The following is a 72,089-nucleotide window of genomic DNA, read 5'->3' as shown; positions in this document are numbered from 1 at the left end:
AAGTTGTTGTTGTATACATGGCTGTGTCATAAAAACATAGAAACATAGAAAATAGGTGCAGGAGTAGGCCATTCGGCCCTTCGAGCCTGCACCGCCAATCAATGAGTTCATGGCTGAACATGCAACTTCAGTACCCCATTCCTGCTTTCTCACCATACCCCTTGATCCCCCTAGTAGTAAGGACTACATCTAACTCCTTTTTGAATATATTTAGTGAATTGGCCTCAACAACTTTCTGTGGTAGAGAATTCCACAGGTTCACCACTCTCTGGGTGAAGAAGTTTCTCCTCATCTTGGTCCTAAATGACTTACCCCTTATCCTTAGATTGTGACCCCTGGTTCAGGACTTCCCCAACATTGGGAACATTCTTCCTGCATCTAACCTGTCTAAACCCGTCAGAATTTTAAACGTTTCTATGAGATCCCCTCTCATTCTTCTGAACTCCAGTGAATACAAGCCCAGTTGATCCAGTCTTTCTTGATAGGTCAGTCCCGCCATCCCGGGAATCAGTCTGGTGAACCTTCGCTGCACTCCCTCAATAGCAAGAATGTCCTTCCTCAAGTTAGGAGACCAAAACTGTACACAATACTCCAGGTGTGGCCTCACGAAAGCCCTGTACAACTGTAGTAACACCTCCCTGCCCCTGTTTCTAGGATCCCAAGCTTGGAGCCAATACTTGAATTACCTTGTCTTCTGTTATTCCTGCCAATTTTCTCTCCTTCCACCCTCTCCCTCCCCTCCCCGCCCCCACTCCCGTCTCGTGAAGGCACAGATGCCATGCATGCCTTCCCAAAGTGCCTATTATATAAGTCTTGACAGTGAGTGTTGAGTGTTGGCAGGCTGTTCAACCTTGGGGCGAGGGGTTTAGATTATAAGTTATTTCACCCCACTCCCGCATGTGCACATCAGCATGGGATCACAGGATAGCGATAAGGGATACCAAGACCCATTGTCACACCTGAACCACTGCCATGCTGCAATCTGCTAACACGCACAGAATGGTGGTCAAACCCGGGTCATTCCCCATCTGTAAGGTTTGCTGAGCAATCTGGGAGCACTCTCTTACCCCGGTCACCTTGATGGTGTCCATACCTTGGCCCTTAACCCCAGTTCCTCAATTAAATAAAGCAGGCTGGTGAGATCACCGATATCCCTGATCTTTTATCTCAGCGGTCTCGATTTCCCAATGCAGCGGAGTGCTCCCACTGGCCTTCATGGTGCGAGCCTGGGGACCAGAGAACTCCTGCTCCAGCGGGATGGGAAAGAGCTCGGTTACGTCTGCTTAACGCCTGCAAATGAGCGGAGACACATGACGAGGGACCGCCATGTGGACCTCGGCCGCTGTCTATTCTGTCGTGGTGGCTGTGAGGGCCCGATCCATTTCCAGGCCTCGGCCTCACTGACCTGTGGCAAGGTGAGCTGCTTTGGCCTAGTTGGCGATCCGAGGCATCTCACCGGTTAGGCACGGCGGGAAATCAGCCAACTGCATGTCGGAGCTGGCCAACAGTCAGAGCCCGAGAGGGGCGAGAAGGCCAACCTGGCGGGGGAGGGGCTGAGGATTTTTTGTGCTCCCAGGAAGAACAACAGTAAAAATTAAAAACATCATTGTAATTTTTTTTTAAAGATAGTTTCCTGTAAGGAGCGCTGGGTAGCCGTTCAATGCCGGAACAAATGGGCAGAGTGTTGGTCAAGCTCTCTCCGTACACTCGTACCTTAATTGTAATCGGGGTTCTATATAGAAATTTACAAGGAGGCCTTTCGACCCATCGCGAATATACATCACAGGATCCTGATTCACATCGTGCAAGTGGTTGCCTGACTGAAACAGTCAGGACTCCCCCTGTCTTTCTCGGGATCCTACCCAAGATGGCAATGGCTGGAGCCCCAGCCTAAACAGGACGTTGTGGCCCAATGCCATTTTCAGGCCACTCCCACCCCATTTGAGGCACTTGAAATCAGCCCCTCCGTGTGGAAAAGTACTTCCTGAGATCAGTCACAAATTGACTTTCTAATTGTTTGAACCTGTGTTACTTCTACAATTTAATTGAAAGTAACATTCTCAATTCACCTTCCCCATTCTCTGCTCTCTATAAGATTCCCTTTCAGATGTTTCCTATCCCCAAGTCTCTCCAGTCCTTCAGGACCCTCCTATGATGGATCAGCCATGTGGCTCTTCTCTGCATTGCCTCCAGCTCATGAATGCCTCTTGTTTCTTGGCGACCACAATTGGACTAAGTACTCAAAGTGCCGTCTGACCAGAGCCCTGCACAGTGTGATCCTGACTTTCTCTGGCTTGTATTCCACTATTTTGGCTATGTAGTCCAACATTTGACCGCTTTTGTTGTTTGCTGTTCATTGTCGAGGAACTTCACATTCGTGCCCTATGGATTTGAAATTAAGTCACATCCATCTAATAGGTGAATTAATTTGTTAAAATTGCAGAGGAGTGTGAGATGATTACATTTGTTACTGATACTCCACCATGCAATGTCAACCTGGCTATTTAGCTACACCCAGTGGCAGAGTGAGGTACTGCATCAAGTTTCTTCCAGGTGGTTCTGCAAATGCACAATGACCCGCATTTTGCGGTAGAAATAACAGTGAGGCTATCAGCGCTCACCTTTATTAAAAAGTAATTCAGACAGCAACTTCCAGCATCTGCACATTCACAGTTCAACGTGGAAATCAGGACGTTGCTGTCCGAGTTTGTCCTATTCCTCCAGAAGCTTCACTATAACAGTATCTATCGGAGCAACTCTACATTGAAACGCATGGAAGGACGTGAAGCTGTAGTACTTGCATGATCGATAGCTACTAAACTCACCAGAAAATGTTAGGGTTGTCCACTGCAGTGTAAGTGAATTTTTAGCAGCATGATAAATCTTAATTACTGCCAAACCACCTCTCTGGCGCTGAAAATTAACTTTTACAAGTGTGGATTCTCATTCCTTCAGGTTTTAGTTATTGTTGGAGATTTAAAAAAAATGTAACTAAAATATTTGCTTTACTCTTTCTTTCTGTCTCTTTTATCTCTCTCTTTCTCAATCTCGTCTTTCTTTCCCTCTCTTTATTCTTCTTTCTGTACACAGTTTGACTTTGAATTAACTACGCTAACGGACACTTCCTGGTTTAGACTCTGCGTGGCTAAGTGAGGATTCTTTAATCTGATTGGTTAGAAAGATGCACAGGAACTTTCCCTGTTCACACAGGTCCCACATCCCCTCAGCATCATCTTAGGCAGTCCCTTGGGGTCGAGGATGACTTGCTTCCACACTAAAAATTAGTACTCAGGTGACTGATTAACTCATTTTAAATGGTGGAAGATTGGTGGAAAATAGTGGAAAATGGTGAATTCTTTTAACTTGGGGTGACTGTTGCACACTGTCATGTATTCAACTATCATTGTAACCCATGTATAAGCTGACCTAAGTTGTACACCTTGAGAACATTGACCACAAGGGGGTGAACTTGTGGGAGACACTCCTAACCTGGACTTTCTGGTATAAAAGGGGAAGCTCCACCCACCTTCAGTCTCTTGCGGTCTTGGCAATAAAGGTGACTGGTCACAGAGTGACCTTCTCTCAAGTATGGGTCTCGTGTGCGTTTATACTGTATAGCAAGGACACATCATTGGCGACGGGAAACTGGGATTTAAACCACGCGAGCATGACCACTAGCAGCACAAAAGAGAGGTACTGTGTTGGTGATGATTGGGACGACTTTATTGAGAGACAACAGCAAAGTTTTGTCACTAAGAAATGGTTGGGACAGGATTCGGCCGACAAACACAGGGCTCATCTCCTGACGGTTTGTGGATCCAGAACGTACTCCCTGATGAAGGACCTTCCAGCGCCAGAGAAGCCGGCGGACAAGACGTTCGAAGAGCTCAGTAAGTTGATCGGGGAACACCTTAAACTGGCGAGCAGCATGCATGTGGCGAGACAACAGTTTTACATGCACCGGCAACGAGAAGGGCAAAGACTTCGTGGCAGATCTCCGGCGACTGGCGAGCCTATGTAAGTTCCCAGATGCATGCAGAGCGGAGATGCTGCGAGACTTTTTTATTGAGGGCATCAGGCACGCTGGGGTTTTCAGGAAACTGATTGAGACCAAAGACTTGATCTTTGAAGCGGCGGCTCTGATAGCCCAGACAATTATCTCAGGGGAGGAAGAGATCAGAATGATTTATGGCAAAAATCTTGGCTCAAATGTGGCAAATGACCAGGGAGTCAACATTGTTAACGCGACATACAGTTCTCTAGGCAGACAAGGGCAATTGGACATGCTTCAGCATTAAGTCGAACCCAAAGGGGGAATTCAACAGAGACAATGGCTAGCTGAACGGCGATTCATGTCATCGCAATGGACAATGCGGCCAGTAATGGGGCCATCAACATCTGTTAATGGTGTGCTTAAGGACAGTTACAGAGACAGTCAGAGACGATCAACTGTTAATGGATCTTTTGTTTCCAACAATGGGGCCGCCAGTTCATGCTGGAGGTGTGGAGGCAAACACCCAGCCAGAGCTTGTAGATGATATCAATATACCTGCAGAAACATAGAAACATAGAAAATAGGTGCAGGAGTAGGCCATTCGGCCCTTCGAGCCTGTACCGCCATTCAATGAGTATTGAATGAACAGTGTAGAGGGAGCTTTACTCTGTATCTAACCCGAGCTGTATCTGACCCAGGGGTATTTAATGGAAGGGTGTAGATGGAGCTTTACTCTGTATCAAATCCGTGCAGATCTTTCCTGGGCATGTTGGATGAAACAGTGTAGCAGGTATTTAATGCTAGCAATGAATGCAAACGTTTTCTATTTCCTCCTACTGAGATCCCTTAGAAACATAGAAACATAGAAAGTAGGTGCAGGAGTAGGCCATTCGGCCCTTCTAGCCTGCACCGCCATTCAATGAATTCATGGCTGAACATGCAACTTCAGTACCCCATTCCTGCTTTCTCGCCATACCCTTGATCCCCCTAGTAAGGACTACATCTAACTCCTTTTTGAATATATTTAGTGAATTGGCCTCAACAACTTTCTGTGGTAGAGAATTCCACAGGTTCACCACTCTCTGGGTGAAGAAGTTTCTCCTCATCTCGGTCCTAAATGGCTTACTCCTTATCCTTAGACTGTGACCCCTGGTTCTGGACTTCCCCAACATTGGGAACATTCTTCCTGCATCTAACCTGTCTAAACCCGTCAGAATTTTAAACGTTTCTATGAGATCTTCTCTCATTCTTCTGAACTCCAGTGAATACAAGCCCTGTTGATCCAGTCTTTCTTGATATGTCAGTCCCGCCATCCCGGGAATCAGTTTGGTGAACCTTCGCTGCACTTCCTCAATAGTAAGAATGTACTTCCTCAAGTTAGGAGACCAAAACTGTACACAATACTCCAGGTGTGGCCTCACGAAGGCCCTGGACAACTGTAGTAACACCTCTCTGCCCCTGTACTCAAATCCCCTCGCTATGAAGGCCAACATGCCACTTGCTTTTTTAACCGCCTGCTGTACCTGCATGCCAAACTTCAATGACTGATGTACCATGACACCCAGGTCTCGTTGCACCTCCCCTTTTCCTAATCTGTCACCATTCAGATAATAGTCTGTCTCTCTGTTTTTACCACCAAAGTGGATAACCTCACATTTATCCACATTATACTTCATCTGCCATGCATTTGCCCACTCACCTAACCTATCCAAGTCACTCTACAGCCTCATAGCATCCTCCTCGCAGCTCACACTGTCACCCAACTTAGTGTCATCTGCAAATTTGGAGATACTACATTTAATCCCCTCGTCTAAATCATTAATGTACACTGTAAACAGCTGGGGCCCCAGCACAGAACCTTGCGGTACCCCACTAGTCACTGCCTGCCATTCTGAAAAGTACCCATTTACTCCTACTCTTTGCTTCCTGTCTGCCAACCAGTTCTCAATCCACGTCAGCACACTACCCCCGATCCCATGTGCTTTAACTTTGCACATTAATCTCTTGTGTAGGACCTTGTCGAAAGCCTTCTAAAAGTCCAAATACACCACATCAACTGGTTCCTCATTGTTCACTCTGCTAGTTGCATCCTTAAAAAATTCCAGAAGATTCGTCAAGCATGATTTCCCTTTCACAAATCCATGCTGACTTGGTCCGATCCTGTCACTGCATTCCAAATGCACTGCTATTTCATTCTTAATGATTGATTCCAACATTTTCCCCACTACTGATGTCAGGCTAACCAGTCTATAATTCCCTGTTTTCTCTCTCCCTCCTTTTTTAAAAAGTGGGGTTACATTGGCTACCCTCCACTCCATAGGAACTGATCCAGAGTCTATGGAATGTTGGAAAATGACTGTCAATGCATCCGCTATTTCCAAGGCCACCTCCTTAAGTACTCTGGGATCCAGAAGGTTGTTTGTGTCCTCCTTAGTGAATACCGAACCAAAGTATTTGTTCAATTGGTCTGCCATTTCTTTGTTCCCAGTTATGACTTCCCCTGATTCTGACTGCAGGGGACCTACGTTTGTCTTTGCTAACCATTTTCTCTTTACATATCTATAGAAACTTTTCCAGTCTGTTTTAATGTTCCCTGCAAGCTTCCTCTCGTACTCTATTTTCCCTGCCCTAATCAAACCCTTTGTCCTCCTCTGCTGAGTTCTACATTTCTCCCAGTCCCTGGGTTCATTGCTATTTCTGGCCAATTTGTATGCCACTTCCTTGGCTTTAATACTATCCCTGATTTCCCTTGATAGCCACGGTTGAGCCACCTTCCCTTTTTAATTTTTATGCCAGAAAAGGATGTAGAATTGTTGTAGTTCATCCATGCGGTCTCTAAATGTTTGCCATTGCCCATCCACTGTCAACCCCTTAAGTATCATTTGCCAATCTATCCTAGCCAATTCACGCCTCATACCTTCAAAGTTACCCTTCTTTAAGTTCTGGACCATGGTCTCTGAATTAACTATTTCATTCTCCATCCTAATGTAGAATTCCACCATATTATGGTCACTCTTCCCCAAGGGGCCTCGCACAACGAGATTGCTAATTAATCCTCTCTCATTACTCAACACCCAGTCTAAGATGGCCTCTCCCCTAATTGGTTCCTCGACATATTGGTCTAGAAAACCATCCCTTATGCACTCCAGGAATTCCTCCTCCACTGTATTTCCTCCAGTTTCGTTAGCCCAATCTATATGCATATTAAAGTCACCCATGATAACTGTTGCACCTTTATTGCATGCACCCCTAATTTCCTGTTTCATGCCCTCCCCAACATCACTACTACTGTTTGGAGGTCTATACATGACTTCCGCTAACGTTTTTTGCCCTTTGGTGTTCTGCAGCTCTTCCAATATAGATTCCACATCATCCAAGCTCATGTCCTTCCTAACTATTGCATTAATCGCCTCTTTAACCAGCAATGCTACCCCACCTCCTTTTCCTTTTATTCTATCCTTCCTGAATGTTGAATACCCATGGATGTTGAGTTCCCAGCCCTGATCATCCTGGAGCCACGTCTCTGTAATCCCAATCATATCATATCTGTTAACATCTATTTGCATGTCAGCGGTCACTTGGCGCATATGTGCAGGAAACCTGCAGCCAGGTTGATGTACGAGGAGGACGGGCCCGATGTAAGCTCTACGAGGCCAAATGAATACTGGGGGAAATCGCTGGAAGCTGAAGTTCAGCGAGTTCATGTAGAGCACATATACAGTTCATACAACAGGACGCCACCGATAATGATGAAAGTGCTCCTCAATGGCATCCCAGTATTAATGGAGCTAGACACTGGGGCCAGCCAATCCCTGATGAGTATCAAACAGTTCGAAAGGTTGTGGGTGTCCAAGGCCAGGAGGCCAAAATTATTGCCGATTGATGCACTGCTACGGACATATACAAAGGAGATCATTCCAGTGCTAGGCAGCGCCACGGTAGTCGTGACCCACAAAGATTCGGAGAACAGGTTGCCACTCTGGATTGTTACGGGGGACGGTCCCGCACTACTGGGAAGGAGTTGGCTTGCTGTCATGAACTGGAAATGGGGCGATGTCAATGCAATTTCTTCTGTGGTGCGAGTATCATGCTCACAGGTCCTGGACAAATTTGACTCATTATTTCAACCCGGCATCGGCACTTTCATGGGGACCAAGATAGTGATTCACATAAACCCGGACGCCAGGCCAGTACACCACAAGGCGAGAGCGGTGCCATACGTGATGCGGGAAAAGATAGAATGCGAATTGGACCGCCTACTGAGGGAAGGCATCATCTCGCCAGTTGAATTCAGTGACTGGGCGAGCCCGATTGTGCTGGTGCTCAAGGCGGATAAGAGGATAAGGGGTTATGGGGAGCGGGCGGGGAAGTGGAGCCGAGTCAATAATCAGATCAGCCATGATCTTATTGAATGGCGGAGCAGGCTCGAGGGGCCATATGGCCTACTCCTGTTCCTATTTCTTAGGTTCTTATCCCCTGTAGAGGGTGCTGCAGCAAATGACTTTCTAATCACAGTAAGTTCCAGTGCAAAACCCCACAGAAAGTCTGTGAGCAAGTGTAAGTTAAAGAATAGCTGGCATTGTCCGTTCGCTGCCGAGAGCAAAATCCGGGCCATTAAAACACGCAGAGAGCAGCAAATCAATGGGGTGGAAATTGCGGTCGGAGGCTTGCCGCGGGCAAACACCTCTGAACTGCAAGAAAACTCTGCACCTTTCTGGTTGCTCTGGATCTTCGGACTCTTGCGGTCCTGGGCCTAGAGCGTAGGCCTCTGTAAAGGCCCATGTATCCCAGGGGCGCAGGCGGTTCGCAAGCGTCTCTGGGATCACATGGGCCGGCCCAACCAATGACAAAGGGGAATTCCCATGATGCTTATGTGGATTCCATTTACGTACAGAATCCCCATAACCACAATACGAATCACCTAAAAATAAATTTTCACAACACTGAAATAAAAATAAATCATAATAGGTTTAAAATGAATAAAAATACCATTTAATTAAAAAAATTATAATAAAAATGTAATGTTTTGAATATTAAATGTAAACATTTGTAAATGGGACAAAAATAACCCAAACTAATTTTAAATGCAAGGGAATGTTTAAATGATTTAAAAATGTTTATTTAAATCCTACACTGGTGAAAGAAATCCTGCTTTTACCAGGCGTAAGGGTTTGGTAGGAGATCGCTGGGCAGTTGGGCAAATAGCTCAACCCTGTGCCAGTGAATGTCCATTGCCAGCAGATGCATATGATCTGACAAGGAGAAACTTGACAGATCGCAATATTCGGGTTTTCACACATGCCCAGTGCACGCAGAACCCGGAACTTGCAGGGCACTTACCACCGCGTATGCTATGCGTACTCCATCATAGGCCCCATAAAATCCAGGCCAATAATTAAGATATTTTAAGTCTATAGTCCTCAGTCATACAACTCAAATTGCATGCGAAATTTTTCCATTTGATCATAACCTGACAACCCCATTCAGAGAAGGCCGCATCACAAGAGTGGGAGCGACAGTCATGGCGATGAAGAATTCTTCTCAAATTCAGAGATAAGGCACTATTTTGGAGGTTAAAGGGAACTTTCCCCTGCTTAATCTGACATATGACTGATAGAAACATAGAAACATAGAAAATAGGTGCAGGAGTAGGCCATTTGGCCCTTCGAGCCTGCACCGCCATTCAATAAGATCATGGCTGATCATTCCTTCAGTACCCCTTTCCTGCTTTCTCTCCATACCCCTTGATCCCCTTAACCATAAGGGCCATATCTAACTCCCTCTTGAATATATCCAGTGAACTGGCATCAACAACTCTCTGCGGCAGGGAATTCCACAGGTTAACAACTCTCTGAGTGAAGAAGGTTCTTCTCATCTCAGTCTTAAATGGCCTACCCCTTATCCTAAGACTATGTCCCCTGGTTCTGGACTTCCCCAACATCGGGAACATTCTTCCCGCATCTATCCTGTCCAGTCCCATCAGAATCTTATATGTTTCTATGAGATCCCCTCTCATCCTTCTGAACTCCAATGAATAAAGACCCAGTGATCCAGTCTCTCCTCATATGACAGCCCAGCCATCCCTGGAATCAGTCTGGTGAACCTTCGCTGCACTCCCTCAATAGCAAGAACGTCCTTCCTCAGACTAGGAGACCAAAACTGAACACAATATTCCAGGTGAGGCCTCACTAAGGCCCTGTACAACTGCATTAAGACCTCCCTGATTCTATATTCAAATCCCCTAGCTGTGAAGGCCAACATACCATTTGTCTTCTTTACCGCCTGCTGTACCTGCATGCCCACTTTCAGTGACTGATGAACCATGACACCCAGGTCTCGTTGCACCTCCCCTTTTCCTAGTCTGCCGCCATTCAGATAATATTCTGCCTTCGTGTTTTTGCCCCCAAAATGGATAACCTCACATTTATCCACATTATACTGCATCTGCCCACTCACCTAACCTGCCCAAGTCACCCTGCAGCCTCTTAGCGTCCTCCTCACAGCTCACACCGCCACCCAGTTTAGTGTCATCCGCAAACTTGGAGATATTACACTCTATTCCTTCATCTAAATCGTTAATGTACATTGTAAAGAGCTGGGGTCCCAGCACTGAGCCCTGCGGCACTCCACTAGTCACTGCCTCCCATTCTGAAAAGGACCCGTTTATCCCGACTCTCTGTTTCCTGTCTGCCCGCGAGTTCCCTATCCACGTCAGTATATTATCCCCAATACCATGTGCTTTGATTTTGCACACCGATCTCTTGTGTGGGACCTTGTCAAAAGCCTTTTGAAAGTCCAAATACACCACATCCACTGGTTCTCCCTTGAACACTCTGCTAGTTACATCCTCAAAAAATTCCAGAAGATTCGTCAAGCATGATTTCCCTTTCATAAATCCATGCTGACTTGGTCCGATCCTGTCACTGCTTTCCAAATGCGCTGCTATTTCATTCTTAATGATTGATTCCAACATTTTCCCCACTACTGATGTCAGGCTAACCAGTCTATAATTAACTGTTCTCTCTCTCCCTCCTTTTTTAAAAAGTGGGGTTACATTAGCTACCCTCCAGTCCATGGGAACTGATCCAGAGTCGATAGACTGTTGGAAAATGATCACCAATGCATCCACTATTTCTAGGGCCACTTCCTTGAGTACTCTGGATACAAGAGCAGCTATTGTGTGCCCAAGTAGAAATCAATCCGTTTCCTATATATCAACGACAACCATTTGCCATATGATTTGTTTAGCAGAGAAAAATGTTGCAAAGCATATCGCAGAGGTGTGAGGAGAGTGGTGCCAAGCCAAAGAAGAGTTTAGGAGGGGTGACCAAAACCGTGGTCGAAGAGATGGGTTTTAAACAGGGTCTTCAAGGAGTCGAGGGAGGTGTAGAGGTGTTTAGTGGGAGAATTCCAGATACAGGTGACTGAAGGCATGGCTGCCAATGGTGGGATAAAGGAAGGAGTATGTATAATATACCTTGCCCGTTGAGCACAATTCAGAAAAAATATAAAACATTTTCAGTCTTCATTCACCTACATCTCTGGAATTGTCCCACTAAACACCTCCACCATTTTCTCTGAATCAGAACTAGAATCCCCCCAAAATTAACCTGCGCCATTTAGTCCATAAACACCGAGTAACGATTGTGGGTGAAACATTTATTAAACCAACTCAGAACTTAAATCTAGTTCTAGTTCTCGTATTTGTCAATGATGGCATTTTTTAAAGATCTGCTGACAGACCTCAAAGCATGACTTATGATGGGGTACTTCCTATGATTGCATGGCTTTTTATGACTTTGTTTGCCTTTTCTTGTTGGTTCAATTATGTCTGTCCAACTTACCTACAACACCTTCTATTGAATAACAAAAGGTAGATCTTGTAAAAAATATAGCGTAATTTTTTTGGCCTGTACATTTTGGTGTAAGTCGAGCTGTCAATTTTGTAGAACAGGTAGACAAATATTGTGCATGTCAGACAGTTATTCGTATTCTGAATGCAGTGTCGGTGAATCTCCGATTCAAATGAACTGTTCTTCTTCCCCCAAGTGATTGGGTACAATTTAATTCTCATCGAGGTCACTTAATTCGTGGGCTTGTGCTCACAGCAAACACAGCGAAATAGGTTTAAACTCAGCAGCTCCACCAGTCACCACATCCTGACGGTGGCTCCTTGCTTACAGTTGAGTAATTATTGTTGATCGCCACCCTGATGAGAAGAATCTGTGGGCAGCTTCGAACTGAACCAATTACAATACCATCTGGTAACTGTTTCAGCCAACAAACATGCACTGTTAAATCTTTAAATATCCTACCTTCTATTCTGTTCAACTGTGTGTGCTGAGAGGTCCACCGTGATAATCGGTTCCACACAGACTGGGTCCTAGGCCAAGGCACTGTGCAGTTGGCAGTTTCTCCTGCACACACACACACACACACACACACACACACATACACACTCTCGCACTCACACTCACACTGTTAATAAATCTGTGGAATGATGAAGCACGCTCTACAATGATGCCACACATGCCTGCACAGTAGTCTCCAAGGACACTCTTGCCTTGTCAGTAATGGATAAGAAAATACGGAAGCTTGCCCCCTGTCAGCTGGCCTAAAGTTTCAGTTACTACGCAGTGTCTGTTCCCCCCTAATCTACATTCCAGAAAGTCTGGATGTGTCGGGATCTTGTCTGTTGAGCAATCCTTTGAAACATCATTCATCCATCCTGTTGACGCTCTCCAGAGATTGACTTCACATCAGTATTAGATAGTTTTTGGGCAAAATTATTTGTAATACAGGTTAAACCTCCCTTATCCGGGACTCCCTTATCCGGCACCACCCCTTGTCCGGCCGCTCCGACATGAACAAATTGAAGTCCTTCCTCGCTGCCGACTCCCGCAGTCGCTGGCCTGATCCCACGATCCACCACTCGCCACCAACCCCCGCCCCCCCCCGATCTCTTTGCCGCACTCCCAGCCCCAAGCCAGTCAGCCCCGATATCCCCTTGCTCAGTACCTGTACCATCCAATTTAACGTGATCTCCCCTCGTCCGGCAAAATCCCTTATCCGGCACAGACCAGGTCCCGAGGGTGCCGGACAACAGAGGTTTCAACCTGTAACTGCATTTCCATAATCTTCTTTACCTGGCTCGAATAGAAATTCTCCTTTTGCACAACTAAATGCCTCCCATACAACCTGTAGTAGCAGTCTAAAGGGAATAGCAGTCAGTCACAGCCTAATGGCAGAGCACGCATTTGTTGACCATTGTTTACAAAGGGCGGTTGATGGCAGAATATGATTGATTCCCAGTGAAAGGGGGTATGCCTGCATCTTTTCTGTCCGTTTTAACAAGCCGATTGTTCCTGGAAAGCGGGGAAGGACAGTTGTGCCAAGTTTTATCGACGTGATGAGAATGTTTCCATCTTGGTACTGTCAGAGCAGGGTCCATCCAACTTTGTGATCTGGGGAGAATGATGTACTCATTGTTAGCATCTTCCAATTCAGTTTTATAAATTGGTTTTTGGATCTCTGAAGCCAAATTTGAAGCTAAACTCAAATAATATTGTATAATGATGCTTAAAGTACACGTGATATCAGTTATAGATACACTGTTTCCTACAATACTGCACAAAAATACCAAATATGTTTTCGAGAAAGACACAGCCTTTAAGACAGTTGCCTACAATTTGAACGCATGCATCTCAGTTGCCCTGAAGTTGTACCTGACTTCCAGAGTCCTGTTCCAGTGGGTGGGCTTGTGGTAATACTGAAAGCATCGGGGCATAGTTGAAAAGCTCTCAAACAACAATGCCTATAAACGGCATGAATCAGAATGTTTGTTAACTGGCAAGTGTTACACGGAAATAAAATTATTTGCATTTTGTACTCATAGCAAATGTTTTAGTGGTTATCACTTCTAGATTTAGATCAGCAAAAATTGGCATTATCTTTCACCGTCTAATGCTTGAAGTTTAAGGTAGAGATTTGTAGTCTCTGCAGGATGATTCACCTGATCAATTATTCTCAATGAATGCTCATTTAGATCCTTTACCCTGCCAGCATCAGTGAATCATCCAACCCCGGTCACCAACACAATCACAGGTCACTTTAGTAAAGGATCGAAAATTAAACCAACAAATGTCCCAAATTGAGTGTGATCTCAAAAAAATCTGTAATCAATTGCAACAAAGTTGACTGCATGGGCTGAACTACAGAGAAAGGAGTGATATACTTGTAAAGAACACCCAGTCCATATCAAGAGAAAACAGCCCAAACATGTTGGGAACACGTTCAGATCTAGCTAACCATGGAGAGAACCAGGCACACTGATTTTAGAACAGTGAAAGGTCTGGTGACTTACTTCAGCAGGCAAACCCACTGCACACTCCCAACATTCAGAATTCTCGCACCAGTGGTTGATTAGCATGTCAAGTAGTCAAAGCACCAGCCCTCAGAGGGACCATCCCTCGTGATTAGTGGGAGGAAATTGTATATTGTATAACTCCACTTGTTCTAACAGACTGGCAACGGTTATAGTGCTGCCTCTCCAGCAAGTAGAAATAGCGTGCATTACCAGTACTTGATTGTACTGGGAGCATGACAACATTACCAGCTCGAGGATCTTAATATCTATTGGTCACCTTGCTCATAGTTAGTTTGAGAAAATGGAACATTTTTCAGTTATGCTTGTTGTTCCGTTACTGCGGCACCTCTGGAGCAAATAAGAAAAGAAACATTTGTGTTATTTTTAGAGATTACAGTGCCACTTCTGGAAGAAGTAAGAAAACTGGTCATTACCATAAGGTACAACATTGTTCATTGAATGAAATATACTGGGTAATGTTAAGTAGGGGTGCAGCTAGACAGGAATAACTGACGTAGAAAAAAAAAACAAGTTGCGATCTATACTCATAGACACAGAAACCAGATATCTTCCTCAGATGAAGAGGAGGGTCCAGGGTCAAATGAAAGCCAAATGACTAAACAGAGAGGTTCCTTGGAAAATGAACCTCAAATGAAATATTACATAAAGTATAAAGAGAATAACTGTCAAGCGATTAGGGACAGGTATAAAGTGTTTCCAGAAAAATTAGGGGACCGAGGGTCTAGCGAGAAGGAGGAACTGAAAGAAATCCTTATTAGTCAGGAAATTGTGTTGGGGAAATTGATGGGATTGAAGGCCGATAAATCCCCAGGGCCTGATAGGCTGCATCCCAGAGTATTTAAGGAAGTGGCCCTAGAAATAGTGGATGCATTGGTGATCATTTTCCAACATTCTATAGACTCTGGATCAGTTCCTATGGACTGGAGGGTAGCTAATGTAACCCCACTTTTTAAAAGAGGAGGGAGAGAAAAAACAGGGAATTATAGACCGGTTAGCCTGACATCAGTAATGGGAAAAATGTTGGAATCAATTATTAAGAACGTAATAACAACGCATTTGGAAAGCAGTGACAGGATCGGTCCAAGTCAGCATGGATTTATGAAAGGGAAATCATGCTTGACAAATTTTCTAGAATTTTTTGAGGATGTAACTAGTAGAGTGGACAAGGGAGAACCAGTGGATGTGGTGTATTTGGACTTTCAAAAGGCTTTTGACAAGGTCCCACACAAGAGATTGGTGTGCAACATTAAAGCACATGGTATTGGGGGTAATGTATTGACGTGGATAGAAAACTGGTTGGCAGACAGGAAGCAAAGAGTAGGTCCTTTTCAGAATGGCAGGCAGTGACTAGTGGGGTACCGCAAGGTTCAGTGCTGGGACCCCAGCTCTTTACAATATACATTAATGATTTGGACGAAGGAATTGAATGTAATATCTCCAAATTTGCAGATGACACTAAGCTGGGTGGCAGTGTGAGCTGTGAGGAGGATGCTAAGATGTCTGCAGGGTGACTTGGACAGGTTAGGTGAGTGGGCAAATGCATGGCAGATGCAGTATAATGTAGGTTATCCACTTTGGTGGCAAAAACAGGAAGGCAGAATATTATCTGAATGGTGACAGGTTAGGAAAAGGGGAGGTGCAACGAGACCTGGGTGTCATGGTACATCAGTCATTAAAGGTTGGCATGCGGGTACAGCAGGCAATGAAGAAGGCAAATGGCATGTTGGCCTTCATAGCGAGAGGATTTGAGTATAGGAGCAGGGAGGTCTTACTGCAGTTGTACAGGGCCTTGGTGAGGCCACACCTTGAATATTGTGTACAGTTTTGGTCTCCTAATCTGAGGAAGGACATTCTTGCTATTGAGGGAGTGCAGCGAAGATTCACCAGCCTGATTTCCGGGATGGCAGGACTGACATATGAAGAAAGACTGGGTTGACAAGGCTTATATTCACTGGAGTTTAGAAGAATGAGAGGGGATCTCAAAGAAACAGATACAATTCTGACGGGATTGGACAGGTTAGATGCAGGAACAATGTTCCCGATGTTGGGGAAGTCCAGAACCAGGGGTCACAGTCAAAGGATAGTGGGTAAGCCATTTAGGACTAAGATGAGGAGAAACTTCTTCACTCAGAGAATTGTGAACCTGTGGAATTTTCTACCACAGAAGGTTGTTGAGGCCAGTTTGTTCGATATGTTCAAAAGGGAGTTAGATGTGGCCCTTATGGCTAAAGGGATCAAGGGGTATGGAGAGAAAGCAGGAAAGGGGTACTGAGGTGAATGATCAGCCATGCTCATATTGAATGGTGGTGCACACTCGAAGGGCCGAATGGCCTACTCCTGCATCTATTTTCTATGTTTCTATGCAGTTAAGACTAATTAAAACTACAATTAAAAAGGCCAAAGGAGCATTAGACAGCAGGATTGTGGATAGGTACGGGAATGCTGGTAATGTTTTGTTCAGTTATGTTAGAAGCTAGAAAGTGGTTCAGGGCCACACAGGCCCTTGTGGGAGATTCAGCGAGACAGATTAGGACTGAAGAGCAAAGTATGGATATTTAGCATTGGTTTCTGGAAGTGGTGATGACGGTAAGTGCCAGATAGATGCGCTCATAAAATTGATTCCATTGAAGTAAATGCAGAAAAGGTTGTATCTAGGATTAAATATCTTGCGGCTAATTACGGTCTTGGGTCTGCAAACATTTATCTCAGATTGCTGAAAGAAATGGGAGATCTATTATGTGAGCGACTGGTTCATATATTTTCCAGCTCTTCGAGGTCTAGGTCTTGGTCGTATAGACTGGGGGGAGGCTCTAGTGGTTCTAATATTTAAGAAACTGAACAAAATAGACCTTAAGAATTATAGCCCAGTTATTTTGATGCCAATTGTAGGGAACAACAATAACCACTTGCATTTATATAGCGCCTTTAAAGTAGTGAACCATCCCAAGGCGCCTCACAGGAACGTTTTCAGACAAAATTTGACACCGAGCCACATAAAGAGATATTAGGGCAGATGACCAAAAGCTTGGTCAAAGAGGTAGGTTTTAAGGAGTGTCTTAAAGGAGGAAAGAGAGATAGAGAGGCGGAGAGGTTTAGGGAGAGAGTTCCAGAGCTTGGGGACTCGGCAGCTGAAGGCATAACCATCAATGGTGGAGCGATGAAAATTGGGCATCTGCAAGAGGCCAGAATTGGAGGAGCGCAGATATCTGGGAGGGTTGTAGGACTAGAGGAGGTTACAGGGAAAGGAAGGGGTGAGGCCATGGAAGTATTTGAAAACAAGATGAGAATTTAAAAATCAAGATGTTGCTTAAACAGGAGCCAACGTAGGTCAGCGAGCACAGGGGTGATGGGTGAACGGGACTTTGTGCGAGTTAGGTTAAGGGCAACAGTTTTGGATAAGCTTAAACTTATGGAGGGTGGAAGATGGAAGGCCGACCAGGCATTGGAATAGTCAGGTCTAGAGGTAACAAAGGCAAGGATGAGGGTTTCAGCAGCAGATGAGCTGAGGCAGGGGCGGAATCGGGCGATGTTACGGAGGTTGTTTCCGAACGATAAGGGAGTCAAGGGTTGTGGGGAGCGGGCGGGGAAGTGGAGTTGAAGCCAGGATCAGATCAGCCATGATCTTATTGAATGGCGGAGCAGGCTCGAGGGGCCGAATGGCCTACTCCTGCTCCTATTTCTTATGGTCTTATAGGCGGTCTTAGTGATGGCACGGATATGTGGTCGGAAGCTCATCTCAGGGTCAAATACGACACCAACGTTGCAAACAGACTGGTTCAGCCTCAGACAGTTATTCAGGAGAGGGATGGAGTTGGTGGCTAGGGAATGGAGTTTGTGGTGGGGATCAAAGACAATGGCTCCGGTCTTCCCAATATCGCTGCAGGTATTATTAGAGACACATTGGATGATCACCTGAAGAAAATAGCAGTTCTTGGAGATTCCCGCATGGCTTCAGCAAATAGAGGCCTTGTCCCGCTAACCTGATTGAATTCTTTGAAGGGGTGATTAAGTTAGTGGATGAGAGTTGTCCAGTTGATATTGTATTCTTTGATTTCCAGAAAACCTTCGATAAAGTGCTGCACAGAGACTGTTGGGTAAGATTTCATCGTGTGGTATTGGTGGCCAGATTGTTCGATAGTGAATTATTTGAATCAGGTGAGAGCATCAGTGGAACTGTGCACAAATTTGGGTGCACTGGATCAGATCAACTAATTATGATACAGGTCAATTTAGGTCCGTTCAGGGACTGGACCTATGAATGGCAGAAATATCTCAATATGGTTAAATCCGGTGTGATACATTTGGGATTTGGTAATTCCAAGCGTAGGTATAGAATGCAGGGATACTTCTAAAAGTTGAAGATCAGGAGAAGGACCTGGGGTTCATAGTGGATAAACCACTGGAGGCTCTCAAGCAATGTGACAGGGCCATTGTGAAAATAAACAGGGAGCGAAATTGGGTTATGCCCAGTTTGTAGGCGGTAACCGAGGGGAGATGGGGCTTCCTGCGCCCGGCACGGGAAGTCCGGCTCAAGCTGCAAAATTGCAGTTTCCAGCCCTCACAGGAAGTGGAGTGCAATGCCTCGTGCTCCACTTCCCTTTGGGGGGCGGGTTTGGGGGCGTTACTCGGCTTCTCCGCGTTGCGCTGACACGTTTCAACGCTGTGAACTCTGCACGGCCATTTCAAGGCCTCCGCTGGGCCACCAGGGCTACGCGGTGCTGTGGCCGCAACCCGTCAGCGAGACGGAGTGCCGGATTGCACGATGGCAGCAAGGCAGAGCGGGCCGGCCAGTGAGTCGGCCAAAGAAAAAAAATGGCAGCGCACAGCGCAGCGCAACTCCCCTTTAATTTCCGCCCCGGGATCGGAGGTTGGCCTGGTTCGCGACCCGCCCGCGACAGCTTTGTGGGGCACTGGTCAATTTCTGCCGTGGGGCGCAAATGCTTCGCCGCATATGCCGATTCATCATCATCATCATAGACAGTCCCTCAGAATCGAGGAAGACTTGTTTCCACTCTTAAAATGAGTCCTTAGGAGGCTGAACAGTCCAATACGAGAGCCACAGTCCCTGTCACAGGTGGGACAGATAGTCATTGAGGGAAAGGATGGGTGGGACAGGTTTGTTGCATGCTCCTTCCGCTGCCTGTGCTTGATTTCTGCACGCTCTCGGCGATGAGACTCGGGGTGCTCAGCGCCCTCTTGGATGCACTTCCTCCACTTAGGGCGGTCCTGGGCCAGGGATTCCCAGGTGTCAGTGGGGATGTTGCACTTTATCAGGGAGGCTTTGAGGGTGTCCTTGTAACGTTTCCTCTGCCCACCTTCGGCTCGTTTGCCGTGAAGGAGTTCTGAGCGGGATGCACCGCTACTGTGTTTGCGCCTCCGCTAATTAACGCACATTTTCACGGGAGCCGGTAGTGTATTTTTAATATTTTATTTGGTGTTATTGTGTTTGGGTTTTTTTTTCTCAGTTAATAGCAATGAGAATTCGTAGATACGGAGTTCCCATTGCTGTTAATTGAGAATACTTTACCTGGTTGGTTGAGCAGTCACACATGACTGCATCGTCTGCGTGGGAACCTGGAAGATGGGGGCGCGCTCTGCAGCACGGGAAGAGAAGGCCTCCCCACCGGAATCCCACGCTCCTCCGTGACCACCAGGTACTTGCGTAGAAGTTTTTCAGCTCAGAGGCAATTGCCCGCAGGAAGCCTCCGGCCGCAATTTCAGCCCCAATATAAAACCAAGTACACTAGACTTGAGGTATACCAGGCCTTGGCAATACTGTGTCCAGTTTTGGTCCACATATGGGCACTGGAGGGTGAAGAAATTGGACTTTTTTCATTAGAGAAACACAGCCTTAGCGGAAATGTGATTTTAAAAAGTAAAATACATTATGTCCACTTTGATAAGTTAGTTGACCTTGGTTGGGGTCAGTGAATGACAGGCCGTGCGTTTAACCTATGCAAACACAGAATTAAGTTAGATGCTAGAAAATATTTTTTTCCAGAATCGTGGACTCGTGGAAGAAATTGCTGAAACACAAGATGAGTATGAGTTCCCTGCAGGCCTGCAAAGGAGAACTTGTCTCTGCAAGTCAGTGAACATTTCCTAACTTGGTCTCAGATGTTTTTTTGTTGGCTGTATGATTAGTGAACATGGTATACAAGGTTGCACCGGATGTGGGTGGCAGGCTTGATGGGCCAGCTGGTATTTTTCCATCCTTCTTGGCCATGTGTCTGTATGGGGTGTAGCTGATCTCGTGCTCATGGTATTGCCCATGGGAAGTTGGAGGAGAAAGTGTGTTATAACAACAGGGTTGTTTATTCCTTGTAGGGAATAATGCCAGGCCAACTGATTTATATTGACTGAATTAGTCTCATTACACTTTTATTAAATAGTATTCTGGGATTGTTACTGGAACTTTGGGGATTGAATTCCATAACTAAGAAATCGAGAAATCAGTACTCATCTTTCTTAATTTTCTACATGATTATGATTTTGATTTTCTACTACAAAATTTGAATTATTTTGCAACAAATTCTACATTTGCAACAAGATTCTGAGTTCTTGGCCCCCGCAATTGTTACCTCTTCACCCAAGAATAGAAGCAATATTTTTACTTTGTCCCTCCGATCTGTAAAAAGCTTCAAAATGGTTTCTCATTTTTAGATCTATGATGTGTGCATGTGCAGCATTAATCCATTCGCCCAGCTCCATAGTATTCTCTGTATTAAGAAAGTTGTATATCAAGGGAATCGTTCGATTTTAGAGCTTGTCCCGATGATCCTCATGCTCTGAAGCACTCCCAAGTGTGACTCTTCGCTCTCTATGAACAAGGGTGAACCCTTATACGTCAATATCTAATGATACAGCATTGCCCAGATGTCAATAGAACCCTTGTTACTGTAATAAAAACAGAAAATGCTGGAAATCTCAGCGGGTCAGGCAGCATCTGTGGAGATAAACAGAGTTAACGTTTCAGTTCTGTGACTCCTTGTCAGAACTGGAAAAGTTTGAAATGTAACAGATTGTTAAGGAAGTGTGGGGGCCGTGAAAGGGGGAAGGGAGGAAAGAACAAAAGTGAATGTCTGTGATAGGGTGGGAGGCAGGAGAGATGTAAATTTGCTCACTGAATTGTCAAGAACCCCCTGTGCTCTTCCAGTCTTTAAATAGTGGAAGAATAAACGCACTACAATAGACCATATGATTTTGGCTATAAACTACGAATCAGGTTTATTAAATGCAGAAAATCAATACAGAAGATTTTACTTGATTACAGAACTTTTAAATGACACCTCTTCAACAACAATAGTGATAAAAATGCCACACTTTACTAATCGTCTTAATAACACTAAATCTGGAGCAGCTTCTGCAATAAAATCTGTACATAACGTTTCATTTACCAACATGGACTTTCCAGCCTTTATGTCAATGAGCTCAGAAAGATTGATCTTGTACCCTTTGAAGTTCAACTCAAGACATTAAAAATATATCTTCCATAATTGAACAAAGCTTTTCAAATTAAAGTAATTGTATCTTGAACCTGACACAAGTGTATTAAATTTGTTATTTTGAGGACAAAACAAACAGTCTGTGTCGTTTCTACTCGCTTAGCCTCAAAACCTATTTGCACATGAATAATGCTTTATCTCCTGATGAAGTTATGAAAGGTCGTGGCTATCATCCGGTGACTAAATGCATATTTCAGCTCAACTGCCTGTGATCAGCCACATCTCACAAACAGATATTAAACTCTTATGGTTTGAAATGTGAAGAATTTCCCTATCCATCACAGATGTATTCTTCACATAACATTTTCCTAGTACCAACAGTAGCCTGTTGTCTTGCAAGAATAAGCACACCATGTTAACATACTAAATCAGTGGGCTGGGGAGGGCATAGACAAGGTAAGGGTCTGAACTTGTTTTGCTTGTGGTGGCAAGACTGATGACTGTTAATTTCTATTGATTTGGATGTGTTTTAACATTAGCCTGTCTATCAAAGCACTTTTTTTATCATTCAGTGAAAGAGATAAGAAAACATAATATCACCATGGTAAATAGACACATGCAATGATAGTTTATTGTGACTTTCCGCCCATGAATATGTGGAGAAGTGTATATATTGTTCAGCTAGTTGAGGAAAATCAACTTACTATTTCACTCTAGATGGGGGTCACCATTTCTGTGTATCTGTTTTCTCATGCCAAAATAAATCCTTATGGTTGGAAACCTTCAAAATAATTTTTTACTAATCTCAACTAACAAGATTCTTGGATTTTTCCTGATTGGTAGATAGATAAAAACTGACTTCTTCCTGATTCTGACCTGCACCAAGTAGAATTCTCCCTGGTCTTAGTCGACCCAGAGGTGCATGTACCCGTACATTGCATTCGTGGCTGTCCATGTGTAACAGCCTTGTGTGAGGTAGTATGGATCAATGTGCCCAATGACATCATGCCCATGGATCCCGAAACCCAACTTTTAGTGCCAAAATTCTGAAAGGGCAGCAACTTCTGATAAGTTCCTCCAGCACTTGGTCACGATCGATATAAAGGATGATACTCCAAAGATTTGGGGATCTCAATAGACTTTATTAATGTGTTTAGAAGATTGCAATTAATTGCAGGTCCAGAAGGCTTCAATGATATTGGACCTGGAGAGAGAACGTGCTAAAGGTAACAGTACATGAGTGATGACTTCAACTTCTTACCTCCCATCTCTTGGATGCTGAATCTGGCACCAACAGTTTATGAGTGTACAATTTTTCTTGGCGATATTGACCCCTTAAAGTACTATCCCTCCAGTCTGGAAATAGTTAACTTTCTACTTTGAAACATTTGGATCAAGTTATGTTGTTTCTTCGGTTTAAGCTGGATGGGATATAATTATGTTATCTCTTTTTGGTTTGCAAGCATGTTACAGCTTAGCAACATTCAGCACAGATCACTGACAATTGGTGAAACGAAAAGACCATTCCATGTTAATGGTCCCTAATATTTCTGCTAAAACAACAAGGGAGTGCAGTCCCTCGGTAATATCCTTAGAAAATAGCTCCCTAATTGACTAGTTTGTTCAGATTCCTTCCTTAGATTTTGCCTAAATATCAATCATTTATCCGAGGACCTTTGATTGATGACACAGTGGCCTAATAGAGGCCTTTGCAATCATGAAAGGTTTCTATGGAGTAGACGCAAGTTTTCACTTGTGGGGAAGAGCAAAACTAATGGCCATCAATATAAGATAGTCACCAATAAATTAAATCGGGAATTCAGGAGAAACTTCTTTATCCAGAGAGTGGTGAGAATGTGGAACTCGCTGTCACAGGGAGTGGTTGCTACTGGATAAAGGCCTAGCTCTGTCGAGCCCATGTGGTGGCTGGTGTGCAACAGCCACCCCACATTAAACATTCCATGCACAGGCATCTTCCACCCTTCAGGATTTAGTTCGGGAGCCGGAATATTAGGTCCATCATTGAAATACCTGTGAACTTTTTGACGTAGAAGCAAGTCATCCTCGGTTCGAGGGACTGCCTCTGATGATGATGATGTATTTAAGGGGAGTTAGATAAGCATATGGCAAACAAGCCAAAGGTGGGCAGCGGAAACGTTACAAGGACACCCTCAAAGCCTCCCTGGTAAAGTGTGACATCACCACCGACACCTGGGAGACCCTGGCCGAAGACCACCCTAGGTGGAGAAAGTGCATCTGGGAAGGCATTGAACTCTTCAGATCTCAACGCCGCGAGCGTGAAGAGGTCAGGTGCAGGCAGCGGAAGGAGTGTGCGGCAAATCAGTCCCACTCCCCACTCCCTTTCCCCTGATGAATGTCTGTCCCGCCTGTGTCAGGGTCTGTGGCTCTCGTATTGGACTGTTCACCCACCAAAGGACTCACTTTGGGAGTCGAAGCAAGTCTTCCTTGATTCCAAGGGACTGTCTATGATGATGATGAGATAAGCATATGAGGGAGAAGGGAATAGAGGGTCATGCTGATAGAGTTAGTTGGAAAAGGACAGGCAGAGGTTCAAGTTGAGCATAAACACCAGTATGGACAGGTTGGGCCGAATGGCCTGTTCTTGTGCCGTGTATCTGATGTAATTATTGTGCCAATGACCAGATCAGTCGGGACACATTCTGGAGTTTGGTGATGTACCTTACAATGATGATTAACTATATCGGCACATTGCTACAAATGGATAAGCCTGTGAGCCACCCCACGCCACCAAAGAACTGTAGGTTTTGTTTTTTTGCTGTGGGCCTGTGCGTACAGAGGTGTGATATCAAATGCCAACCTATCTCTTTGATCGGCTCTCCACAAAGGACTTTGAGAGTAGAAAATACAGAATAGGATTCAGGCAACTGCTCAGTGAGACAAACCACAGTGATATCAGCTTCACATGATGAGTTTCCAGAAGCCACTGGCAGTTGTCATTGCTTAATCTCTGCACCCCGGTTACAATCTGATAGACGTGATAAGGCAAATGGCAGACGATGAATCCAGTCATGGCAGCGATTATGATCATCTGTGCTCGAAAATGGATCACTCGGTTGCGCTGACTTATGCTTTTTCGCCTCACTGTGCACAGGTGCAGTGCTATCGATGCATAAGAAAATGCAAACAGCACTAAAATAATCAAGAATATTACGGCAACTGTAACAAACGCATTGGCTGACACTTTTTTGCCGTATTGCAACTGAACGTTATAACACACTGAATCCCGCACATCGTCGATCAAGTTCACTTCTTTGAAGAAGTAGTTTAAGTTCAGTGAAAGAATGGGGATAGTTGTGATTATCCAGGTGGCAGCACAGGCGTGCTGTGCAAAACTCGTATCGTAGAACTTGTTCAGCTGCCTGCTGTTGGGCTTCACGATCATTGCATATCGGCTGATGCTGATGAACGCAAGGAAAATGGTGCTGCAGCTGACGGTGTAGTAGAAACTGAAATTAATGATGATCATCACTATGGTGCATGTGGGCGAGCTCTCCTTCCAGTGGTCTCCCATGAGCAGCAATGTCGCCCTGAAGGGGAGCGTCAGGCAACTGATGAGATCAGCCATAGCGAGGTTCATCAGGTACAGGAGGATACCGTGCTTTCGGTTTTGCTGCAGCAGCATCCACAAAGCCATGAAGTTGGCTGGCAGGCCCACGCAAATAATGGACGTGTACAAGACTGGAAGAACCATCTTCTCCAACCGGCCAGCAGTCAGGTTGCAGGTCATTTCCTGGGAGACGTTAGCCATGAGGGCGTTGAGTTCTGCCGCCATTGAGCTAAAAGAAAATGAATAATGTTTACACATGTTTTTCTAGAAATTGTGCACATCATACAATCATACAACAATACAGCACAGAAAGAGGCCATTCGGTCCATCGATTCTGCACTGGCTCTTTCAAAGAGCAATCCAGTTAGCCCCACCCCCCTGCTCTTTCCCCATAGCCCTGTAATTTGTTCATCCAATATTTTAAACAAATAATTTCAACTGCATTTTTTCACTTCTGTCTTTATAATGCAGAGTAAGGGTGGTACAGTACACGCATATTGCATGCTATCTCCAAAGTCTCTATTCAACACATATATAAGTAAACACAATTATCATATGAGATTTGGTGTCTACTGTACATGTCCATGTCTCTGAGCCATATAGGAGGCAGGTATCACTACTGCCCTGTAGACCATAAGCTTGGTGCCAGATTTGAGGTCCTCAAAGTGCTGGAGAAGTACCACCAGCGCTGGCTGCGCAAGATCCTGCAAATCCACTGGGAGGATAGACGCACCAACGTCAGTGTTCTCGCTCAGGCCAACATTCCCAGCATTGAAGCACTGACCTCGTTCGACCAGCTCCGTTGGGCGGGTCACATCGTCCACATGCCCAACACAAGACTCCCAAAGCAAGCGCTCTACTCGGAACTCCTACACGGCAAGCGAGCCCCAGGTGGGCAGAGGAAACATTTCAAGGACACCTTCAGAGCCTCCCTGATAAAGTGCAACATCCCCACTGACACCTGGGAGTCCCTCGCCCAAGACTGCCCTAAGTGGAGGAAGAGCATCCGGGAGGGCATTGAGCATCTCGAATCTCGTCACTGAGAGTGTGCAGAAATCAAGCGCAGACAGCGGAAAGAGCGTGCGGCAAACCAGACTCCCCACCCACCCTTTCCCTCAACCACAATCTGTCCCACCTGTGACAGAGACTGTAATTCCCATATTGGACTGTAGTAACCTGAGAACTCACTTTTAGAGTGGAAGCAAGTCTTCCTCGATTTCGAGGGGCTGCCTATGATGATGATGATGAGATTTGGTGAAAACGTATCCCTTTTATTGTCACTCCTTCAGATGTAATCAGGTGGAAATTTCAAGTTGAAAACAACACAATATTGGAAAACTGCCTGTAAATGTGATGAAATCGATTATTTTAACAAAAATGATAGAGCTGTAATTAAGGACCCACTAACTAAATTACATTCTGGAAAATCACAGGTTTCAAAGCTGCGCATCCCATAATTTTATTAGCAGCTTGTCAATTGCAGGTAACAAAATGGGCATTCCTCCACTTTGCAATGGGCAATTTGATTTTGTACATTACTGAGTTGGCAATAGATGTGACACTGATATAAAATAAATGAAAACTAAACTCTATCTGATTGTTTTACATACTACCTAGCACCGCACAAGCCACCTTTTACATACATACATTGAAGCAATGAAATCCCAGTGATGAAAGTGCCAGAATACTACACATTTCAGCTTTATGGAGGTTTGAAGTGTTTGCAGTGAACTCTCTATTCATTGTCACCTCCTTGGAGCAACCTCTCTCACCATTGACAGATCGTTTCTGTCATCTCAACCTCACCTGCCATCTATTCAGCATCAATGCCCTTGAATAAATCTCACCTTGGTCCTCAGAATCCCACCACGATCAGCCCCAACACCAACATCTCTAGGCACACCATCATCACCAACAACAGCACCAACCTTCTCCGCAATCACCTGATGCCACCCAGGACACAGGACAGATTAGGAAAAGGGGAGGTGCAAAGAGACCTGGGTGTCATGGTACATCAGTCATTGAAGGTTGGCATGCAGATACAGCAGGCGGTTAAGAAAGCAAATGGCATGTTGGCCTTCATAGTGAGGGGATTTGAGTACAGGGGCAGGGAGGTGTTGCTACAGTTGTACAGGGCCTTGGTGAGGCCACACCTGGAGTATTGTGTACAGTTTTGGTCGCCTAACCTGAGGAAGGACATTCTTGTTATTGAGGGAGTGCAGCAAAGGTTCACCAGACTGATTCCCGGGATGGCGGGACTGACCTATCAAGAAAGACTGGATCAACTGGGCTTGTATTCACTGGAGTTCAGAAGAATGAGAGGTGACCTCATAGAAACGTTTAAAATTCTGACGGGGTTAGACAGGTTAGATGCAGGAAGAATGTTCCCAATGTTGGGGAAGTCCAGAACCAGGGTACACAGTCTAAGGATAAGGGGTAAGCCATTTAGGACTGAGATGAGGAAGAATTTCTTCACCCAGAGAGTGGTGAACCTGTGGAATTCTCTACCACAGAAAGTTGTTGAGGCCAATTCACTAAATATATTCAAAAAGGAGTTAGATGAAGTCCTTACTACTAGGGGGATCAAGGGGTACGGTGAGAAAGCAGGAATGGGGTACTGAAGTTGCATGTTCAGCCATGAACTCATTGAATGGCGGTGCAGGCTAGAAGGGCCGAATGGCCTACTCCTGCACCTATTTTCTATGTTTCTATGTTTCTATGTTTCAGCACCCGATCACATTGCTGCCCGGGAGGCCAGGGATGGCCTTACCATGGCCACATTTACTTCACTTGATGCTGTACACCCTGGCTGCCACATGATGCACCACCTCACACCAGCACCATAAATCATCCCTACAATGCCCAAGCCATTCCTTTCACACTCATCACCATTTCGCTGGGTACTGTTATGTTTCACCATTTACTGCAACTCATTAAGCCACTTCCAAAGGTGTACACAAATCAACAAGAGTGTTGAAAATAAAGATTTCAATGTTTGACAACACATTAGCAGAATTTCTATATGAACATTTTTGGTTTTGGTTACCATATTTAAGAAAGGATATATTTGCTTTGGAGGCAGTTCAGAGAAGGTTCACTGGGTTGATTCCGGAGATGAGGGGGTTGATTTATGAGGAAAGGTTGAGTAGGTTGGGCCTCTACTCATTGGAATTCAGAAGAATGAGAAGTGATCTATCGAAACGTATAAGATTATGAGGGGGCTTGACAAGGTGGATGCAGAGAGGATGTTTCCACTGATGGGGGGAGACTAGAACTAGAGGGCATGATCTTAGAATAAGGGGCCGCCCATGTAGAACTGAGATGAGGAGGAATTTCTTCTCTCAGAGGGTTGTAAATCTGTGGAATTTACTGCCTCAGAGAGCTGTGGAAGCTGGGACATTGAATAAATTTAAGACAGAAATAGACAGTTTCTTAAACGATAAGGGGATAAAGGGCTATGGGGAGCGGGTGGGGAAGTGGAGCTGAGTCTATGATCAGATCAGCCATGATCTTATTGAATGGCGGAGCAGGCTCAAGGGGCCATATGGCCTACTCCTGTTCCTATTTCTTATGTTCTTATTGGCTAAAAGACCCAAGTGTTTAGCCTTGTGTGTTATTAGTTAATATGATTAGACAAGGAGGAGGGTTAGTGTGAGCGGTACAAAGTATTGCCGGTATAATCAAACAAAGGCAGAAAACATTGGAAATATAGTATCAATCAATTAGCACCTGAAAGAAAAAGATAGATTAACATTTGGGTGAAACATCCTTCGGAACATTTACCTATTTTTCTCTTCCTGATGTTGACAGACCAGATTTCTGTTAACCAAACAATTCAAAGGTTTGACTTCATCAAGACAGCAAAAACATCCAGTCGGGTTTGAAAGAAAGTGCTGCCGGTGCAAAATTTTCAAGAGCACTGTGGTTTATAATATGCCAACTTTACCGAACACAACTGAATTCCTACCCCCTCCTCCGTGACCCACTTAGCTGGGTTATGCTTCCTGCCACAGTGTTAAAAGCTAGGTACTATCCCAGGGTAAAAATTCTTAAACTCAGTGATAAAGACTTGCATTCTTACTCTGGAAGCATAGTGAAGAACTTTGATTTACTAATAGTTTCACTGCTGCACGAATTTATAAACTGGAAACAATACAATCAGCTTTGGAAAAGTTCCAATGTGAGTCTGTACACAGATCATCTTTTGTTAGTATTAACAAATAATTGTAAATTTTAATGTTGAATTTCTACTGACTTTCAGTTTTTAAGAAGAGGAACTTATTATGCCCAGAAGATGTGGCAGTCAACGTCTATGTCAGTCTCAGAGACTTGTAAACAGGAAACCATCTCTGAGAACCACAATGAGGGATAGTCAGCAGGATCTTGGTTATGGTTTTCAAAACTAGTTTCTGTAGTATTGCTAAATGTAAATGTTTTAGTGAAGAATCTATACAAATATGAAAAAGAACTTTAAGCTCTTCAAACAAAATTTGTAACATCCTTCCAAAATAATTCAAGTTTAAAGGCCATCATAGCCGTCGTGTAAGATTTAATGGCCTTAAATATTTTGTTCCTCCTTTTCAGAAACTCTGGATTTTGTTGGGGAACTATTTGTGTTCGTTTAGGTAAGAGATGTCAATGCTGGCGGTTAGAACATTTCCACACACAGGCAGCAGCGAGTGCCTCTAGACCAGCTTTAGCACAGGTCCCACGTGCAATCGAGTTCCATCTGCTTTGTGCTGACAATATGCCTCAATTTCCAATCTGAAAATGCCAGCACCTGCTTTACTAATGTGGCCTATTCACATTGTGGCTGAGTGAGACTACCAATTTAGGGCAGATGCTTCACACTCAAAAGGAACTAGGTTCAGATTGCTCGTGTTATTTTAAAATTAGGACAGACTTGAGGGACCTTCATCCCAGCCATCCAAGGCATGTCCTAGAGGTGAAAGCACAGTTCTAACCCTGTGCCCTTTTCAGAAATATTGATGTGTAATTTGACCTCTGGAAAAATCAGTAAACTTCTGGACAGGAAAAAATTACAGACGTCAAGTGTCAAAATATAACCTTGTTTTTCATGTTGCTGCTCCTTAAATCTCAAGTTTACATTTGATCTTTCCCTGGTATACCAGAAATGTGAGGGTATACATATCAGGAAAGGATAAACAGGCTGAGTCTCTTTTCTCATGACAAAAGAAGGCTGAGGGGTGATCTAATAGAGGTCTTTAAAATGATGAAAGGTTTTGATAGATTGGATACAGAGAGAATGTTCCCACTTGTGGGGAAGAGCATAACTAGAGGCCATCAGTATAAGATCATCACCAAGAAATCCAATAGGGAATTCAGAAGAAACTTCTTTACCCAGAGAGTGGTGAGAATGTGGAACTCGCTGCCACAGGGAGTGGTTGAGGCGAATAGTATCGATGCATTTAAGGGGAGGCTAGATAAGCATATGAGGGAGAAGGGAATAGAGGGTTGTGCTGATAGATTTAGATGAGGAAAGATGGGAGGAGGATCGAGTGGAGCATAAACGCTGGCATGGACTGGTTGGGCCGCATGGCCTGTTTCTGTGCCGTATATCCCATGTAACCCTATGTATTGAAAGACTGAAAGAGAAAATGTGATCAAATAACATAGCAGCTTTATAAAGTCATCATGGTATCCCCACCACGCAGCCTATTGCACCAGTTCTAATTCTAGGTCGTCTGAATTCATTGATACTTTCCACAATAAAACAAATGACCATAAAATCTGAAGGCTTTCTAGATATACTCTCCTTGCCTCTTTCTAATATGTTTTGCTTCTAATTTGCCTCTTCAATCAGTCAAGATATTTCTTGAATATAAGCTTCTGTCCTTTGCGAGTTCATACATATCAAGCTTACTCCCCAACACCAGTCATTTTTATTTTGAACTGTTTCGGTTGGAATGATAAGAGTTTCATGGAGAAAGAATGCAACAAAGAGAACAGTACAAATAGATGCACACATACTCCAATTTGTTTTGTTACAACAATCTAGAGTCAATATATGCCTGTTGATGATGTGTATTCTTTTATACAAACTACACTGTAAAATGTGCATCTGTATGGAAGTGTATAACCACAGTACCACAAGTAGCATGTGGCAGACTGATGTCTGATAGGCAAATTTACACCACTCTAAAAACTTGGGCTCAACTATTTTTGTAAAACTTACAGTCTCTCCCCATGTTTGATGAATTCACTGAAGAATATTAACATTTAAACAAGATCCGAAACTTAGTGCTGGTAATAGTTGGCATGGCTAACAGGCGCCTTTGTCTGACTCCCAGATAGCGCCTAGTGCAAAGTCTACTGTAATTCATGACAGGATTCATCACCGTATACTAAAAATCTTCAAAACGATTGACTGTAAATTAGAGCAATTTAACAGCAGTAATTTAGAATGGGACTACTATTCAGTACGGTAATTGGGGATGCTACAATAGACCATGGGTTTATTTACTGCCCAAGTACTAATATATGTTTATTTTTAAAAATTAGGTTTTACTAGATTGAATTTGCATTAACATTATGCAAATTGCACAGTTTAACTAGGAGACAAGCCATCGGAGCTTCATCAGATGATATTTCCACTGGCACTATCATGAGGAAAGTCACAGAGAAAATACACTGAAGTGCAAAGCATCATTTTGAGGAGCAAGAACTTGATTATTTAATGCAAGAATTTTTCAAATAAAAAATGATGTGTTCCAGAAATCATATCACATAGCTTTTAAAAGGTATAGGGGAAAAATTTTCGAAATGAAAATCAGTGAAATATTGTGCCCTGTGAGGGGATTTATTAGTTGCAGGAAATCTCTGACCAATGTGAAATGGATGGCTGAGAAACTAGGTCAAAGCTAAAGCTTAAAGGCAACAGGGAGCTGTGGAACATGAAAAATTACTGTTGCTCCCAATTGAAGCAGGCCAGCATTGTATATCAAATCAACCTACTGAATCTCCCAAGTAAGAATAACCTACAAGAGTCTCCTTGTTTATCATAAGATATTATCAATTAACTGTGTTATATATTAGCTATGTGTATATGTTTAGAAATAAGACACTATAAATAGTATAACACACACATATCTATATACTATTAAAAAGCTTATGTCTATTTGTATCCCCAACTTAAAACCTTATCTCCTGTTGTCAATTCTTTTCATCATATTCTCCAATAATGTTTTGCATTATTAGTTCCATTTATAATCGAGCTATCGATGTAAACTCAACATCCTCGAATTACACAATCTGTCACTGAGTGACGCTATATTTTCTTTCCCCCACAATTCACTCAAAATGCTTTCAGAAAATGTTCATTCGCCAGTTTGTTACTCCAGAAAGTGAAGGTTTTATTGTCCAAAAATAAGGACTTAAACAAAATAAAAAATACATATTTCACAATAACACATTTAAATGTATTAATTGATTTTTTTAAAATATCTTTAAATGCCTTCATTAAGTTTTCACTTTGAAGGCCTCAGCCTCTTGCAGAGGGCTAGGATTGGACGATATTTTTGCTGCGAATGGCTGAGAGTTGAGTTTTGATTGCTCAGCCTGAACACGTGCAGCGTACTGAATTTCCCAGCATGGAATATTTTTCTTCAGCTTCTCGCAGTTTGTCAAGGTTATTTAAAGAAGCACTGGAGGGCAAATTTCAAAAGCTTTATTCACATAAAACTTATATTGAGGGTTTTTTTTTAAAAACAGAGAGGTTGTGTTTGTGTGTGGGAGATGAAAAGATGACACTGTGGTGATTACATGCCAATTGTAGCTATTATTCCGATTCTATAAACTTCAGAATAAGTTGAAAGAGTAGGGGTGACATTGGTCTTGGACAGTAACACAAAAACGGTGGTTGCAAATTGGAAGCCCATCTTGCACCCCGTCCGATTTTCTTGTCCATTGACTTCAGACATAATAAATTGTCCAATGGGTAAAGGTGCATTACTAAACCATACAGACCAGCAGAGCCGAAGCCAGTTAGTTGAGTAAGTTGTTTTGAACTTTGGCCACAGTCGGATTATTACAATTAGAAGGTACTAAGATGTCCACGTAACTGTGCCCGAACCAGAGTCAGCATCTTCAGGAGAGGAAGGGAGGGAAAAAAAAAATTCCCCATTGCGTTATGTCCCTCAGGTGCTGATCCTTTTCTCAGATAAAACACTGATGCCAGAGGAATCAGCAGAAGAGGTGTGTGTTGGGAGACTGGGCTCAAGACTGGACAATGATGTATAACTTAGATAAGTGCAGTGTTGTACATGTGGGCAGGGCAAATGCTCAACATTCATACACCCTCCAGGGAAAGGCATTAAAGATGGTGGAGATAGAAAGAGATTGGGCATTCTAGTGCATACATCCTTAAAGGTACACGAGTAATGCCATGCAGCGATAGCTGGAGCAAATAGGATGTTGGGGTGTATCTATAGGACAATTGAGTATAAGATGAGGCGTACTGTTTTGTCCTTGTACAAGACTTTAGTCAGGCCGCACTTGGAATACCGTGCCCAGTTTTGGTCTCCTCACATCGCGAGTGATATTGAGGCTCTGGAAAGGCTGCAGAAGAGGGCCACTAGACTAATTCCAAGTCTAAAGCATCTTAGTTATCAAGATAGGTTAAAATAGTTGGGACTCTTTACCGTAGAGCAGCGTAGACTTAGGGGGGATATGATTGAGGTTTATAAGATAATGAAGCGAAATAGACGGTGTTCCAGCTGATCGTTTATTTCAATTAAATAGGTTAGGCAGGACAAGGGGGCACACATTTAAGTGGTTTAAGGCTACATCTAGGTGAGACGTCAGGAGGTGGTTATTTTCCTAGAGAATAGTCGACCTCTAATTTTTAGGCAATAACCCCAGTCCTTGACTCCCCAACCAGCAGAAATAGTTTCTCTCTGTCTATTCTATCAGCTCCCCTTAATATCTGGTTGGAGCCTCCATGCAATTTAGAACCAGGCCCTGGGGCAGGGCGGCTTATACCTTCAGCTTCACTTCAGTATTCATTACTGAATTGCTTTTTGTGCTGTTCCTGACCTCGGCTGGAATTCTACAATTGGCCCAGGCTAGGGAGGAGAAAAACTATCAGCCAGGGTTCCCAGTTCAAATGACTATCTAGTGACGCCTGTAAGCATGTGTGTGTGTGTGTGTGTGTGTGTGTGTGTGTGTGGGTGGGTAGAATCTCCCAGGGTTCAATAGTTTGTCAACACTCATTGTCTAAACTCAGGCATGAAGAATGGGCACTTGCATTAGATATAAGTAGCCTCCAGCGCTCATAGAACCTTACCCCAGCTTGTCACCAAGGAGGGAAGGAAGTTGTAAAGTCCTGTCCCCTCAGTACAGATACATACGAGGCATGTAGTGAAGTCAAGGTCACTCTGGACCTGCACCTTTATTTCACAGCTCTGGAATGCAGCACTTGCCTGAGACCTGTCATTATATACCTGTCTCTTGCAAGTGCACCCCTGGTGGTAAGGTATGCTGGTGGTTACAGGTCATATCTTATTAAAGTCATGTATAGCATGTTAGGATACAGTTATATATAATAATGTAAGATACATGACATCACCCTCCCCCAAGGTCTTATTGTCTTTATAGGTTCAGTCTCTCAGGTGGTCTACACTCTCGCGTGGAGCGTCTGAGTTGTGGTTCAGTTCTTTGCCTTGGTGTCTGTTTTTCTTTGAGTGTGGTTGCTGGTATCTCATCTGGGCTGTCTGTTTCGATTGGTGTGATTGTTGTTGACTCGCCTGGGCTGTCTATTGGGATTGCCCTTTCCTCAGGTTGTTCCCTCTGTCTGTCCACCAGGTGTGGTGCGAGCTCCACATTGTAGTCTGCCTCTGGTTTCGCAGTGTTGTTGGTAAATCTGCTTTTGACTTGGTCTACATGCCTCCAGCAGGTTTTGCCATTGTCCATTTGTACCACCAGTAGCCTGTTTCCTTCCTTGCCCGTTACTGTCCCTGCAAGCCATTTGGGACCCCTGCCATAGTTTAGTACAAACACTTTGTCCCCTATCTCATTCCATCTCCCCCTCAAATTTCTGTCATGGTACTCAGTCAGCTTACGGCGCTTTGCCTCAACGATTTCGTGCATGTCTGGGAGAATTAATGAGAGCCTTGTTTTTAAAGTCCTTTTCATCAACAATTGCGCGGGGGGGGATCCCAGTCAATGAGTGCGGACGAGATCTGTATGCCAGCAGCAGTTGCGACAGGCGATCCTGCAGCATGGGATCTTGGATTTTAAGCATGCCTTGTTTAATGATTTGCACTGCTCTCTCCGCCTGGCCATTGGAGGCCGGCTTGAACGGTGCCATCTTGACGTGATTTATGCCGTGGTCAATTATAAAGTCTTGGAATTGTGCGCTGGTGAAGCGCGGACCATTGTCACTGACCAATATGTCAGGGATTCCGTGCGTTGCAAACATGGTTGCGAAGCTCTCCACAGTGGTGGAGGTTGTGCTCGAGTTTAAAATGGTACATTCGATCCACTTTGAAAATGCATCTACAAATACGAGGAACATTTTGCCCATGAATGGGCCCGCATAGTCTACGTGCACCCGCAACCACGGTTTGGTAGGCCAGGGCCAGGAGCTCAGTGGAGCCTCCCTGGGGGCATTGCTGAGTTGGGCACAAATGGTGCACCTTCGGACGCAGAGCTCCAGGTCCGTGTCAATACCAGGCCACCAGACGTGGGATGTGGCTATGGCCTTCATGAGAATGATCCCCGGGTGCTCGCGGTGGAGCTCCCGGACAAATGCCTCTCTGCCTCTCAGAGGCATGACTACTCGGCTGCCCCACATCAGGCAGTCTGCTTGTAGTGATAGCTCATGCATGCGCCTGTGAAAGGGTTTTAATTCCTCGGGGCAGGCATCGCGAGCCGCTGCCCAGTCACCGGTTAGGACACATCTTTTTACTAAGGATAACGTGGGGTCGCTGGCCGTCCAGGCTCTGATTTGGCGAGCCATCATGGGCGAACCTGTGGACTCAAAGGCATTGATTGCCATGACTATCTCACAGTCCTGTTCGTCAGACCCTTCCGTGGTCGCCAGGGGTAGCCTGCTGAGCGCGTCGGCAGAGTTGTCTGTGCCTGGTCTGTGCCTTATGGTATAGTCGTAGGACGCCAGCATGAGTGCCCACCATTGAATTCGCGCCGAGGCGTTGCCGTTTATTGTCTTGCTCTCGGATAGAAGGGACGTGAGGGACTTGTGGTCAGTTTCTAACGCGAACTTGGCCCTGAAAAGGTATTGGTGCATCTTTTTGACACCGTACACGCACGCAAGTGCCTCCTTCTCGACCATTCCGTACCCGCGCTCCGCCCGCAAAAGTGACCTGGAGGCATAAGCTATGGGTTGTAATTTGCCCGCACTGTTGACATGTTGCAAAATGCACCCGACCCCATACGCTGACGCATCGTATGTGAGAACTAGCTTTTTACCTGGGTCAAAGAAAGTCAAAACACTGTTGGAACACAGAAGGTTGCGTGCCTTATTTAAGGCGCGTTCCTGGGCGTCTCCCTAAAACCAATCGCACCCCTTCCTGAGTAGCACGTGGAGAGGCTCCAGCAGCGTGCTTAAGTTCTGCATAAAGTTCCCAAAGTAATTGAGTAGCCCGAGAAAGGCGCGCAGTTCTGAGACATTCCGGGGCCAGGCGAATTGCTTCTGTTTTGGACTCTGTTGGGCGGATTCCATCAGCGGCAATCCTTCTGCCCAAAAATTCAACCTCAGGTGCAAGAAACAGGCACTTGGATTTCTTGACTCGTAGGCCTACCCGATCCAACCTACTTTCTCCAAATTACGGAGATGGGAGTCGGTGTCCCTGCCCGTGATAAGTATGTCGTCTTGAAATACAACCGTCCCCGGGATGGACTTGAGCAGACTCTCCATGTTGCGCTGGAATATGGCAGCTGCTGACCTGATGCCGAATGGGCATCGATTGTACATGAAAAGGCCTCGATGTGTGATGATGGTGGTGAGTAGCTTGGATTCCTCGGTCAATTCTTGCGTAATATACGCAGATGTGAGGTCTAATTTTGAGAAAAGTTTACCTCTAGCCAATGTGGCAAATAAGTCCTCCGTTCTGGGCAGCGAGTACTGGTCCTGTCGGGAGACTCTGTTTATGGTAGATTTGTAGTCCCCACAGATTCGTACGGATCCATCAGGCTTCATGACTGGGACAATGGGACTTACCCAGTCGCTAAATTCCACAGGTGATATAATGCCTTCCCGCAGAAGCCTGTCTAGTTCATGTTCAATCTTTTCCCTCATCACATCGGGTACAGCTCTGGCCTTATGATGGACCAGTCTAGCATCCTGTGTGATGTAGATTTTGACTTTGGCCCCTTTGAAAGTGCCCACACCTGGCTGAAAGAGATGTTCAAATCACTTTATAACTGTTGAGCAGGAGGTCCGTTCCTCTAATGACATGGCATGGACATCATCCCATTTCCAGTTTAGTTTTGCCAGCCAGCTTCTCCCCAGCAGTGTTGGGGGGTCTCTGGGGACAATCCACAGGGGAAGTCGGTTCACTGTCCCTTTGTGTGTGACAGAGAGCATGGCGCTGCCGAGGACTGGTACGATTTCTTTGGAATAGGTCCTTAGTGTGGTGTCAACCCTTGTGAGTTTTGGTCTGTCTCTTTTATGCGGCCACAGTTGTTCAAATTGTTGAGCGCCCATGAGAGATTGACTCGCTCCCGTATCCAGCTCCATGTTGACATATAACCCGTTGAGTAGGACCCTCATCATTATAGGAGGCGTCCTGTTCTAGGAGCAGCGGCCATTGATCGTGTTGACCCGCTGTACATCGATGTCCCGGGTACTGTCCCCACCGTCTTCTAGTCCGCTTTCCGACCCATCCGATTCGTATACCAGCCAAGTTGCCGTTTTCTTGCACATGCGGGCCAAATGTCCTGTATATTCACAATTTCTGCAAACAGCCTGCTGAAATCGACATCCCCTTGCCGAGTGCCCACCCCCACACCTCCAGCACAGACCTGTTCCATTGTTCAAAGTGTTCCCAAAGAATGAGCTGCGTTTGGCTGATCTCTCTTGAGCTTCTCTCAGTTTGTGGTTGATTGCTCGCATTGTGGGTTGATGAGGTGTGAACGGCCATTCCTGTGGCCCTTGACGGCTTCTGCCTGCTGTCGAGAACCTGTTCTCCCGGTTTTGTCTGTGTGTGGGGGTAGTAGCTTGTTTAGTGCTGTGAACTTCTTGTTCCAATATTTCGTTAGTTGTCATACCTGCATTGTAAATCAACCTCGTTTCTTCTTCCCCTGCCAAGAATGTCTGTGCAACCAGTGCTGCTGCCTCTAAGGTCAGGTTCTTGGTCTCTAGGAGCTTTCGGAATATGCCTGCGTGGCCTATTCCTTCAATGAAAAAGTCTCAGCATTTCTCTCCTCAGTTCATAGAGAACTCACATAAACTAGCCAACCTCCGAAGTTCCACCACGAAGTCGGGTATGCTCTGGCCCACACAGCGTCTGTAGTTGTAGAACTTGTGTCTGGCCATGTGTAGGCTGCTCGCTGGCTTCAGGTGGTCTCTTACCAGTGTGCTCAATTCTTCAAACGACTTGCTTGCTGTTTTCTCGGGTGCCAACAGATCCTTCATTAAAGCGTATGTTTTCGAGCCACAGCTGGTAAAGAGATGGGCTCTTCTCTTGTCTGCCTTATCGTCGCCTAACCAGTCTTTGGTTACAAAGCTTTGCTGGAGCCTTTCTATAAAGTCCTCCCAATTGTCTCCCGCATTGTACTTTTCATCTGATCCGTTGTTCGCTATTCTGTGGATTCTGTAATCCCGTAACCCGTCGCCACTGTAAAGTCCTGTCCCCTCAGTACAGATTCACACGAGGTTTGTAGTGAAGTCAAGGTCACTCTGGACCTGCACCTTTATTTCACAGCTCTGGAATGCTGCACTTGCCTGAGACCTGCCCTTAAATACCTGTCTCTTGCAAGTGCACCCCTGGTGGTAAGGTATGCTGGTGGTTACAGGTCATATCTTATTACAGTCATGTATAGCATATTCGGATACAGTTATATATAATAATGTAAGATACATGACAGAAGTAAAGGGACAAAATTGGGGTAAAGAAGCACATTTAAGGTCTCAAATATTCACACCGGTGGTAAATAGTTTGTACATTAGATCTCACAGCCAATCACAGACTTTGGTTGGGAAGCTCAGTGTTATTTGGGAGTTTGTATCACGTACCGAGCATTACCTCTCTATGTAATGTAAAACATTCTTATGCTTGTAAACTGTTCTTTCTTATGTTTGATTGACGCATTACTTAAACCCGGCTCTTTGCCTGGTGTCTTCACCTGCAAATATTTCAGGAATAGCAAAATAAGGAACTGGTTATTGGATTGGGTTAGAAAACTGCTTAAATCCAGCTCTGACTCATGTGGGAAAATGCTTCCTCTCTAAGAGTTCTGTTTGAAGCTGTTACATCTTCAGATGCTCTGACAATGACTCCACGAGACAATGTGTTGCAGTTGAACTGTAGTGACCTTAGTCCATTTAATGTAACTCCAGAGTGAGGATCACACATGGTGGCCTGCCTTTTATACAAGGCACACCTGAACAGGTAACCTACAAGTCTCCCACTGTAGTGCCCTCTGGTGGCACACCTTAGTGACCATACAGCTGGTGTACAAGTTTCCCATAGTAGTGCCCTCTGGTGGCACATCATATGTAGTAGTACAAGCAGTAAACATGTCTCGATATATGACATCACTCTCCCCCAAGTCCTTAGTGCAAATCGCCTTCATGCATTGACTGTGCTCTGGGCTTAGCTCTATCTGGTTGACACTTGGAGGGTTGTTTCCATCTTGGGTGAGTAGGTGGTGTTTCGTTGGCAGTAGAGATGCTGGTGGTTTCTGTTTGTGCGTCCATGACCACTCCATTCTCCCCCCACATATAGATTATGCCGGTGGCTCATTACATTCATATACATTCAAGTCCAGAAAACAAAATTGCATTTACAGCATTACATTTGTGGTACAGCTGTGAGGCAAGTACGGTTGACTGGTGAGATACATTCTTGATACATATTTGGAATCAGTGCTGGGGTCAGCACTGGTGCGTGAGGCCAAACTAGTGCCAGATAGTCTGGTGGTGGCGCGGAGCCCAGTGCTGGCAGTGGGAGCCTGGTTGGCTCAAGTTGCTTCTCTCGGGGCCTTTGCTATTGCTCCTAGTGTCAGGCAGGTTCACAGATGCCTGTGACCTCCCTGTCCTCTCCTTGTGCCCCGGGTCGCTGCTGCTCCCTGAGGAGCAGTCGTCTAGCAGTGTACAGGGAGCTGCTGACTCGCTTGCCTGGACTTTATTTGGTTTGGGATCCTGGCTGGTCCCAGTCCCAATTGGGAGAACCATTGTGGGTGACCCTTTGTCCCCGGGTGTGACCTTGGTGGCGATCTGGGAGCTGAGCCTTAGTGCAGTTTGCTCTTTCAGGCTCGTGGCGGTTGGTGTCATCGGGTGCCCAAGAGGTGGAGCCGATCAGGGGCAGGGTATCGATATCGGTGCCGTTGCCCTCCTGAAATCGCTTGCTCTGCAGCTTGTCTATATTAACTGCTTGTGGCCACACTCGGTGGTGCATCACTCTGGTCCCAGGGACGCAGACTACAGCACTGGGTAGCTCGCTGAACCTGGGTGCTCCCGATGGGTGTTTGCTTGCTACATTAACTGAATGCAGTTGAAATCCTACATCGCACAACATTTCATCACTCATTGTAGATAAACTGGAGCTCCGATCGCAATCGCACGACTTTTCTTTGCTTATTACATGTATGAAACTCTGATCATCAATTACACACTTCACATTTAACTCACAGTTGCTCTTGCATTGATTGAGAATGTGGAACTATCCCTTTAAGTGGTGGGTTACTGGCCTCCTTTAAGAGAGCCTTGCTATCTTTACCTCAATCCTCTTCTCCGTTTGGTGCCACGTGTTGCTCCATCAGCGCTGCATCTCGTGGTCCGGCCGCCGCCATCTTTTTCTTCAGCGCCTCACCTCGTGGTTTGGGTGCCATCTTTCCTCCATCCATGATGTCAACTGCTGTGATCCTCTTCTCCCGGGGTTCAAAACACCGAGGCTGGGAAGTCGCCTTTGGATCTGATTTTCTTCCTCCGGAGTCCTGCCATTGAGCCTGGAAGGTGCGTTCGGGTTGTCTCAGCTGGATCATCTCCACGCAGTCGTGCTGAGTGGTCTGTACCTCGGGTGCTGTGCTGTGCTCTCTGGTGCCGGATCCAACCTCAGGTGGGGGCTTGCTTTGCCTCTGAGCGCGGAGAACATCGATCGCTGGAGGGATGAAATCTTCCCAGCTCCACTGGATCTTCTCCATCCACCTTCTTCCAAGTAGCATTGGTCCATCACCTGCAACAGTCCACAGTGGTAGCTTGTGCACCGCGCCATCATGGAGTATATTTACATCCACACTACCAACGACTGGGATAAGTTCATTAGTGTAGGTGCGCAGCTTTGCCTGAACCGGGACCAACTTGGGTCGTTCAGCCTAATTGTCCCATAGCCTCCCAAAGACTTCTTGATTCATTACTGACTGGCTCGCCCCCGTGTCCTCTTCCATGAAGACTGGAACGCCATTTATCTCGACTTCCATCCTCAACGGGGAACACTCGGTGGTGCAGGTAAACATGCTATATACCTCATCGTGGGGCTGAGCTGCCTCTCTGACTATCGCTTCATAATTCACGCTGGATTCATGGCCATCTGCAGACTCTTCATCAACACAGTGAGTCATATTTATTTTACACGTTCGCTGGAGATGGCCCTTTGTGCTGCAGCCTTTACACACATAGTCTTTAAAGCGGCACTGGTGAGCCCTGTGATTCCCACCGCCATGCCAGCATGGTGCTACTCGATTAGCCCCACTTGGCGGACTCTGAGTTAAGGGACTCAGGGCCTGTTCTCTCTCCCCTGAGGAGATTCACGTTCTACAGTCCAGCCTCTAAAAGGCACCATTCTGTGTACAGTACTTGCTGGGTTTGAGTCTTGAGGATGAGTCATCCGCCTAGAGCCGCAGGTCGAGGTCATGAATGCCTGGCTCATGGTGATGGCCTTCTGCAGTGTGACTGTGGTATCCGCAGACAGTAGCTTATGAAGAAGGCCCTCATGGCCGATTCCAATGACAAAGATATCCCGCAGCGCTTCGGTGAGGTGGTCGCCGAAATCACACAGTGCCGCCAGCCTCCTGAGGTCTGCAACATATTTTGTGATTTCCTGGCCTTCGGGCCGTCGGTGGATATAAAACTGGTGTCTGGCTGTGAGGGATTCTCACTGTGGGCTTTGAGTTGTTCTTGGATCAGCATTACAAGCTCCTCGTACGTCTTGGTCGTTGTCTTCGTTGGTGCCAGCAAGTCCCTGACGAGGTCATAGACGGTGGGCCCACAACTGGTTCGCAGGATAGCTCTGCGCTTATCAGCCAGTGCGGCCAGATTGTCTCCTGCCAGGTCATTTGCTGTGAAGAAATGGTCGAGCCTCTCCACAAAGGCGTCCCAATCATCACCATCGGCGAACTGCTACAACGTACCAAAGTTAGCCATTTTGAAGGTCTATAATCTCGTCGCCAATTATTATGTCCTTAGATGCTCTGATAATGACTCCACAAGACAATGTGTTGGACTTGAACTGCAGTGACCTTAAATCCATTTAATGTAACTCCAGAGTGAGCATCACACATGCTGGCCTGCCTTTTATACTCGGCCTGGCACACATGTACAGGTAACCTACAAGTCTCCCACTGCAGTGCCCTCTGGTGGCACACCTTGTAATAGTACAAGCAGTAAACGTGTAGGATACATGACAGAAGCAACGTTGGTGGAGCATCTGTCCCATTTATGGTTGATGGAGCACCATGCCAGTCTCACTGACAGAGGTCACCTGAATCTCTGGTATGGGAAATGAAAGCGTCCTACATTGGGGATACTCCTCTGAGGTTGTGCCATTGTTGGAACGGAGCAGAGAAGGCTCCGTTGTGCCTCTAGCTCATGCTACATTGTCCGCATGCCCGATACTAGACTCCCGAAACAAGCACTCTACTCCGAGCTACACCACGGTAGGCAAGCCCCAGGAGGGCAGAGAAAACGCTTCAAGGACACTCTCAAAACCTCCTTGAAAAAATGTAACATCTCCACCGACTCTTGGGAGTCCCTGGCCTAAGACCGCTCAAAGTGGAGGAGAAGCATCCGGGAAGGCGCCGAACACCTCGAGTCTCTTCACCGGGAGCACGCGGAAGCCAAGTACAAACAGCGGAAGGAGTGTACAACAACCCAAGCACCCCATCCACCCGTCCCTCCGACCACCGTCTGCCCCACCTGTGACAGAGACTGTCGATCCCACATTGGTCTCATCAGTCACCTGAGAACTCATTTTAGTATGGAAGCAAGTCATCCTCGACTCCGAGGCACTGCCTACGAAGAGAAGAGCCCATGCTATCATTGACCTTGGAGTGTTTGATACTGACGTTAAATTCTAAAAGTTGAAAAGTGTTCCATTCACACCATTTGTCTTGCTGAGCACACATTTTCATCCAAACATTGTACTATATATATTTCAGTTTGAAATAATGTTTCTGTGATCAAAAATAATCTCGCATCCGGTCAGATTTCAGGTGCGATTGTGAAGATACATCAAACACAAGACTTGAAAAGTCAAGCAAAAGCCTTCCGTGACAATCACAGCGACTTTACTGGTCTCTGACGCAAGAACATTTTGAAATTTAAAAAATTAGGTCACGTAAATGAATCTGTACAAGTTGTAAAGAGCAGGTGATAGTTGTGCCATTCGTGATCTTAACGTAGAATTGAGAATAAAGCCTGAATTGGTTAGCACCTCAGCAGAGTCAGAAATGTTTCCAGCTAATGTTAACTGATCAAAAGTGTTAAATTACAACTTTATCTGCGTTTCTACAAACACTCACCAATTCAATAGTGAGTGGAATTGTTCCTTTGCAAAGGCATTTTGAAATAACAAACCATTTTCTCCTGTGAAACTGCTTATCCGTAACTTCTGAATCTGGTTCATCAAACTGGTTCAGGGCCCAGTTTTGACCACATTTCTAATCAATGAGGGGAAAATTGGCCCCAGAGATGACATATGCTTTGTGTACATTGTTTTCATATCAATAAATGTGAATGTTTCAGGTGTATTTGCTCAGTTGATACAATTTAGTAATGTAAATCCAGCTTGCTGGCTGGTAGCATTTGACAACTCCTGTCATAATACAACACTTATAACATTGTTGGAAAATTCAGCAACATTATTGCTGTTACCTTTATGCAGTTTTGCAAGCTTTGTGTGATTTTTGATTCCTTTGTTCTCTGTGGTCTGACAACTTTATTAGAGTGTTTGTTAAATTATTATCTATGTTATATCAAGACTGTCGTGAGTAATGTCTGCCATGTGAGACAGAAACTGCCACAAAATCACAAAAACAACCCAGACTCCTCAGTGTAAGCAACACTGCGTCTTATCAACTGTTACGGATGAAAACTCTTCTGTTGCTGATTTTGATTATTGAAATTTAGAGGTGTGGAAAAGAAATTGGAGACTTTGATCTTATCAGTTTTGTTACAAATGCAGGTTTGAAACCAGTAGGCAGGCTCCTGGGGAGTAGCAGAGCTGGCAAACCTCAGTTATACTGCTGGCTCTACCTCACTCTCTCCTCAAAACACTGGTCCAATTCTGCCATTAGTTAAAAAATGATGAGAGGTTGAAAGCCCCTCAGTTCGGTAAACTGCAGCCTACATCAAAGCAAAGCACCATGAGATGGCCTCCAAAAAGTGGTCTTGCTAAATATGATTTGTGACCAAGTTATACTACAGGGCTTGGAGTTTCCACTAGGTGGTGCTGCTTTTTTCAGTGCAATTCACCCAAAATCGGCCAAACCAGCGCAAAAGTTCGAGGAAGTTTAAGCGCAAATTACGTCCAGCGAAAGTCAAGTTTCTGTGATCTTTTGCACGCGTTTAAAAAAACATCTGCTGGAAGCCGGCCCCGCCCACAGATCTGGCCACGCCTCCGATCAAATTAATCACCATTGCGAGTTTCTGCTAATTGCGCCCATTTTCAGGCCTTAAAATTAAGCTTTTATTAGGCTTTTATTAGGTGCAAGAACACTAATAGACACGTTTTGAAAGAAAGACTTGCATTTATATAGCGCCTTTCACCAGACGTCTCAAAGTGCTTTACAGCCAATGAAGTGCTTTTGGAGTGTTGTCACTGTTGTAATGTGGGAAAAGATTTTAATTTGTTTTTAATTTACTAAGAAACTGACCACTGTACACCAATGTAACTAGCAAATGGTTCTTTATCGTTTTTTTTTTAACTCAGCTATTTACAATCAGGTTACTCACAGGTGGTGGACTGGACACTCTGAGTAAAAATGTGTATTTTTGGTGATAAACCCATTTTCAGCTGTATTAATAAACTGCACCAGGTTGCCACACTCAAGGAATATATTCATGCATTTTTTTTAAAATTACGCTCTAAAACACTGCCCGATTACGCTGGTCCAGGGAAGATTTTATGTTCGCCGATCTGCAAATGTGTTTGAATGGAAACTTGAGCAAAAAAAAACGCTTCTTAAGACTAGCGCAGTTTTGAGCGCAATTTGCACCCGGATCGCTGATTGGGCCGAAAGCGTTCCTGTATGTGGTATGAATCAAATAAACAGTGTCTAATCAGCCTGAAAGACTTGAGCTGAGAAATTCGTTTCGGGCGTTGGCGCAAAACAGGTGGTATTGGATCGGCTGCCTGTTACACGCAGTGCCTGACAGTCAGATCCATTAACTGGAATAATGACGATAACAGGCGTTGTTTTGCATCATCACCCGAAGGCAAATTTCTCACCCTTTATGTACAGGGATGCTCTTAAGTGAGATTTAGTATATTAAATGGGCTGGCTTTTCGGGCTTCTGCCGTCCCTGTTAGCGCCCCAGAGCGGCGGCAATGGCGGACAGCCAGCTTCCAGTGCCCCCTGGGACTTTCGGTGCCTGTTTTGGCGGGGGGGGGGGGGGGGGGGGCGGAGCATTACCAGCCGGAAGAGGCGAGCCGGTGTGCAACGCCCCTGGTTGCAACACCGGCTTGATTTTTGGCTGCCGCCTGATCCTTAGCGCTCGGTGGAGCGCCCCCTGCTGGGACCGCCTGTGAACGCGGGTGGCCCGAGCTGTAGCGGCTGCAGTGAGGGAAGTAATGTCCACCTCAGGTAAGTGTGATTGGTTTTTATTTTATTTTTTTTTAGATTTATGTTGTGGTGGCGTGAGGTATTTATTGGGAGTGTTTTTGGTGAGGTTTTTTCAGGTTTTTTTGCCCCCCAGCCCTCTCTTACAGCGCTCCGAGGCCGGCTGTTGAGCTCGGGATTTTCGCTTGCTCAGCTGGCCTAGTGCCCCAAGAGAGGTGAACACCTCCCTTAGTGCTTTGCCCCACTCAGGGCCCAGCTGACGAGCTTTGCTGACTGAGACGCAAACTTTACCGCTGCGTCGCCGTTACCTGCCCGAAATGAGCAAAGCCGAAAAACCAGCTCAATAACGTTTCTTCTTCAAATTATTTATTTTATTCATGCAAAGGGGGACGGCAGTTGGATGACTCAAGGCATCTAATACTGGAACATCCCTCGGTGCTGATTCTATCATTTAAGTGTGCAACAGCTGCTTGGCGCATTCACTTAACTTTCATTATTACAAGTAAATGATTTGTGTTAATTTCCAAACCACTGACAATTTTACAAGTGTCTGAGAGTTTAGCGTCCATCCTTTTCCTGTTAATGGGATCTAATTGGACAGAAAAATCTACAACTCAACGTTGCGAATGAGAATTATCGTTTAATGACCAATGTATTCCTAATGTTAAACCCATTCATAATGGACTCAAATGGCAAAGTCACGAAGTGGTGGAAACATGGCAGCAATAGAGTGTAACTCTGCTGTTCTAAAATATCATTGTATTTTTGATAGCAACCTATGATGCCCTTCACATTTTATGAATGTTTCATTATCTAAGCATCCATCTAAAAACACCTCTTTCTTACTACACCAATTTTTGCATATAGTGCACAAAGATCGAATTACAGCAGGGAGAAAGACCATCGCTTCTGTACATTCAGGGTGAACAGTAGTTGGGAGCCCTTTTTCAGCATGCGTCCAGTTCATGAAGGCTCTATATATTGCTCCTTCACCCTTCTTTCACTCGGGTTATAGATTCCCTCTCATTGCTATTTGTGTCAAAATGCTAAATGTGCATACAAAGAACATGTTTATGATTTCAGTATGAATATCAAACAGAGGTAATCTCTCCCATCTGGCCGAAATCTGTTCTTAAACCCACAAGATATGGCAGCAGATTTCCTGTCTTCCCCATATATTTAACGGTCGATTCAATCAGACCTTTGTGATGTCAAGATTAAATACTGACTGAAATTTTGGGCGATATTTCCGAATCAGCTCTTGCTTTGTAAAGATTAATTCAAGAGACAAATAAGCAGAAATTCTCAGTGTGGGCAGACATATAGTAGTGTATCTATTTCCTTTCAAAAATAAATAATGCATTGCATATACAACTTTTAATAATATGGCCATTAAATTTCTATTTATATTTTCATGATTTGAAAATTTTCAAAAACTATTATATAGTGGATGTTCGGTTATTAGCCTAAGGTATGAAGAATAATGCACCTACCGGCCTCTGTACTTTGTGCCTTGCCCGATCTGCTGCGTTAATGTGCTCTAAAATCCTCATTACCTGGTTTCTACTGAACCTGTAGGAACCTCAATTGCTTCCAGTCAGATCAACACCGAATAAAATGGGGAAGCCAGGCTCATTTTGAGGTGCTCAAGTTGTGCAACAGGTTTCAGTAAGCAGCTATGAAACGGGCAGAATGTGCCAGTGACTGTGAAACACCGCTGCCGGAGAATACCCACTCAAAACACAAAAACAGACTTTCCTACAAGTACAAATACAACAATATTGTTTTGTTTTTGTACACACATAGATGTATATCTATTTTCTTTTTTTTTTAAAGAGGTAATAAAATATTGCAATGCACATAAAACTTTTATTGCCTTATAACTTCTATTTTACATTTTCTGGATCTCAAAACTTTCAGCACATTTTCAACGGGTATTATACAGGGGATGTTTGGTTATTAGCTTAAAATATGAAGAATATTATACTCACCACCCTCTGTGGTTTGTGACACAAGAATATTTGGAAGTCCAACAGATTATGTTATCCTGCCCGTTCTGCTGAGCTCAAGTGGCAGAGCTCTAGAATCCTCATTAAATGTCGTTTTGTTGCCACTGAATGTGAAGTAGTTTTCAACTGCTTCCTGTTGCACCAGCTTGCTATGTGTCTTAAATTAACCCTTCACCTACCTCACCCTTTTAAATTGTTCACATTGTTTTGCCATGCAAAGTACAGGCAACTTGATTATCTGCACACGGATCCAACGGGAAACCATTGTAACGGGATTTTAAATTTCGGCCGGGAAGGCATTGGGCCGGTGCGTTCAGAGTCCTTTCGGCTCGGGAAGGCATCAGGTTTTAACTGTATAATGTCAATCGCTCTAACGGAGAAATCGTTTATCCGGCGTAGCCCAATCCCCGAGGGACTCAGATAACCGAGAGTCGCCTGTACTTTCTTTTCCCAATTCTGTTTTTTTTTGTCCAGTTGGGCTTTTGTGCTGAGGGGGATGATGGATTCCAATGCTGACGATTGAACAGGGATGGCAGGACTGACATATGAGGAGGGACTGGATCGACTGGGCCTGCATTCATTGGAGTTTAGAAGGATGAGAGGGGATCTCATAGAAACATATAAAATTCTGACAGGACTGGACAGGTTAGTTGCAGGAAGAATGTTCCCGATATTGGGGAAGTCCAGAACCAGGGGATACAGTCTAAGGATAAGGGGTAGGCCATTTAGGACTGAGATGAGGAGAAACTTCTTCACTCAGAGGGTTGTTAACCTGTGGAATTCTCTACCACAGAGAGTTGTTGATGCCAGTTCATTGGATATATTCAAGAGGGAGTTAGATTTGGCCCTTATGGCTAAAGGGATCAAGGGGTATGGAGAGAAAGCAGGAAAGGGGTACTGAGGGAATGATCAGCCATGATCGTATAGAATGGCGGTGCAGGCTCGAAGGGCCGAATGGCCCTATTTTCTATGTTTCTAAGTTTTCCACTCTTTTGCAACCACTATTGGCATCAAGGGCTCCTGGATGAAGATTAGCATGTACCAGATACAGGTCAAAGATTGTGTCCGAACATGAGTTGTCAAGTTTTCCATTCCATGCATCAGCCATCTATCTGAACAAACTGTTGTACAACATTTTCTGCAGTGTGATTTATGGAAAACTAAAGGTGCGTAAGTGTCCTGTGTGATCTGTCTTTACTCGGTGGCCATCGAGATTCTTAATACTACCAGATGGAGACTGAAAATCTTCCTGTTTTTGGTGTGGTTGGGAGAAGGGTAGTATTATAGAGTAAGCTCATGGTCCTTCATTTTTGTTCCTTGGAGGAATTTGTTTAAATAAGGAGACACTTTGACAATTAACGTCTTTAAATTTCCCAAGGGACCAAAACGTTGCAGATAGGTGTTTGGTATTTTTTTGCGACGAGTTCCTCGATGATGATGCATTAAAGGGATCACATGGTCCTTGTCTAAAGACTCTTAAAGATGGTAAGCATCCCTCTGATTTACCCAGTGATGCATATTACCTTGCCCACAGTAAGAGGGGCATAATTGAATGAAGAGTTACAGTTTGAAAATATTATCTTAAGAAAACGATGTTCCACAATCCTTATCTGAAACAAAAATGAGGGATGATTATAGTACTGGCCAAATTTTAAAGTTGTAGTTTGGTTTCACCTGCACATTGAAAGTAATATCTAACATCTGGTAATTGATCCATCTCTATGTAATATCTTCCAAAGAGTATTACTTTGCACTTCACTTCTTTCCTTACACATCTCACTTTAATGATCCTGAGGAAACTGCAACGGTGTAAGGTGTGAATCAAGAATTGAGCTCCTCTCTTGTACTCCCGATCCTTTCGACAATTAATCCTACTTCAGGAACATATGGTTCCACTACCTGCTGCCTGCAATAGTTACTTTTTACTTCAGAAGAAGAATCTTCATCCAGGTCCCACTCACCAGTCAGTCTTGTGGACCAAACAAGGCCATGCTTCTATGCACCTCTACATAAATAACAGCAAGAAATAGCCTGTCGTTTTACCAGATTTACATGACCAAACCCTCTTCATAAATATCCCAGCACATCCTCATCAGAGGGAGAGGCAGGCAGACAGCAGTGGTAAGATCTTTCTACTCCACCCACCCTAGGGTAACTCCTGAGTTTCCTACCTGCGATGTATTTGCTTCATGGGTTCTTTGCTTAAGAATTCACAGCAATACCTTGCTATTAAGAACTAGTTGATCTATTAGCAAAGGTTTAACAATTACACTACACATTACCAGTTCATCCACCAGGCTTACAACCACCTGCCTCATCGTGGATCCCCCGGACCTAACTGGCTGGGGTTTTATTGAGTCTTGTGAACATCACGTGACTGACTAAGACATTCCCAACTCAACAGCTCTACAAACCTGTCGGCAAAGTCGCAAGTGCATACATTACACCACCCTCACTCCTCAGGCAACAGTCAACAAAAGAGACGGAAGTGGCTATTGTTAAAGTGACAGTAGCAGCCTTTCACATGTTCCTGTGTCACGTGGGAACTCCAGGATGCTTCGTGTGTCCTGGATAACCATGTGTTCAGGAAGCGCCTTCAGTTGATCAAACTCGAGCTCAAGGTTTCTGAGCTTGAGGAGCGGCTGGAGTCACTGCAGGGCATAAGGGAGGCTGAGGTATTCTTAGAGTGGTCACCCCGCAGCTACAGAGGGTTCAGGAGAATAATAAGTGGGCGGCCATCCAGCAGGGTAGGAAGAGGCAGGCCATGCAGAAATCCTCTGGGAGTGTGGCGCTCTCAAACTGAATACCAGTATGGGTGGTGCTACCTTGGGGGAGTGCAGATACAGCACAGCCTTGGCACTGTGGGCCAAATGGCTGCACAGGATAGCACAGCAAAGTGCAGAAATGTCATGGTCATAGGGGTTCCGATAGTCAGGGGATAAACGGGCATTTCTGCAATCGCCAATGTGGCTCCTGCATGGCGAGTTGCCTCCCTGGTTCTAGGGTAAAGAACATCATTGTGAGGATGCGTAACATTTTGAGGGGGGAAGGGGAGCAGACAGAAATTGTGGTCCTTGTGGGAACCAATGATATAGGAAGGAAAAGGGTTGAGGTCCTACAGACAGTTTTAGGAGTGAGGGAGGAAGTTAAAAGGTAGAACCTCAAAGGTAATAATCTGTGGATTACTCCCAATGCCACGCACCAATGAGTATAGGAATAGTAAGTGTTATGTATGCATGCCAATGATGTAATGATGTATTGTAACACTAGACCTGAATGTACCTTCACCCTGTATATACCTTACCTGTACACCAGAGGGTGCTGCTGCTGGAGACCTAAGGGTCACCTGCACACTGCAGGTAACCCAGTATAAAGGACTACGGTCTGTACAGTTCAAGTGCCATACCCCTGCCTCATGGAGTTATTAACAGAGTGCCTACATACACAATAGTAAGACAAAACAATTTAACGTGTGGCTGGAGAAATGGTGCAGGAGAGAGGGCTTCAAATTCCTGATGCAGTGGGGCCAGTTCTGGGGCAGGAGGAACCTGTTCAAGGTGGATGGGTTGCTTCTCAACAGAGCTGAAACCAATGTCATCGTAAGAAGGTTAACCAGTACTGTGGGGACAGGTTTAAACTAATTTGGCAGGGGGATGGGCAGCAGGCTGAAAGATTAGAGAAGAGAAACAAGGTGCACAGAGAACTGGGAGAGGCAAATAGCACTAGAGTAAAGAATACTTCAGAAATAGGAGGGATCAGACAGGGGGTAGATGTGAGGCAGTCTAGGATGGGTTTGGAGTGCGCGTGGTGAATGCATGTAGCATGGTAAATAAGGTCAGCGAGCTGCAGGCTCAAGTTGCCACATGGGAATATGATATAGTGACAATAACAGAGACTTGGCTCAAAGAAGGGGTCGATTGTGAACTTAATATTCCTGGCTACTGATAATCTGGAAATATAGGGACCGGGAAAAGGAAGGGTGGCAGTATTGATCAAAAAAACTATTAAAGCACTGGAGAGGGATGGCATGGTTGCAGGGCCAAAGGCAGAGTTTATTTGGTTAGAATTAAGGAATTCTAAAGGAGCTATTATGCTATTGGGTGTATAATATAGGCCACCAAATAGTGGGAAGGAAATAGAGAAGCATATTGTCAGGCAAATTGGCAAAAAATGCAAGAATTACAGAATGGCGATAATGTGGGACTTCAATTATCCAAATATAGACTGGGATAGTAACCGTGTAAAGGGCAAAGAGGGGGAGGAGTTCCTGAAACGTGTAGAAGAGCACTTTCTGGATCAATGTGTTTCCAGCCCAACGAGGAAGGAAGCAGTGCTGGATCCAGTTCTGGGGATGAAGTGGAGCATTTTTCGGTGGGACAGCGCTTGGGGAACAGTAATCATAATATCATCAGATTTAGAATGGTTATGGAAAAAATCATAAAAATACTTAACTGAAGGAGAGATAACTGCATTCTGTTGAAAAAGTGATCTGACCCAGGTGGATTGGAATCAAAATTTGGTAGGTAAAACAGTAATTGAACGATGGGAGGTCTTCAAAGCGGAGATGGTTTGGTCACAGACTAAAGACAATCCCATGAGGGGAAAGGAGTTAGCCAAAGCTAAAGCTCCTTGGAAGACTAAAGATATGGAGATTAAAGTGAGGCTGAAAAAGGAGACTTCTGACAATTGTAAGGTTCATAATAGAAGTTAAATATAGAAAACACAGAGGAGATCCAAAAAAGGGAATAAGAGGAGCAAAGAGAGAGTATACGAATAGATTAATGGTTATCATAAAAAGGAACCCCAAAGTCTTTTATAAAGATATAGATAGTGAAAGGGTAGCCAAAGGAAGGGTGAAATCAAAAAGGAAATATTCTTATGGAGGCAGAGGGTGTTACTGAGATACTGAATGAGCACTTTGCATCTGCTTTCACTAGAGAAGAGGATGCTGCCAATGTAGCAGTAGAGGAGGCAGTAGCGATATATAGGATAAATAAATAGGATAAAAAGCCTCCCTGATAAAGTGCAACATCCCCACTGACAACTGGGAGTCCCTGGCCCAACACCGCCCTAAGTGGAGGAAGTGCATCCGGGAGGGCACCAAGCACCTCGAGTCTCATCGCCGAGAGCATGCAGAAATCAAGCGCAGGCATTGGAAAGAGCGTGCGGCAAACCTGTCCCACCCATTCTTTCCCTCAACGACTATATGTCCTACCTGTGACAGAGTCTGTGGCTCTCGTATTGACTGTTCAGCCACCAAAGAACTCACTGCAGGAGTGGAAGCAAGTCTTCCTCGATTCCAAGGGACTGCCTATGATGATGATGAGAAAAATAGAAGGAGCTACTTAAAAGGTTGGCAGTCCTCAAAGTAGAAATGGCACCAGGTCCGGAAAGGATGCATCCTAGGTTACTGAGGGAAGTAAGGCAGGAAATTACAGAAGCTCTGGCCACAATCTTCCAATTCTTCTTCGTTATGGTGATGGAGCCAGAGGACTGGAGGACTGCAAATGTTACACCGCTGTTAAAAAAGGGGGAGAGGGATAAACCCGACTACTGCAGGTCAGTCATCCTAACGTTGGTAGTGCAGAAACTTTTAGAGACAATAATCCAGAACAAAGTTATTTGGCATTTGGAAAAGTATGGGCGACTAAATGAAAGTCAGCACGGATTTGTTAAAAGCAAATCGCGTTTGACTAACTTGATCGAGTTCTTTGATGAAGTAACAGAGATGGTTGAAGAGGGTAGTGTGGTTGATGTTGTGTATATATAGACTTACAAAGTGTTTGAAAAAGCACTACTTAATAGACTTGTTAGCAGAATTAAAGTCCATGGGATTAAAGGAATAATGGCATAGGGGGCATAGTCTCAGAATAAAACTGAGATGAGGAGGAATTTCTTCTCTCAGAGAGTTGTAAATCTGTGGAATTCTATGCCCCAGAGAGCTGTGGAGGCTGGGTCATTGAATATATTTAAGGCAGAGATAGATAGATTTTTGAGTGATAAGGGAGTAAAGGGTTATGGGGAGCGGGCGGGGAAGTGGAGCTGAGTCCATGATCGGATCAGCTATGATCTTATTGAATGGCGGAGCAGGCTCGAGGGGCCGTATGGCCTACTCCTGTTCCTATTTCTTATGTTCTTATGTTCTTATGACAGTGTCGATACAAAATTGGTTAAGGCACATAAAACAGAGAGTAGAGGTGAATGGTTGTTTTTCAGACTGGAGGGAGACATATTGGTGTTCCCCAGGGATCACTGCTCTTTTTGATGTATATTGATGACCTGGACTTGGGTATACAGGGCATAATAACATGAAACTCGTCAATGTAGTAAACAATGAGGAGGATAGCAACAGACTTCAGGAGGACATAGACAGACTGGTGAAATGGGCAGATACGTGACAGATGAAATTTAACGCAGAAAAGTGTAAAGTGATACATTTTCGTAGGAAGGAGAGACAATATGAACCAAATTGTACAATTTTAAAGTAGGCGCAGAAGAGATTTGGGGGTATATATACAAAATCTTTCATGGTGGCAGGACAAGTTAAAAAAGCTCTTTAAAAAAAACATATGGGATCTTTGGCTTTATAAATAGAAGAATGGAGTACAAAAGCAAGGAGGTGATGCTAAACTGTTATAACACACTGGTTCGGCCTCGGCTGGTGTATTGGGTCCAATTCTGGGCACCACACTTTAGGAAGGATGTCAAGGCCTTGGACAGGGTGCAGGGGAGATTTACTCGAATAGTACCAGGGATGACGGACTTCAGTTAAGTGGAGAGACTGGAGAAGCTGGGCTTTTCTCCTTGAAGCAGAGAAGGTTAAGAGGCGATTTGCTAAAGGTGTTCAAAATCATGAAGAGTTTCGACAGAGTAAATAAGGAGAACAGTTTCCAGTGGCAGAAGGGTTGGTAACCAGAGGACACAGATTTAAGGCGATTGTCAAAAGAACCCGAGGCGACATGAGGAAAGATTTTTTTACGCAGCAAGTGGTTATGATCGGGAACGCGCTGCCTGAAAGGGCGGTGGGAGCAGATTCAATGGTAACCTTCAAAACAGAATTGAATAAATAATTGAAGGGAAAATATTTACAGGGCTATGGGCAATGTTCACCGTAGTTTTTTTGGGGTGTGCAGCCCATTCGTAATTTCGCACATGCATGAAATTCAACATTGTAAATGCTAGTCCCAGCAGCTTATAGGGAACGTTGGCTATGGGGAGAGAGCTGAAAGACCTAATTCTGTGCTGTAGAGTTCTAAGGTTCAATGATTCTATGAAATGTACTGAATATTTTGTGCTGGGTTTCCAAGTACTGATCAGATTGAAAATCAACTGCCTCATTTAGAAAAGAGGAATATGTGACATTTCAGCAGTATGAAACTGTGTATCCTACCACATCTAGCTACCATTTGTAGAATGGGGAACACCATCATCACAGGCTAAATATAGCCACGAGGTGTCCGATATTTCAAAACATATTTAAATTTCTAGTGTAACCTGTGAGTAGTAAAAACTTCCAAACGCCATGGGTCTCACAGAAGAATCGGGAATGCGCAGCGAAGAACAGTTCCATATAATACTTCTGCATTCCAAAATAGAAAGGACTCCATTTTCCGCGGTGATTTGCGCCGTTTTGTTTGGCCTAAATTTAAAAATCCAAGTTTCCCCAAAGAATGTGCGCCAGCGTAACTTAGTTAGTTATGATTTTTTTAGGTTTGTTTTTTTTTGCATCATAGGGGGTATAACCTAATGTTTACACCAGTTTGGCTAACTTACATTTCTCCTAGAACGGCATATATGGCCACTCCAGAAAAACCTTCTGGGCACTTAAGAAAAACCCAGGCGGGTGTGGTGGGGGGGCAGGGAGGGGCGGGGAGCCAGTTATGTGGAAGGCCCAGCTTGGGCCTCTTCAGAGGCTGGTCTGGGGATTGGAGTGGGAGTTGATTCTGTCAATGGCCGCGGGGTCTGGGCGTGTTCCCTTATTGCAGCAGCTAACTCCAACATTCCCTCCCTCATGTTCACCGACCGTGTCTCAGCTACCTGCAACATTCCCTCCCTCATGTGCACCGACAGTGTATCAGCTAACTCCGATATTCCCTCCCTCATGTTCCCGGACAGTGTTCCCATTTCTTGTGAGAGTGTTGTTACTTCTCCTGACAGTCCCGATACCTCAATACCCACTCTACTGATGGTGTCCAGGAGTGATCGTGGTCACTGCTCTCCGCACTCATTGCCATCATGTGAACCACATCTGTTAGATCCTGCACCTCAGGAGAGCACCATCGAGCTCTCCTTCCCCTCCTCGCCCTGGGTGTGGCTCGCTGCATCCCACTGGGACCCGCAGCCTGGGAGAGTGGGGCCCTGGGTGTGCCTCGCTACACCCCACTGGGACCCGCAGCCTCAGACATGGAATGTCCCAGCAACACTCGTACCACTCAGGAAAGGGCCTGGCACCTCAATGGGCAGCACCTGCACCTCCTCCAGGGTGAGTACAACAGGGGAGGCTTCATCCAACCTCCCTCTCCCCCTCCCCCTCACCCCCATGCTCTTGGTCTGGAAGGTGGGATTGGAAGCTGTTCTCCTCTTCAGGTTTGTCCTCGTCTGAATCGTCAGGGTTCTTCTCCATCGTCAGGGTTGCCCTCAAGTTCTGCAAAATCTAACAGAACAGACAAATGGTTAGCAGCAGAGGAGGGGGGCAGGGTGGGTAGCATGAGTAGGCTCACACAGCGCAGGCCCATGATGAATGATAGCACATTGCATCAACCGAAGCGTAGCTGATGGAGACATCCCGATGAACCGAAGCATGGCTAGCCCGCGCAGAACTTAACATTTAGCAAAGCCAGACTGTGAAATTTGCTGGACTTACCCTCTCCTTTGAGTGTGGGCCCAGCTTGTGCAGTGGTGGTTGCTTTTCTCCAGGCAGGACCCATCAAAGCAGTGACCCTATCTTCCAAGTGTGTCAGTGGCTGCAGATTTGCCAGACCTCCTCCTGTTCGAGTTCTTTCCCTTTTGTTGTGTGCCACCTTCCTCTGCAAAGATGAAAATATAACTTTTTAGAGAGGGTGTCTTTCTGCTGGGTGGGATATATACAGTTGGTCACATTTACAGTTGCAATTCCATTGAATAAATGAAAATATTACTTACATTAACTACTTGACCAAGGTCCTCCTGCCACTTCTTCTTGCATTAGCCTCCAGACCTCGGGGTGGTCATCATTGCACAGTAATCTTATGCAAGTTGGTTCCAGCGTTTCCTCATTTCTCTTGGTGAAACTTTTATGTGACCTCCGCTGGTGTCCAGCTCGTGCCATCTGACTTCAACCACAGTAACCAGTGCCTCCACTTCATCCTGTGAGAAATTCTTGGTCCTTGAGCCACGTTGCATATTGTATTGCAGCTCCGATTTTTCCAATCAGAATTCATGGGCTCAATTTTGGCCACTAGAGATTTCTGGCATACTTACCAGAGATGCGCCAGTTTTCCACGCATGGAAGTGCGCCAAAAATCTTCGGGCCGATTTTGGCGACTGTCCCGGGTCTTCTAGCTGCTGGCGTGGCGTGGTGACTGGGTCTGTGGGTGGAGCCAGGGTCCTGCGCTGGACACAGTGCCGGGATGCTGGCATGCGCAGTAGGATCGGGATTGCTGTGATTGCGCATGCGCAGTAGAATCGAGTCAGTGGGTGAGTGAGAGAACTGCAGTTTCAACTGACCACGCATGCGCAGTAGAATCGGCTGCTGTTACTTTGCCGTGTTTCTGCCCAGCCTAGCCAGCCCAGCCCAGCCTCTCCCCGCCCCCCCCCCCCCACACTCCCGCCTCCTTCCCTTCAGCCTCCCGATGCGTCTTTGCCAGCCACCCCTTTCCCAGACCGAATGGCCTCCCGTACAGGCCGGCCCACTGCCTTCCCCGGCCGAGTTCAATTCAAGGTAGGATTTACTACAATTATTTATTTGTTATTCAATTGTTTACTTGAGTTCTTTATTGTTGTTGAGTTATTTCAACTTTTATTTGCAATGTTTGTTGCTTGGTGCTTGGGTGCAGGTCCTTACTTATTTACCTGCACCGATTTCTTAACTGCCCGCAAGGTTTTCAGAGCTGGCCACATCCGCTGACCTAAGCCAATTTGGAGTAACTTTTAGCTGGCCAGAATTGCCTAAATGGCCAAAACAGGTGTAAGTGGCTGGGAACGCTCCCTTTTGAAAAAGAAACCTGAACTAAAAAAAAATTGTTACCTAACTGAGTTACTCTGGAGCAAGTTGATTGGGGAAAATGCCGTTTTTTAACTTACGCCAGAAAAACCAACTTGCTCCCAAAAAAATTGGAGCAAGTCATGGCCAAAATTGGACCTAAAGTTCTCACACACAACTGGCTTTTTAAAAATGTCCGAATGCAGACCGGGAACTGTACTGGACATGCGCGCCCATAGCAGTCACATCAAAAACGTTCTTTTCTTTTCACGCAGAAGGAGAGGGGCATCGTTTTATCGGCACAGACATTAGGCTCCACCCCCTGGAGCGAAAGGACAGGCTGCACGGCGCCAATTTCAAAAAATAGAACGGGGAAACTTGCAAGTTATTTTTTTTTGTCGTTGGGACCAAAGAAAACGGGCGTAACTCTGGCAATATGCCAAAAAACGGCATTGGGGAAAATTGAACCCAAAGAGTTGTGGAGTGAATATTTTTTGATCTGTGGCTGAAATAAGGCCTTGAGATACAGTGTGAAGGTACAGGAGTTGAAAGTAGCAGAGTCATTGGCCTGGGATCTGTGGACAGCGATGAAGCAAAGACTTTCGCCGCTGGCCCTGGAGTAAGCTCCCCACAAGGATCTCGCCATCTCTGCATCGAGTATTTCGGGTTTTCCGACGCGTGGTTGAAATCCACATACTACAGTGACATCCCATAGTGTGAGCTGTTGTGACATCAACAAGCCGTCTAAGCAACGCATCACAATGCAGAATTCTCACAGCAGGAAGTGGGTAAACCCCTAAAATTCTAACTTAAAAAAAAATGTTAGAGAGAGCAAAACAAAGATTGGGGCTCTCACACGGGGAAAAGGCAAAGCTGAAATAAAGATGGACAAACTACCCCCAAAAAATTTAAAACATTTTTAAGTTTCTTCAAATTTTAAATTTTTATTAAAATGGGTAGATTTGACACTGCACAAAATTAAAATTGGTTTTTCAGGGCCACAACCTATGTTTAGCAGTCAATATGCTGTTGAAACCCCAGTTACAGCTAATCCCTTTGGGTCGAACGAGTAATGGGGTATTTAACAGCATAATTACTGTGGAAGAGCAAAAGCTTTCATCGGTTTTCATGATTTGAGTGATTTCACTGATTGCTGGCTTTGCGTGGGGGGCGGGGAGAGTGGGGGGAGGCACCGTGCAGTCTGTGGAAGAGTAGTGAATGACAGACTGCAACTTCAGGATTTTGACCGCACTTCAGGATTTCTGCATAGGCTGGCCATGCGCTAAATTCCGAAGCCGCGGTCAGTTTCAAAGGTGAAATGACAGCAAATGCTGCCGACTTTCCGTCACCGGGGCCACACATTCTGGGCCAGCGGCTCTGACTCTCTTGTTCAAGCAGTGGTTCTTTGGCTGTCTCATTTCATAAACATTGCTCAGGATTGCACTCAGCAGTGCCAAATCATTTAGTATTGTAAAAGGGAAGTATGCATACACACATGTAATTCTCCACAATATACTGTTCCAGCTCGTTTTCGCATTCTTGGTATTTGGTGGAACTGTCGAACAAAGATGACAAGAAATGAAACAATGATCTGGAATTTGCAGTTAGTGGCGAAATGATGGCGTTCGTCATTGGCCCCAAAGTAAGCTTCGCGCAAAAATCTCTCGCTCCCTGTGTTCAGAGGTTCGGGGTTTTCCCCACGTTCAATTCAACAGACTGCAGTGGGGATCCCCTTGTGCGAGCTGCTGTGTCGTCAACAATGGGTCAAAGCAGCCAATCAAAATGCAGAATTCTCACAGACAGCGAACAAGGAAATGGGTAAGCTAACTTCGAATTCTAAGCGAGTTAGAATTCTAATTTTTTTTCAATGTTAAAGAGAGCAAAACAAAGATGGGGCTGTCACACGGGGAAAAGGCAAACCTGAAATGAAGATGGACAAACTTTAAAAGAAAATTAAAATGCTTTTGTTTCAAAAGTTTCTTAAAAATGTAATTTTTTATTAAAATGGATAAATTTGACACTGCACAAAATGTAAACTATTTTTCAGGCCCGTAACCTTTGTTTAGCAGTCAAAGCGCTGTTAAAATCTCAGTTATACCTAATCACTTTGGGTCTAACTTTCAGTGGGGACTTTAACAGCGTGCTTGCTGCAGAAGAGCGGAATTTTCGTAAGTTTTTCTGATTTGGGTGATAAACCGCTTGCCGGCTCTGTGGCAGGGTGGTGCAGCACAGCACAGCACGTGTTGGAGCTGTGAATTGACAGTCTGCAGCTTCAGGATTTCTGTGTGCACCGGTGCCAAATTCCGACGTTGCAGTCTGTTTCAAAGACAGAATGACGGTGAATGCTGCTAGTTCGACATCATCCGGACCACACATTCCGGGCCTTGGATTCACGGCGTTACACACCTGGGCAGGGTCCTTTTTCGGCAAGGCTCTTTGCATCATGAACTGTGCTCAGTGTTACAGGAGTACAACAATGGCACTTTAAGAACAACAGCAGCAATAATTTCTATTTATATAGCGCCTTTAACGTAGTAAAACGTCCCAAAGTGCTTCACAGGTGTGTTATAAGACAAAAAAATAAGTTTGACACCGAGCCAGATAAGAAGAAATTAGGGCAGATGAGGTAGGTTTTAAGGAGTGTCTTGAAGGAGGAAAGAGAGGTAGAGAGGCGGAGAGGCTTAGGCAGGGAGTTCCAAAGCTTGGGGCCCAGGCAACAGAAGGCACGGTCAGCGATGGTTGAGCGATTATAATCAGGGATGCTCAAGAGGGCAGAATTTGAGAAGCGCAGATATCTCGGGGGAGGTTGTGAGGCTGAAAGAGATTACAGAGATAGGGAGGGGCGAGGCCATGGAAGGATTTGTAAACAAGAAAGAGAATTTTGAAATCGAGGCGTTGCTTAACCGATGGCTTCGGTCTTCCCAATATTTAATTGGACAAAATTTCTGCTCATCCAGAACTGGATGTCGGACAAACAGTCTGACAATTTAGAGACAATGGAGAGGTCGAGAGAAGTGGTGGTGAGGTAGAGCTGGGTGTCATCAGCGTACATGTGGAAACTGATGCTGTGTTTTCAGATGATGTCGCCAAGGGGCAGCATGCAGATGAGAAATAGGAGGGGACCAAGGATAGATTCTTGGGGGACACCAGAGGTAACGATGCAGGGGATGGGAAGAGAAGTCGTTCCAGGTGATTCTCGGGCTACGATTAGAAGGATAAGAATGGAACCAGGCGAGTGCAGTCCCACCCAGCTGGACGATGGTGGACATGCGTTGGAGGAGGATAGAGTGGTCAACCGTGTCAAAGGCTGCAGACAGGTCGAGAAGGACGAGAAGCGATAGTTTGCCTTTGTCGCAGTCACAGAGGATGTCATAAGCAAAAAAAAAACAATTCTGAAAAGCTGCCCAATTTTGAGGGCAATTTGCACCCAGGTGCTGATTGTGCTCAAAGCGGAAACTTTTGGCCCTGATCTTATATTACAATTGGAAAAGTCAATCGCATTCCTGAACCTGATCTGGACCCAGCTTGCAGCCTGGCTCAGGGGACAGGCCGCGATTTATGGCACTCGTCAAGAAGAAGAATGCCAATAAAAGTATGTAATGCATCTTGCTGTTTCCTGTGCTGCACTAGGAGTCACAGTTGTTTAATCGTAGGTATGTACTTGGTTAAGCCTAACTCACCTGTCCTTTTTACTCTGTTTCCAGTTGTTTATGATCTTAGAATAAGGGGCCGTCCATTTAAAATGGAGATGAGGAGAAATTTCCTCTCTCAGAAGGTTGTAACCCTGTGGAATTAGCTGCCCCAGAGAGCTGTGGAAGCTGGGACATTGAATACATTTAAGACAGAAACGATAAGGGGTTATGGGGAATGGGCGGGGAAGTGGAGCTGAGTCCATGATCGGATCAGCCATGATCTTATTGAATGGCGGAGCAGGCTCGAGGGGCCATATGGCCTACTCCTGCTCCTATTTCTTATGTTCTTATGTTCTAATGAAGGGAGTGTTGTTGCTTTCACACCAGGGAGCCGGCCATTCATTTACAGCCTTAATTTTATTTGTGAACTCCTCTCTTTTCCCAAACACTAGAGCATATACCAGAGAACACCACTTTGTATTTTGGGACAATCCTCATGCAGGTGCCTTTTGAGACACCAATATTAGTTCTCCTTATGTAGACGACCACCACAAGGTTTGCTCTGATCTCTTCAGTAACACTTCTGGGGGGCGAAATTGCCCCGCGCCCCATTTGGAGGCAATAACCTTTCAGGGCCGGGATATTTATCGCCCAGAAGTTCCTCCCCAGTGCAGAATTCGGCCCTTCCGCACCTCAACGGAGGCGCAGTGCTATTGGAGGCGCTCGGCATCCATGGAGGGGCGCTCTCGGGCGATATGGCGGTACTGAGTTAGGCCGAATGGCCTATTTCTGTGCTGTAAGTTCTAGGTGATGAGTGTTGTAATACAGGACAGTTACTTGTAAACTGGTGATTGTGTAGGTCAAATTCTGGGAGACGTCAGCGCTATGCAGATCTCCACTTAGCGCTGACGTGGCAGATCGCCCCTCCCTTTCAATTAAAGGGGCAGGCCGCTGCATGCTCTGCAGTCCCTTTGGCGGCTGCCACTGGGCCACCAGAGACGCCCCCATAACGGAGAGCCGGGCTGCAGGTCGGCGGCCCGGTCGAGGGGAGGGCCACGGCACAAACGGCCTCCTTTTTAAAGGGCACCCCAGCGGCGGATGTCCGTCAGCTTCACAACCTGCAATATCGGCCGGCGCCATCCTTGATGCTTGCAGGGCAATTTTTCCCGTGGGCCGCAAAGGGGTCGGCACAGGGCGATGAGGGGTCAGCGCGCACAGCGATGACGTCAACCCCGTGCGCGCGCCAGCCTGTGCCGCAAATTGTGGGACGTAGCCTTAACGACAGACCATCCCCAAACCTCCGGGGCAATTTCGCCACGGGCACTATCGACCCCTTCTCCTGGGCGATAAACTCGTCGTACCCCATTAGTTCCCCTTGAGGCGCTAATGAGGCTACAAAAAAGAGCAATTTTGCCCTTCTAATCTTTCCTCAGCTAGATAAGTATATGCGGGAGAAAGGAATAAAAGGTTATGCTGATAGGGTGAGATAAAGTAGCATCGAAGGAGGTTTGCGTGGAGCATAAACACCGGCACAGACCAGTTGGGTCGAATGGCCTATTTCTGTGTTGTAAGTTCTAGCTTATGAGTGTTGGAAATCAGGACACTTACTTTTAAACTGATGATTGTGTCGGTCAAATTCTGGGAGAGTGGGCGGCTTCCAGGGTTTACACTGGGAAACCTAGCTCCCTAACCGTGGCTGAGGAATCGTAGCCTCAGTTTTTCATGGGTCTACGATTTTACCAACTGGATAAGGGAGACAAATATAATCATGTGAACATGGGGAGTTAGCACAAAGACGCCAGTCTCCTGAAATCTAATGCAAATAAGTATCGGTGTGACAGTGGCTTATGAGATAAGGATGACAAGTAAATTAAGAAGAACGGCTTATTCCTTTTGAGCAGTCTATCTAGCCTTTTAAAAAACTCGGAAAGGAAAGGTAAGATTTAATGCAGAATTTCAAAGTAGCATAGGCACAAAATTAGAAACAGGTTTATCAGCCAGCAAGTGAGTATAATGATGGAATTAATAATGCGCCTTCCATTTTTATTGTTAACTTACATTTTTTGACAGACAGCTACATATAAACCATTGTTCAGATTAATTCAGAAGAATTACTACTTTGACTGCTTTCCTTTTTGTCCATGTTGTATACTTAAGAAAAAACTGTTTTATGAATAATTTCAGTACTGGAACTACGCTTCATACTTTAGGATGCCGTGACTTATCTACAGAAAAATCAAATGCCAGTCAATTTATTTCACTTGTCAGTACGTAGATTACACCACAATGTCTATTTGGGAAATGACTGGTTATTGATTCAATTCAGAACGATTCAATGACTGGCAATTCTAGATTACAGTTACAGGTTGAGAGTCCGAAATCCAGAGTTCTGAAATTCGAAATGTTCCGCAATCCGGACACTGGGCCAATCCGTGGCAGAGTTGTCTGGAATCCGGAAAATAGTCTAAAATCCGGACATTTTTTTTAACTGATTACTGGGCGAGGAGGAAAAACAGCCCCCAAAAATTCCAAAAACAAAAAATAAAACTTCACCAAACATTCACAAAACCCTTACCTACTAAATTGCTGAAAAAGAAGTAAAAAATAAAAACTTTAACTTACCTTTTTTGCAGGTCTTCAACGCAGGTTTTTCCCAACCGCTGACCCAACACCTCTACCACCCCCCCCCCTCAGCCCCTCACCTCCTCCCCCCCGACCCCCCCCACCCATGACCCCCTGCTCTGCCCGCTCCCCCCGACCCCCCCACCCCTGACCTCACGCTCTGACCCCTCCCCCCGACCCCCCCCACCCCAACCCTCCACTCCAACCACCCCCCCCCGCTCTGAACCCCGATCCTGGACCCTCCACCCCCGACCACCCACCCCAAATCCCCCGCTCCACTGACCCCCCCGCTCCACTGACCCCCGCAACTGACCCCGCACCCCCGACCCCTTACTCCCGACCACTCGCCCCCGCCCCCCCCACTCTGCTGACACAAGATTGAGGTTGGACTTCAAATACTGATAAATAAAAGATTGGTCAGATAAGGGACCAAGCTTTGGGTCGGAAGGGAGTGTCACAAAAGTCAAAACCCCCCAGTTCTGATAAAAGGTCACCGACCTAAAATGTTGGCCCTGAATTTGCGGTCGGAGGTTACCCTCGGGGAAATGCCTTTGATCCACAAACAAAATGCTCACGTACATGGTGATCCGGATGTACTGGTGGTCCTGGGGCTCTCTGGGTACATGCAGGTAGAAACCCACGTATCCCAGGGGTGCAGGCGGTTCACGAGTGTCCCTGGGGTCACGTGGCCAGCCCAACGGATGACAAAAGGGAATCCACATTCATACACGGGAATTCTGTGCGTATGTAAACCCCATAAGTATGTGGGAATACCCCAAAAATATGTCTGGACATGAAATATATTTTTTAAAACATCATATATTTAAAATGGCATTTAATATTTAAAACAAAAATTGCATTTTTTGAAAAATAAATGTACTTGTTTTAATGGGGGGCTACTAATCAACGTAGCTTATTTCGCAGGTTTTTAAATGTGTAAATTATTGATAAAATGTTATTTTTCTGTTTTTTAAACTCTTACGCAGGTAGAAGCAGGCCTTGCGTCTGCTTTTACCGGGCGTAAGAATTTCAAGGGCATTCGCTGGGCGGGAGTTGGGCCAATCGCCCCCCACTTCGCCTGAGGAGGCCCTTTACCCGGGGATTCGTGCGATCTGTCAGGAGAATTCTTGACAGATCACAAGTCCTGGGTTTTAGCGTGTGCGCAACATGTGACTAAAGCCGCAACGTGTGAGCGTGTGTGCACCTTGTATCCGTCCGTAGGATTACAGCCCATTAACTCTATATCTTTCTTCACAGATTCTGCCTGACCCATTGAGTGTTATCAGCATTTTTCAGTCTCACTTAAGGTGGCTAACACATGCCTGACTAGTTCAGTTGTTATCTTTGATCCAACGGCTTGTTCCCATTTCTAGTGCTTGAAAGTGACGATCCAGACAAGGACATTGCACCACAGGAATCACCAGAACTGGAGCTAAAGGAATTTCATTTCAATTTGAATTAGTTGTTGTCACTGTTGCACAAGTTTGAATAGCGATAGGAAAGTGACTCATTTTAGTAAATGACTCACTTTTAATATCGTGAGAATCAACTTTTGGAGCTATAAGAACAAAAGAAATAGGAGCAGAAGTAGGCCATCAAGCATGCTCCGCCATTCAATACTATTATATATGTAAACCTGTAAATACCTTGTTTACATATATATATAAATATGTAAATACCAGCTCCAACTGTCACAGGAGAGAGAGTGAAGAGCACCAGTTCAAACTTTCATATGATCATCCAGTCATGCCCCGGTAACTGCCCCCAAAGGAAGTGGAGTGTGTGAAATTGCACTCCGCTTCCATTGAGGGGTGGTAAGCCAATTCTGCGGCAGGAGTAGTAATTCCATGCTGGGGAATAAAATTCCCTGCCCCAGAAGGTTACCGCCCCCAAGATGGGAGCCTGTGCGGGGAGGCAGAGGGAAGTGGAGGGGAGACAGGGGCGGGGGATGGAGGGGAGAGTGGTGGAGGTGGGGGGCGGAGAAACCCAGGGCGGGGGACAGGAGGGGCCACATTGCAGCGGAGGTCTGGGGGGGGCGAAGTGTGTTGGAGAGGCGGGCCTGGGGGCTCTGTGCCTCGGTGCAGGGAGTGTTCAGAGTGGGGTGGACAGGTTGATTGCGCAGATGACGGTTGGTGGATGTGGTGTGGTTGGCGTCGCGGGGGCATGGCTCCAGGGTGGCTGGGGCTGGGGGCTCGACATCCGGGGGTGTTCGGCATTTGGGAAGGATTCTGACTGGAAGGGGCGGGTTGGGTGCGGGGGGAGTGTTCCCGGTGTTGGGTGGGTCCAGAGCCGGGGGGAGGGGCGGCGGCACGGTCTTGGGATGGGGGGGTAGGCTGTTTGGGGCTGGGATGGGGAGAGACTTCTTCATTCGGGGAGTTGTTGGCCTGTGGGGTTCACTGCCGCGGAGAGTTTTTGATGCCAGTTCATTGAATGTGTTCAGGAGGGAGTTGGATGTGGTCCTTGCGGCTGGAGGGGTCGGGGGGTGTGGAGGGGGAGGTGCTGGGGTGGGTGATCAGCCATGATCTTGTTGAATGGCAGTGCAGGCTCGAAGGGCCGAATGGCCTACTCCTGCACCTATTTTCTGTGTTTCTGTGTTATCCACCAGAGGGCTCATCCCCTGGAGTCCCAAGGGATCCCACAATCCCTTGGGAGCACCTGTACTTTAGGAGGCCTCACAGGCTGGAGAGGCATTCTGGAGACCTGTAATAAAAGACTAAAGTCACACTTTACTTTGAGCTCACAGTATCTAATCAGACTCTTTATTCATACATAACGACTGGCGACGAGAAACAGATGACGAACCCCACCGCAACGATGCAGAGAACAGTGGGCATCCTGGAGAAATTTTCAGAGGGAGATGATTGTAAAACCTTCGTGGAGCGACTCAACCAATACTTCGTGGCCAACGAGTTGGAAGGAGAAGCGAACGCTGCCAAACGAAGGGCGATTCTCCTCACCGTTTGTGGGGCACCAACATATGGCCTCATGAAAAATCTGCTTGTTCCAGCGAAACCCACAGAGAAATCGTATGATGACTTGTGCACACTGGTCCAGGAGCATCTTAATCTGAAGGAAAGCATTCTGATGGCGAGGTATCAGTTCTACACGTACAAGAGGTCTGAAGGCCAGGAAGTGGCGAGCTATGTCGCCGAGCTTGGACGCCTTGCAGGACATTGCGAATTTGAAGAACATTTGGAGAACATGTTCAGGGACTTCTTTGTACTTGGCATTGGCCATGAAGTAATACTTCGCAAACTTTTGATTGTAGAGACCCCAACCTTGAGTAAGCCATAGCGATAGCCCAGGCGTTCATTGCCACCAGTGAAAATACCAAGCAAATCTCTCAGCACACGAGTGCTGCTACAAGTACTATGAACAAAGTAATGTTGTTTGCGAATCGTGACATACAGGGCAGGCCTCACATGCCTGCAGCTGCATGTCCACAGATGTCTCAGAGGCCACCATCAAGGGTGATGAATGCTAGGCCATTAACACCTTGTTGGCGCTGCAGGGGTGATCATCGTTTCCATTCATGCTGCTTCAAAGGGTACGTTTGCAAGGGCTGTGGAACAATGGGACATCTCCAATGTATGTGCAGGCGAGCTGCAAACCCTGCTAATCCTGCAAACGACCATGTTGCAGACGAGAACAGATCCACGACGGATCATGATGAACCAGGGCCTCAGACCAAGGAGGCCGAGGTATATGGGGTACACACATTTACCACAAAGTGTCCCGCAATAATGCTGAAGGTTGAATTAAATGGAATCCCGGTGTCGATGGAGCTGGATACAGGCGCGAGCCAGTCCATTATGAGCAAAAAGACTTTCGATAAATCGTGGTGCAGTAAGGCCTCAAGGCCAGTCCTGACTCCCATTCACACTAAACTGAGAACTTACACAAAAGAACTGATTCCCGTAATCAGCCGTGCTACTGTAAAGGTCTCCTACGATTGAGCGGTGCACAAGTTACCAATCTGGGTGGTACCGGGCGATGGCCCACGCTGTTCGGCAGGAGCTAGCTGAGGAAGATATGCTGGAACTGGGACAATGTCCGAGCGCTCTCGTCTGTCAATGACACTTCGTGTGCCCAGCGCCTAAACAAGTTTCCCTCGCTGGTCGAACCAGGCATCGGGAAGTTCCAAGGAGCAAAAGTGCAGATCCACCTAATTGCGGGGGCGCGACCCATCCACCACAAGGCGAGAGCAGTACTGTACATGATGAGAGAGAGGGTGGAGATTGAGCTGGACCAGCTGCAATGAGAGAGCATCATTTCACCGATCGAGTTCAACGAGTGGGCCAGTCCTCAAGGGAGATGGCACCATCAGAATCTGTGGTGATTACAAAGTAAATATCAATCATTTCTCCCTGCAGGATCAATACCCACTACCAAAGGCAGATGACCTTTTTGCGATGCTGGCGGGAGGAAAGACGTTCATGAAGCTGGACTTGACCTCGGCCTACATGACGCAGGAGCTAGAGGAATCATTGAAGGGCCTCACCTGCATCAATATGCACAAAGGTCTCTTCATTTACAATAGATGCCCGTTTGGGATTCGAGCAGCCGCGACGATATTCCAGAGAAACATGGAAAGCTTACTGAAGTCGGTGCACCGTGGTCTTCCAGGACAACATCTTGGTTACAGGTCGGGACACAGCATCTGCAGAACCTGGAGGAGGTTTTTAGTCAGCTTAATCGCGTGGGGCTCAGGTTAAAACGTGCAAAGTGTGTTTTCCTGGCACCTGAAGGAGTTCCTGGGAGCAGAATCGCGGCGGACGGCATCAGGCCCACTGATTCGAAGACTGAGGCAATTGAGAACGCACTGAGGCCACAGCACGTGACAGAGCTGCGGTCATTTCTAGGACTTCTGAACTATTTTGGTAACTTCTTACGGGGTCTCAGTACACTGTTAGAACCACTGCACGCCTTACTACGTAAAGGAGACGAATGGGTATGGGGCAAAAGCCAAGAAAATGCCTTTTGTAAATGCTAGAAAACTGTTATGCTCAAACAATTTGCTTGTGTTGTATGATCCATGTAAGCATTTGGTACTAGCATGTGATGCGTCGGCATACGGTGTCGGGTATGTATTGCAACAAGCTAATGAATCTGGGAAATTGCAACCGGTTGCTTATGCATCCAGAAGTCTGTCTAAGGCGAAGAGAGCCTACAGCATGATTGAAAATGAAGGGTTAGCGTGTGTTTATGGGGTAAAGAAAATGCATAAATATCTGTTTGAGCTCAAATTTGAATTGGAAACTGACCATAAGCCACTGATATCCCTCTTTTCTGAAAGTAAGGGGTAAATACGAATGCATCGGCCCACATCCAGAGATGGGCACTCACGTTGTCCACATACAACTACGCCATCCGCCACAGGCCAGGCACAGAAAACTGTGCCAATGCTCTCAGTAGGCTGCCATTGCCCACCACGGGGGTGGAAATGGCACAGCCCGCAGATTTAGTCATGGTAATGGAAGCATTCGAGAGTGAGCAATCACCCGTCACAGCCCAACAGATTAGATCCTGGACGAGCCAGGACCCCTTACTGTCCTTAGTAAAAAACTGTGTACTTCACGGGAGCTGGTCCAGTGTTCCATTAGAAATGCAGGAAGAAATAAAGCCATACCAGCGGCGCAAAGATGAAATGTCTATGCAGGCAGACTGCCTTCTGTGGGGTAAGTGGGTAGTGGTACCATAAAAGGGCAGGGACACTTTCATTAGTGATCTCCACTGTACCCACCCAGGCATTGTAATGATAAAAGCGATAGCCAGATCCCACATATGGTGGCCTGGTATCGATGCGGACTTAGAGTCCTCCGTGCACAAATGTAACACGTGTTCACAGTTAAGCAATGCACCCAGGGAGGCACCACTAAGTTTATGGTCTTGGCCTTCCAAACTGTGGTCTAGGGTCCATGTCGACTATGCAGGCCCGTTCTTGGGTAAAATGTTCCTAGTGGTTGTAGATGCATACTCCAAATGGATTGAATATGAGATAATGTCGGCAAGCACGTCGGCTGCCACCACTGAAAGCCTGTGGGCCATGTTTACCACGCACGGCCTGCCTGATGTCCTTGTGAGTGACAACGGGCCATGTTTCACCAGTGCCAAGTTCAAAGAGTTCATGATCCGCAATGGGATCAAACATGTTACATCTGCCCCGTTCAAACCAGCATCCAATGGTCAGGCAGAGAGAGAGCAGTGCAAACAATCAAGCAGAGCTTGAAGAGAGTAACTGAAGGCTCACTGCAGATTCGCCTATCCCGAGTCCTGCTTAGTTACCACACGAGACCCCACTTGCTCACTGGGATTCCACCCGCTGAACTGCTCATGAAAAGGGCACTTAAGACAAGGCCCTCATTAGTCCACCCTGATCTACATGAACAGGTAGCGAGCAGACGGCTTCAACAAAGTGCATACTATGACAGCGCAAAATTGAGATTAATGATCCTGTATTTGTGTTAAACTACGGATAATGTCCCAAGCGGCTTCCCGGCACTGTCGTGGATAAAGAGGGGAGTAGGATGTTTCGGGTCAAACTTTCAAATGGACTCACCTACAAGAAACACTTCGACAAAACCAAACTCAGATTCACGGACTATCCAGAGCAACCCACATTAGACCCTACCTTTTTTGACCCTCCAACACACACACCAGTGGCAACCGACCCAACAGTTGACCACGAAGTAGAACCCATCACCCGCAGCAGCCCAGCAGGACTCACCACACCAAGCAACCCAGCAAGGCCAGCTGCACAGCAGCCCAGCGAGGGCCCAACAAACGACTCACCAAAACCAGCATTTGCATCGAGAAAAGAAAGGCCCCAGATCGACTCACCTTGTAAATAGTTACACTATTGACTTTGGGGGGGGGGAGTGTTGTTATATATGTAAACCTGTAAATACCTTGTTTATCCACCAGAGGGCTCATCCCCTGGAGTCCCAAGAGATCCCACAGTCCCTTGAGAGCACTTGTACTTAAGGAGGCCTCACAGGTTGGAGAGACACTCTGGAGACCTGCACTAAAAGAC

General features: G+C 45.6%; 1 protein-coding gene across 2 annotated transcripts; it reads right to left on the bottom strand.

Moving 5' to 3' along the window:
- Positions 1–21,673: 21,673 nt before the first annotated feature.
- LOC139232913 (probable G-protein coupled receptor 82) lies at positions 21,674–48,625 on the bottom strand. Of its 2 annotated transcripts, none has more exons than XM_070863408.1 (2): positions 48,605–48,619; positions 21,674–25,644 (listed from the first exon to the last, which is right to left on the bottom strand). In XM_070863408.1, exon 2 carries the CDS (start codon positions 25,638–25,640, stop codon positions 24,666–24,668), a length of 975 nt encoding a protein of 324 aa, XP_070719509.1. In that variant the 5' UTR covers positions 25,641–25,644; positions 48,605–48,619; the 3' UTR covers positions 21,674–24,665. The 2 variants fall into 2 exon arrangements, 1 of the variants encoding a protein (XP_070719509.1); XR_011588099.1 differs by lacking the exon at positions 21,674–25,644 and adding an exon at positions 26,670–26,757 and having other exon boundaries at positions 48,605–48,625.
- Positions 48,626–72,089: the final 23,464 nt, after the last annotated feature.

This window comes from Pristiophorus japonicus, chromosome 20, assembly GCF_044704955.1.
Source record: "Pristiophorus japonicus isolate sPriJap1 chromosome 20, sPriJap1.hap1, whole genome shotgun sequence".
Taxonomy (NCBI): Eukaryota; Metazoa; Chordata; class Chondrichthyes; family Pristiophoridae; genus Pristiophorus; species Pristiophorus japonicus.
Note: the sequence above shows the minus strand (reverse complement) of the source record. Positions and strands in the feature narration are given on the sequence as shown.

Coding starts and splice junctions, on each gene's coding strand:
- LOC139232913 (XM_070863408.1), bottom strand. CDS start 25,640: ATGGCGGCAGAACTCAACGCCCTCATGGCTAACGTCTCCCAGGAAATG.